The 71422-nt window shown below is 36.1% G+C and overlaps 5 protein-coding genes and 5 non-coding genes across 18 annotated transcripts; 2 read left to right on the top strand and 8 right to left on the bottom strand.

The window, feature by feature from the left end:
- Positions 1 to 695: 695 nt before the first annotated feature.
- On the bottom strand, positions 696 to 1484 carry LOC126696237 (uncharacterized). Its single transcript, XM_050393007.1, has one exon. The coding sequence runs from the start codon at positions 1482 to 1484 to the stop codon at positions 696 to 698; it is 789 nt and encodes a 262-aa protein (XP_050248964.1).
- A 3702-nt stretch (positions 1485 to 5186) lies between these two features.
- On the bottom strand, positions 5187 to 14822 carry LOC126695378 (zinc finger CCCH domain-containing protein 13). 8 transcript variants are annotated; one of them, XM_050392100.1, is made up of 12 exons: positions 14656 to 14822; positions 14333 to 14563; positions 12017 to 12127; positions 11736 to 11769; positions 9911 to 10046; positions 9645 to 9737; positions 8183 to 8280; positions 8024 to 8095; positions 7691 to 7902; positions 6323 to 6519; positions 5640 to 5846; positions 5187 to 5476 (listed from the first exon to the last, which is right to left on the bottom strand). In XM_050392100.1, exons 2-12 carry the CDS (start codon positions 14457 to 14459, stop codon positions 5441 to 5443), a joined length of 1323 nt encoding a protein of 440 aa, XP_050248057.1. In that variant the 5' UTR covers positions 14460 to 14563; positions 14656 to 14822; the 3' UTR covers positions 5187 to 5440. The 8 variants fall into 8 exon arrangements, with proteins under 8 accessions (XP_050248057.1, XP_050248054.1, XP_050248058.1 ...); XM_050392097.1 differs by having other exon boundaries at positions 5187 to 5445; positions 14656 to 14821; XM_050392101.1 differs by having other exon boundaries at positions 5187 to 5445; positions 9645 to 9701; positions 14656 to 14821.
- A 6582-nt stretch (positions 14823 to 21404) lies between these two features.
- Positions 21405 to 25656, top strand: LOC126695377 (uncharacterized). Of its 2 annotated transcripts, none has more exons than XM_050392096.1 (4): positions 21405 to 22829; positions 22909 to 23134; positions 23237 to 24298; positions 24860 to 25656. In XM_050392096.1, the coding sequence occupies exons 3-4, from the start codon at positions 23966 to 23968 to the stop codon at positions 25397 to 25399; spliced, it is 873 nt and encodes a 290-aa protein (XP_050248053.1). In that variant the 5' UTR covers positions 21405 to 22829; positions 22909 to 23134; positions 23237 to 23965; the 3' UTR covers positions 25400 to 25656. The 2 variants fall into 2 exon arrangements, 1 of the variants encoding a protein (XP_050248053.1); XR_007646018.1 differs by having other exon boundaries at positions 21864 to 22829.
- An 832-nt stretch (positions 25657 to 26488) lies between these two features.
- On the bottom strand, positions 26489 to 27105 carry LOC126696235 (uncharacterized). Its single transcript, XM_050393006.1, has 2 exons — positions 27046 to 27105; positions 26489 to 26812 (listed from the first exon to the last, which is right to left on the bottom strand). Exons 1-2 carry the CDS (start codon positions 27103 to 27105, stop codon positions 26489 to 26491), a joined length of 384 nt encoding a protein of 127 aa, XP_050248963.1.
- Positions 27106 to 37362: 10257 nt separating this feature from the next.
- TRNAI-AAU (transfer RNA isoleucine (anticodon AAU)) lies at positions 37363 to 37436 on the bottom strand. The gene has a single exon. It is a non-coding gene; the product is annotated as a tRNA-Ile (tRNA).
- Positions 37437 to 43913: 6477 nt separating this feature from the next.
- LOC126695376 (uncharacterized) lies at positions 43914 to 53826 on the top strand. The gene is made up of 9 exons (XM_050392095.1): positions 43914 to 44512; positions 45874 to 45921; positions 46088 to 46147; positions 46896 to 46979; positions 49132 to 49236; positions 50436 to 50549; positions 50724 to 50824; positions 52861 to 52972; positions 53228 to 53826. The coding sequence occupies exons 1-9, from the start codon at positions 43973 to 43975 to the stop codon at positions 53351 to 53353; spliced, it is 1290 nt and encodes a 429-aa protein (XP_050248052.1). The 5' UTR covers positions 43914 to 43972; the 3' UTR covers positions 53354 to 53826.
- A 4587-nt stretch (positions 53827 to 58413) lies between these two features.
- Positions 58414 to 58536, bottom strand: LOC126697959 (small nucleolar RNA snoR80). Its single transcript, XR_007646331.1, has one exon. It is a non-coding gene; the product is annotated as a small nucleolar RNA snoR80 (small nucleolar RNA).
- Positions 58537 to 58710: 174 nt separating this feature from the next.
- LOC126697946 (small nucleolar RNA Z152/R70/R12) lies at positions 58711 to 58822 on the bottom strand. Its single transcript, XR_007646319.1, has one exon. It is a non-coding gene; the product is annotated as a small nucleolar RNA Z152/R70/R12 (small nucleolar RNA).
- Positions 58823 to 58919: 97 nt separating this feature from the next.
- Positions 58920 to 59005, bottom strand: LOC126697945 (small nucleolar RNA R11/Z151). The gene has a single exon (XR_007646318.1). It is a non-coding gene; the product is annotated as a small nucleolar RNA R11/Z151 (small nucleolar RNA).
- Positions 59006 to 59086: 81 nt separating this feature from the next.
- On the bottom strand, positions 59087 to 59184 carry LOC126697942 (small nucleolar RNA Z157/R69/R10). Its single transcript, XR_007646315.1, has one exon. It is a non-coding gene; the product is annotated as a small nucleolar RNA Z157/R69/R10 (small nucleolar RNA).
- Between the last annotated feature and the right edge of the window lie 12238 nt (positions 59185 to 71422).

Genomic DNA, 71422 nt, shown 5'->3' with positions numbered 1-71422 from the left:
ATCACCTTATAATGATAGTTTCCAATAGGGGTGACAAAAGCCGTCTTCTCATGATCGTCCAATGCTAACGGTATTTGGTGATATCCTTGGAAGGCATCCAAAAAACTCATCCGGGGATGACCAACGGTTGCATCCACCAACTGGTCTATCTTCGGCATGGGGAAAGGATCCTTGGGACAAGCCTTATTGAGGTCCGTGAAGTCCACGCACACTCGCCACTTTCCTGTCTTCTTTTTTACCACCACCGTATTGGCTAACCATTGAGGATAAAAAACTTCTTTGATAGCCCCAGCCTGCTTGAGCTTGGCCACCTCACTTCTGACAACTTCGGCGTGCTCTTTTGATGGTCGCCGAGGTGGCTGTCTTTTGGGAATAACAGAAGGATTCACGTTGAGTCGATGACAAATGAAATTCGGATCTACACCTGGGGCTTCATACGGGCTCCACACGAACACATCTACATTTGCTCTGAGGAATTTTAGCAATCTCTCCTTCTCTTGCAAAGGCAGTTTAGCCCCAACCTGGAAGAATCTTTCCGGATCATCAGCAACATTTACCCTCTCCAAATCTTCACACTTTACCTTGTCGGCTGGTACATCCAAGGGTAATGTTGGGGGTTTTAATTGCTATAATCCATTATCGGTGGTAGCCGAGGTCTCTGTCTCTGGCCGATGTTGTATAGCCGCTACTAGGCATTACCGAGCTGCAACCTGGCTTCCTACTATCTCCAATACTTGGCCTCCAGATGGGTACTTCACTTTCTGATGTAGAGTAGAAGAGACTGCTCCCAGGGTATGAAGCCAAGGTTTGCCCATAATAGCCGTGTATGGAGAGAAAACGTCTACAACAATGAAGTCCACCTCCACCACATCCATACCGGTTTGCACAGGTAGTCTAATCTGTCCTTTTGGAGCGACCATCATTCCCTCAAAACTCACCAGAGGGGAACTGTAGGCTGTTAAGTCCTCTGGCTTCAGACCTAGCCCCTTATACAAATCTAGGTACATTATATCAACAACACTACCTTGATCAATCATAACCCTTTTTACATTGTACCCACCAATTCTTAGTGTGACCACCAGAGCATCATCATGAGGCTGTATAGTTCCAACCTTATCCTCATCCGAAAAGCCCAAAATCAAGGGGACGTCCACCCTGGCTCTCTTTAACGCTGGGCAATTATCCTTGGCCGGAGGTCGAAATACCGACAGTACCCTGGATGGACAAGATCCAGTCCTCCCTGGGGCGGCAAAGATAACGTTTATTGTGCCAAGGGGGAGTCTTGAAGAAGCGTCGCCACGCATCTCTGAGCCTACTTGGCCTCCCCTACCACTGGAATGATGCAAGAGTTGCTTCAATTTCCCCTCTCGGACCAGCTGCTCCAAATGGTCCCATAAATTCCTGTAATCTTCCGTCGTGTGCCCATGATCCTGATGATAGTGGTAATATAGGTTCGAGTTGCGTCTCTTAGGCTTTCCTGCCATCTTGTTTGGCCATTTAAAAAATGGCTCATTCTTTATCTTCTCCAATACCTACTGCACCGGCTCCCGAAACACTGCATTAACCACCTAGGTGTTAGTAGAACCTAATTGCCCGACGAAGTCTTTCCGAGGTCGGTTACTATTGTAACGGTCCGACCTGAAATCCCTCATCTCTTGAGAGATTACCTTAGCCTTTCCTTTTCCCTTAAGTTGGTCTTCTTCTACTCTTCTGTACTTATCAATCCTATCCATCAATTGATGTACACTGGTAACGGGTTTACCAGTTAGAGATTTCCTTAAATCATGCTCGGCTGGAAGGCCAGCCTTGAAAGTACTTATGGCCACATCATCATGCTCTCCTTCTATTTCATTAAGCATTTCCCAGTATCTATCTGAATAAGTTTTGAGAGTCTCGCCTTCTCGCATGGACATAGACAGCAAGGATCCCAAAGGCCGAGGAACCCTACTGCAAGTGATAAAGCGAGCGCCAAAAGCCCGGATAAGCTTTTTGAAGGACTCAATAAAGTTGGTCCTTAAACCGTTGAACCATCTCATTGCCACTGGACCCAAACTTAATGGAAAGACCTTGCACATCAAGGCTTCATCCCTGGAGTAGACAGCCATCTTTTGGCTAAAATGGCTGACATGTTCTACTGGGTCTGACCGGCCATCATATAGGGTGAATGTAGGCTGGTGGAATCGCCGAGGAAGAATCGCATCTTCTATATTCCTTATGAAGGGTGATTTGGAGACTTGGCTTAACGCTTTGTTCATGGTGTTGTTCCCCAAGCCCCTACTAGGCGGGCTTTTGTACCTATGTTGATGGTTGTGCTCCTCTTCATAGGAAAAAGTCTCACTAGGTGGAGTTCTAGATCTCCGCCTATAACTAGCTCCATTCGTCTTCTCGGATGATGGTTCGGAGCAAGGTGGGGAACGTTCCCGCCGGGCATGGCACAACTCTCTTTTCAACTCGTCAATCTCACATTGCAGGTTCCTGTCATTTTTTGCATGGGAAACATGACTCTTCCCACAAGAGCGACTTTTGGTGGTATGAGTTGTGCGCACACTTCTCTCACGGCCTTCTCTCCGTTCGGGACTCCGGTGTGGATTACCGTGCTGGGAGCCTCTTGACTCTGCTTGGTGTGGGTTGGCATCTACCTAATGTGGTCCTGCTACGTAGTGATGTGGACCTGCTTCCTCCATCATGAACGTTTGAACCGGATTTCTTTTAAGTTAGATCAAGCTCTTCCCACAGACGATGCCAATTGTAAGGACTCAATTTGTATTGACTCCAAACTCATATTGGGTTCAAACGCTAATGGCCCAAACAATAAATTTGTAGAGCGTGGATGTCAAAGAACTAGATTAACTCCGAAAGAAAAACGATTAAATTTAACGTTTATAGATAGATTAACACTAATATAACGATCAATTTCTCCTTGAAACCAGTTAAGTTCTTTATTTCATAACGTTTTCTTCTAAGTACTACTTGTTTAGAAGTCCCGATCCCCTTTTCTCAATGCATTCTTCCATGTTATATACTGCCCTCTTGGTGTCATCTTCACCACACACGTGTAGGTTGAGTTCGGGGGATCCCTTCCTGTCCCATCCAACACCTTCTAGAACCTCCAACCAGCAGCTGTAAGGCTGCTTCATCACTATTCAGGCATCACCTCCATATTAATGCAGCCAGAGAGTTGGTTAAGAGGCAATTAATGCGGAGGAAACTGTTGTTAAAGATATTTGTTTACCTTTTCTTTGTTACCCTTTGTCCCATGTCTCACCTTTAGTGATAATATAGCTCTGAAGTGTGTTTGTAAAAATATAGCATTCAGGTCGTCCTCGGACACATATTGCCGAGAAGAATTTTGTCCTTAGACGAATACTGAACTCACCTCACGTGATATCTACTCTTCTTTTCATTTGGTTACCCTTATAACCTGATATGGGCCTCATCGGACAGTTTTTCGTCCTTGGATGGGCCACAGGCCCAATTAACACGGTTTTAATAATTATTGATTAACCGGCCCCCACAATAGTAATATTAATAACTTTGAGTTGTAAATGATGGTATCTATATATAGTTAAGGAGAAAAGACATGGTCTGATCAAATTTGTGCTTTGTAGGCATATAGAAATTTCTTTTAGAAAAAGAAATGACCCCAAAAGGATTAAATTTAACTCAATTGATGAAAAAGGTGTTTTGAAGGCGATTACATGTCTGTCAAGGGCATCAAGGCCAACTTTTTTGTTTAAATATACTTATTATGTAACCCGTTTTAAATAAAGCATCAAAGAAAGTTCATAAAGTGTCCAGTTTTTCTAGTTAGGAAAAGTCTCCATGTTTCACCCTAATAAATCTACCTATGGTTTAACTTGAGCACCATAGGAGAATAAGAATTTTTTTTTTTTTTTTAAGAAAATTTTCAGGACCAGAACTTTGTATAGCTGCTTTTTAGTAAAAAATAAAAAATAAAAATAAAATAAAATAAAAATTGTAACGAAGCAATACACTAGTTATTTTATGGTTCAGATGGATATGTAATAACAAACTACATATGGAAATTTCCAATAGACAATCTTGCCATACGTGGTTGCGGTATTAAGTGAGAACATTTCTACCATTCATATTGATATTGTGATATTATATGATATCCACGATAGTATGATTTGCCCATTTTGGGGCTTGCCCCTCTCAGTTCTAAATTGCATCATATCATTTTGGATACTAATTCCACATAAATGGCTAGTGGCGGAGCCAAGAGTTCATCATTGAAGCAGCCAAATGAAAAATGCGATAATTAAATATTGTTTTCCGTGATGATATGATATTGTCTATTTCCTTCTCAATTCTAAAATGCATCATACCATTTTGGATACTAAGTCCACATATATGGCAAATAGCAGAGCCAAGAGTTTGTTATTGAATGGAACAAATGAAAAAAGAGATGATTAATTTTTTTTTAAAAGATGATATTTATATATGTGGTAATTTAAATAGAATTATAGACACAATTGAATATGTGAATTAAGTACATTATAACTCAATGTGTACTAGTATATTTATATGATATATTTCATTAATTTAATTAGATTTCATAATTAAAAAAGAAAAATATGATATTATTAACATTTTTGGGTTATTTATAGGTGATTCTGATTTGAAAACACCAAAGAAATGGTACAAATAGAACTCTAATTTATTAGGTGTACTAGGTTTTCAAATTAGCGTTATTGTAAATTTCTCAATGTTAAAAGTGTGTGCAATGTCGGTGAGAAGTTCTAAATGCAGACTTCATTAGTAAAAAACCACTGTCCACTAAAAAATATATATATATATATATTGAGAGAGGCAATTTTTTTTATGCGTGAAAAATTAACTTCACAAGAGTGATGCCAGATGCTCTACCATTTTACTACATAGTTACGAGTTTACTACTCAGGCCTAAAAAGAAGAGAGTAAAATTCTATTTTTACTACATACTTCGTATAAACAGATGTATCACCGGTAACAAAAAGTAATTCAGTGTTTATATTTCAGTTGAAGCTTAGCATAGTATACTCCACGAAGAAGTTAATTGCCACAAACGAAGGCACCCACACACGCATTTAGAGGCCAAATTCATCCCCTTCTAATTTTAAAACAGTTGTGTGGACTGCATTTGCTCATGTTTGACCAACCATCTCAAGATTTTGCCATCACTGTTAAGCTCAACCTTCATCATTATCATTAAAACAAAATAAAATTCAAGTGCAAACACATCTAAAAGTGAAACATTTCATCCATTGGGTCCAACCTTATACAGTTATACATGATGCCCACCACTCGGCTTCCACTAACTTGGGACCAAGAATAAGAGCTATACCAAGATATACATCAAAACTCTTACTTCCACTATTAAACAATGTCCACGTGCACCATCTCAAGCCCATCTACATCTACATTCTCATCATCACCCTCATGCTGCAAGCCAAATCACACTCATATCAGGCGCCTAAGTAAAGCAAAAAAGAAAAATTAAGAGAAAAATACTAAAGCTTAAATATGATGCTGACAAGGTATTACAAGAACTAGGGAACCACATACAATACTAAAATAAGCAAGTGGAGATAATCCAATGACCAGAAAAAAGGTAATGCTGAATGGAAAGAACAAACCAGTGAATAATTGTTTTGATGGATTGGTGGTGGTGGAGGAAGTGGTAATGGCACGCCAATGATCTCATATGCAGGTTCCTTCTCAATGCCTGTATCAGCAGTTTTGACCACCTCAATTTTGTCCAATTCAATTTCAACTTCTTCCTCTAATACGTGTCCAGCCATGCTGGTTGATGGTACTACAAGTGCAGACTCCAAGCCCTTCGTCTGCGTAGTTGATTATGCCAAGGATTACAATGCAAGGATAATAATGAGAGTGCATTAACATGCACAAACAAGAAGAGGATTAGCCCCACAAGTTGGGTGTGGAAAATATAAAGCTGTATACACTTTGGCCCATAGCAGAACCATATTGAATTTAGAATCCCCATTTTTTTTTTTTTTTTTGGCTGGTGGAAAAAAGGTTAGGACTCATCCACTGCAGCTTCTATTGAAATCAGCATCTAGCAAAATGAACTAGGATTTTTAAAAAAATGTGCAAACAATTGAAAGTTGAAACAGCCCCTTTCATTTATAAAAGTCAACTCGTCAAAGACTGATAAAACTTGGCATTGGCACCTCTGCCATATACAAAGTTAAAAGTGTTAAATGAAACCCAGCTCAAAAGTACTTATTGGTGGTGGCTTCATGAAAGATAATTTATATACAATAACAGGTTCCCACAATATATGAAAATGACTCACCTTATCTGCAGAGATTATGCTAGTAGGAACAGTCTTTCCTCGCTTATGCTTGCCTTCATTTGCTAGGGGCCTAGGACTGTCAATTCCATCATTCACTGCCTTCTTCATTAGCTCAATTTCATTGCGATTTGATTGGGCAGGTTGCACATTCCACCTAGAAAGTTTCTTGAATCTTATTGTTTTGTCCAGATGTCCCCCTTTTGTTGAATCAGCCAGTTCACAGAAAACACGTCAGCATCAATACAAAAAGAACAGACAAGTTACAAATATCAGTAATAATCAAGGAAAATTTCAGGCCAAGGAAAAAAAAAAGGCATGGCCAAAAGCAAACTTGGAAGATATATGTGAAAATAACTCATACTAGCAGATGAAAAAAATAGAAGAACCACCTATTATAAACTTTTTCTCTAAAACCGAGTAACACCTATACAAACAAATGCGGGTGGGGCAATGTGATAACACAGCATGAGAACTCAGCCTCCATTTCATATGAGAAGCCTCAAGTTTTATAAAGCAGTTTCCTCCTGATATTTTAATAATTCATTTTCCTACTTCTGAGTAAAGTTTGCAATATGCACTAGTATGATAAGTTGAAAAAGAACTGTCAGCGTATTACAAATATTGGACATGAGATGTCAGACATGCTAAGCCTATGACCCAGCAAAGGTTTAACAAAAAGGCAAACATCAACAGGATTAATGAAATTCAGAACAACATGTTCATGATCTTTAAAGAAGCAAATGGTGCCACCGTGCCACAGGTACAGTGGTATACCAAGTTATAACTTGGAAATCATTCCATTCCAATTGGAAACAAAATCTTGGGGGTGTCATTGAACAAGATCACACCTCCATTTGAAGTAATATTGAAAACCTATAATAGCAATGAATACACAACATGTAATGAACATGTATCGCATTTCCAACCTGTTTCCGAAAAAGTGTCATCCCTATAATACTCAAAAGAATAAAGAAAAAAAAAAATTGTCACATTTTGAAGAAGTGTGCATTTTCTATCTTCATCATCGCATACAATTGTTCATAAACATTTTTAAAGCACACAAGTGATGGGAATTTCCTATAACTTATAGGATGCTTGTATCATTTACTGGCTTCTAGACAACACTTGTTGAATCCCCTTTGACCATTTTTGACAAACACCAACATGAAAAATTTAACAATACCCAACATTTTTCACTACAGGAAAGTGCTGAACAATATAGATACAAGGGCAATCTAATAAATTTGCAAAAGTAACTAAACATGGTGAGTTCACATGAAAACATAATCAGGGGATACAAAAAATTATTATCTGTAGATTCCAAATACTCCACAAACTGTATTCATGAAAAAATATTAACTGTATCACCTTGTTTTGGTTCTTCAGAAGGATATAGATTAACACATAGCCTTTTCTTGCCGGGAGAAGCATCATTCTGCAGCTCATTATGTGGACTGGTTACAGGAGAAACAATATTTTCTCCATCACTTAAAATATTAATGGAATCCTCTTCATTGGCACCATTTCTAGATATATCTGAACCAAGCTGATCTCCCAACTTCTGAAGTCGGACTTGTGATCTACACATTTCCAAAATAATGAAATGATAGAATTTCAGATTAGGGCATCAAACAAAATTAGAACTCTTAATTGCAAAATTTGAGGCAGAAAAACCAGAAAATAATGTAAAATTATACTTACCTCTTTAGTTCGTCTTGTATCCGTGAATAACGACTACGTGCCTTCACAAACTTCTTGATTTTTGAGGTGATCCTGAAAATTTTGGGTAGCCCCCAAAAAAACACAGTAAGAAAGGGATCATGAATTCACAAGGAACTCCATCACTACATCTGTGCGTACCTTTTATGTTCCTCTTTCTCTTTGAGCAACTGAGCCTCAAGCTCCTGAATTCTAGAAGTAAGACTATCCGCTTCTTGGGTGCTCTCTTCCAGGTCGACCTTTTAACAACACCGAATCAGATGTCAAAAATTAAAAATAAATAAAAAAAGCAAAGAAAAAAAAAACAGGGAGGGGGGCGGGGGGGGGAGTGGGGGCAATCATAATGTTTGTTTAAAGGCTACTGATATAACAGATCAACTATATCCTTAATCACATATATAATCATGGCCTTTCCTCACAGCCAACTGCAATATGGTCCAGTAAAAATCACCATAAATTGTAATAGGTTATAATAATTATATTTGTGAAAACAGTAGCTTCCAGAATCTAAATTATAATAAATGTAATGACTCCAATAATACGAGGTAATGAAAATCCAAACCAATGACTACAAAACTCCATAAACTCAAATTTGCAAGTTCTCTAAAATAACATTTTTACTAAATATGCATTCGAAGGAAATAGACCAAATCTTTAGACATAAAAGGAAAACACTCCATCTTCAGACCTGTGTATTTAATCTGTAATATAAAAAAAAAGGGTAAGCTCAACAGCCCAGTTATTAAGTCTCCTACAATATGCAAACACTTAAGGAATGAGGACATAATTACCAATACCCACAGATGTTTTAAAGACAATCTTTTAGCTACAAGAATACACTTAGAATTTCCAAAACAAAATTAAGTAAAACTCAGGAGAAATAAGGCTACACATCTATTAAGACAGGTTATCGCTATGAAGTATGGGGAGGAAGACTGACTTTCATGCATGCTTTTCGTCCCTAGCACTCAACTACACAAAAACCCATGCACAAAGAATTAATACTATTATAAATGAAATATATTACAATGCAAACTAATTAAAATAGATCACTAGTAATTAGTATAATAAAAAATCATGTGATCGAAACTGGGACACCACTTCCTTATATCATAAGAATAAAAAATCTTGGGAACATGGGCATAATTTCATCATACTCATAAATAAAAAACACACACACACATATATGACCCGTGCATTCATTTCTCATGATTTTTGCTTCAACCCAACAATACAATTTTTTTTTTTTTTATCAGTAATGCATTGGCATATCTTCAATCAAATGTGTATGGCTGTACACAAATTATTTCAGCCACCAGAAACTACAAAATATAACAATCGAAGTCCAGCAGAAGACATGGATACGAAATATAACCATTGTGTTCTACCATAAGATATATTTATTTCCACAAATGCAAAAAAAAAAATATGTTGCCAAATACTCCTTGCAGTTAACCTTGCAGGTTAAATTTATAAACAGAAATGAAATAACAAATATCCCATACGTGGTGTAAATACAAGCATTCATATGTATGTGTCTGTTCTGCATGTGTGTATGTGTGTTGTTGACTAATAAGCAACTGCAACAAGAGATGAGACTGACCCCTAATTGAAATTTGCGGCGATCAAGAATGTTCACATCTGACTGCACTTTCTTTAACTGCACATGGTTCCCACAAATCAAAACAGAAATTTGCTGCAGAGAGAAAGATTCTGAACAAATTCATATTGAAATTAATAGACCAAAATTTTTTTGAAAAGAAAATAAATTATATTATATGGCGCAAAAATTGGCACAGCCTTATTTCACAAGAAGCATACAAAGGAAGAGCCAAAAGGAATTAAAATACAACAAAATTTACTTCAAACCTGTTCCTCAAGAACATCCCTGGAATCAGTGGACATAATTTTTCCTTCTTTAACTCGATCTTCAGTTCCCTCCAACATTCTCAAGCTTCCAGAGAAATCACCTTGGCCATCAAAGCCTTGCTTTTTCCTACGTTTTCTATCATTCTAAAATCAATATGCAAATATTTTGAACTCAAACATATGTGCATTAATATGAAGATGAAAGATGGGTAGCAAAATGAAAACTCAGTAGTATATTATGAATAATCAGTGTGAATTATTCACTCCAACAGATACCCACATTATCTGTTTTGTTATTAGTTAAATAATAAAGGCCATAACCATATAGAATTGGCAGAATCCCCAATTCTCTCTTCCACATCCATCCAATTTGATGCAAGAAGATTAATACTTGCTATACTTGGGTGTCTCTTTCTTTGATATCAATAAATCTTTATTAGTTATCAAAAAATAAGACTATTACTTTCATTTTCTAGAGAGAGAAAGATTTAGAGAGAGAGAGAGAGAGAGAGGGAATTTAAATTTCAATCTAAACTCAACTCTAAAAGTCTGAAATTCACTATCAATCGATCTATACAATGCATGTACATGGATATTTATAGCCTAAGAATTGTTATTAGTGATTACATCATCCATAACTAACTCACATTTATCACATGCTAGATTTAATAAAGCACATGACTTCTACTTCTAACAACTTCCTAAAATCTAGCATTTGCATGTCCCACTAACTAATTTTCCCTCCAATTTTGAAATACTACAACAAGCTTGGCACACATGGATTTAGCTACAATAATCACATAGAAAATGTGAAAAATCAGTCCCTAGGCTTGGCTGGACTTATGCCATGTCACGTCACCATGCCACATCATCATCATCCACGTAATAAATTAGACTCTGGCATCACTATTATTGTACATAATCTCGTCATGTACATAATAGCACACAAAACCTTTAAATGAGTCTTGAATGTATTTTAAACCAAAGGTGTGAATACGGTATTGGAGGCCATTTCGATTTGGACATGAATACGAAATATTTCGGTACCAATATGCCGTTTCAAGATTACTAAGGGGGAAAATTTATGAGATCACAAATCCCATCCTCATCAAATTGTGCAGATAAACAAGCCACATGTTTTTTCCACAAAATGTTACTGTGTGTTTTCTAAGATCACAAAAGTGATGAAAGAGAGGTGTCCCTCGTAGCATGCATTGTTCTTTCTTTTTCCAAAACAATAAGATTATCAACACGTAAAGCTTCATCCATATGACATATACATGTAAGAGCCATTTACCCCATTGCCAATCAATAATTTTATATTGCATTTATTTTTTTTACAAGTGATCAACTTTATTAAAATAAAATATAGCCTATCACATGGGAGGCATACGAGATGGGGGGAAAAGATTATAACCTAAGATTACAAGGGTCTAAGAACTCCAAGAATGAAATCAAAGACAAGATACTAGCAGACGACAACTACTCAAACAGAAACCTTAAAACACCACCCCAATAATCTCATTTTTTTTGTAATTGCATTTATAATCTAAAAAAGTTACCTATTATTCACAAAAGCAAAAGTAGTTAGAACTAAAATTAACCCAATACGGCATGGAAGCAAAAGTAATTACATTTTATAATATTAAAAATCACATATTATTCAAAAATGCAAAAGTATTTAGGAGTAAAATTAACCTAGTAAGGCAATAATAAAGACTTCATCTAAAATGAATTAATGCTAACCAACCAAATATATATATATATATATATAGAGAGAGAGAGAGAGAGAGATATGTAGTGTAAAGAAAACATGCAAACATACCTCTTCCTCTCAAGGGATCTGGAAGAGCTAAACTCTGCAAATTCAAATTCCACCAGAGTAAATTCAATCAGTTGGAAGTAAAAGATGAAAATGAAACTCTATTGACAACTTAATGGGAAATTCATAGCCAAAGGGGATAGGAAGAAGGGAATAGGGATATATAACAAAGACTGAAGAGCTCAACCATTTATATACCGACATGTGGACTAAACACAAATAAAGAAAAGGAAGAAATATAGAAAATGAGGAAAGTGAGGTGATTGAAGGACATTATATCTGACCACGAAGCATTTGTCGGCCTCTTGCATCTCTCACAGGTGAATACCTCCGTGATGGAGAATGCCTTCTAGCAAGCTTATCCCTCAAGTCACTACCTTGATAGTCCCGCCTGCCTGCAATAAGAAATAGAAGAATTTCAAGTACAGCAGACCAAGTCAATATCAATTAATCTTTCCAGGGGAAAACAAAGAAGTAGAAGACACTTTCATTAATGAGGCTAAGCTTACCATTACATGGAACAATATGAGATATATAATAATGAACATTCTTAGTGCCTTCGTGCCAGTTTCAAAAGGTCACAAAACTACCCCCTCATATAATGAATAGATGTAACAAAACCCATGTTTGAGCTTATAACATTGAGATAACCTTCATATATCATAATAGCATTGGAATAAAGGAGAGTTGAAATGCCCATCTTCTTGTTGAGAAATAAGATATATAATGCAAGCAGATAATGACGCTAAGGTTACCATTACAAGGACTAACATGAGAAACACTAATGAACACCATTAGTGCCTCCTTGCAGTCCCAAAAGGCCCATAGAAACCCATGTGGAGCAATAAGATAAAACCCAACAAGAAGATACATCATTGGGATAACCTTGAACGTCAAGTAGCATTCAATAAAGATGACCTGATATCCCTGTCTTCTTGTTCAGAATTAAGATACATAACATGATCCGCATGGTAGATATTTCTTCAAATTGCCATATGACAATATAGTAATAATCCATCCACAAGCAATAGAGGGTTTAGTTTCTGATACTATCTCCAAAAAAATGGCATTCCTGATCAACTCATGAAATCCCATCGTGATGTGATTCAAGCAGAGGTAACAAATGAACTCAGTAAAATAAGCTTCTCAAATAAGTAACTGCAGAACTTGTTGTAACAATCTTTTGAACATTAACCAAATCCTCTTTTGTAGATAACGTGGAGGAAAATATATCATGATCCTTCAAGAAATACTTTGGTGGTCCATAGATTATCACAACCATGATAAAGCTCGCCATGTAAATACAATAATCAGCATTAGGATAAACCAACCAACCAGCACAATCCATTCTGAAGAAAAAAAAGCAACTAACCTTGTCAGATACTATAAATTTTCTATCTTCAATGAAACACCCCAAACTGCTGACAGTACAACATGTCTCTCAATCAGACATTTTGATGATACTTCCAATCAATAATTTAATAATGCTCTTCTCACATACTGCCATATTAGATGTAAGCAAGCCCTCTTGTCTGGCTTATGCAGATTCCATTGATAAATAGAAATGTCAACATACAAGTATATGGTTTTGGAATAAAAAGCCAAACTTTATACATCTCTATACCTACATCTGTACACATACACAGATTATGAATGTAAGCATATAATACATACATAGATTTAATGCATGTGATTACTTTTTATACACTGGTTTAAAGTACTGTACACATTTTTCACTATGTTTCTATTTTCCTTCCACAACAAGCCAACAGGATACAAATATCCCTTGACACACAGCACCACAAAAATGACATGCATACTTAATCAAATGTTTACATACATACATAAAGAACTGTATAATATCAATAGCAAAGGGATTGCATTACTCAGCTGAGCATTAGTCCAATATTTAATAGTATTCATTACACAGTATGTATTTCCTATGTAATAACACATTATAGCATTAGCCAACCGATACGCCCATTTTCTTTCTTGTTATTTTTTGATATGTGTACTATATATATATATATATATATATATGTTACAACCTAAAAAGCACAGACGCTTCATTTGGGGGTGCCATACCCACGTCATACTGGCTGTGTCATGTTATAATTTTTCAAAAATTGCTCATATCTTACCTGCTAAGCAACTACTATACATAAACAAACACCAATTTGTAAAATTCAAGCTAGTCAAAATCCTCTACATATGTGACTCACATATTAAAAAACATGACCCCAAAAAAAATCTAATTAAAAATATATGAAAAATAATAGTTTATCCACCTTTGGTGGGAGATATGTTTGATTTGCCAACCTGTTTTTTTGGGAAAGTAACATTTAACCCACTTGAGGCTCACTTCAATTAACTCCCCACTTATGCTTTGTGCTTAAACATCACTATGCAATCAACAATTATAATCTCTGCAAGTGGGTAAAGGTACCATTTTTTTTTTCTTTCTTTCTTAGCAGGTGACAACTCAAGCTAAAGCCACAGCTATAAATTTTGAAGCTTTATTGACATTAATACCAAATGAAAACAAATAAAATGAAAAAAATTCATTGAAAAGTTAACGAAGAAGCAAAAGAATATAGTACCACTATAGGAGGCAGAGAAACCTCGGAGCTCCGAGTCACCATGCGCAAAAGAGCAACTTTGGCGCGAACACCTGCCCTTCTGATACAAAACGCACAGCTTCGTCTTGAATAGCTTCCTCTCAACCATGGCGCTATATAAATAATAATTTGTATATATAATTCCGAAATCTCAAAACGTTGAAGCGAGAATGAAAACGCAGATTGTGTGAGAATGTGAAATGATATCAAGTTCTGCAAATGTTAAACCGAAAACGAACCGTCTAGGGTTAGGTATGCGAAAGATGATGAAGATGAAGACGAAGATAAAGATGAAGAGGACGTACCTTCGAGTCTTTGATTATTTGAACTTCGGTGAGTGAGCGAGTGAGGGAACGATCATTTGGCGATGAGAGAAGATAAAAAGTAAACAAGGGTGCGGTTTTCTTTTCTTTTCTTTTTTTGACTTTCTTTTTCAAATTAAATTATTTGTGTGAATGTCGGGGGCCTGGGGCTTTCTTTTCTTCTTTTTTTTGGGATAGTTTAAAAGGTGTTCTTTCAAGGTTTACATTCTCGGCCCAACCCAACATTCATTTCTAATCCTACATTCCTACCCAAGAGATATATGTGTTTTTATTTCTTTAATTTATTTGAATCCTATATGTATTTATTTTCTTCCAATAGTTGTAAATTTTATTTTCCTATTAAAATAGGGTCGCCCAGTGGAACCCTCAACCTAATGAACTCGCTCAACCTAAACTGACATGTTGGGATTTGAGTGGTTTCAACGGCAAATGACAATTGGCAAAGGTTCCCAATGTTTCAAAACTTGCCTTGAGTTGAGTGTCGATTAACCCACTTCGGAATCTGACAAAACCGACTCATCCAAGCTCCCATGTTTTCCAACAATTTCTCCACCCATATATGGCGGAGATATTGAGATTCCCAACCAAACCCAACTGTTTTTGCTCTTCATAGACACCATTAGCAAGTTTTAAACGAATTTGACCGCTACTGAGGTGCAATTTTTTTTACACATGCCATATGCCCTAATCCTATTCTATCTTATTTATCCACTCACCAAAAAATAAAAATCCAAATATCACCCATAAATCATATTGCGCCTTCATAAATATTTCTCATCCTATTACCAAATTGGCCCATAAATATTTCTTATCCCATCACCAAATTAGTCCACAAATATTTCCTATCCTATTACCAAATTGGGTCGCAAATAAACCATTACCATAAAAATCACATATCTTATCCTATTTTAGCATTGCTTGTGGTAAAGCCTAAAACCGGCTTAGCATATTCCATTCCTATTAAAGCCTAAGAAAACTTATGCTTAGCAATATTTCAAAAGACCATGGCAAAACTATTTTATCAATGGAATTCAAATCCCATAGTCAAAACTCTTGGCTCAAACCTATGGCAAAATTATTTTATCAATGAATTTCAAATCTCATAATCAAAACCCATGGTTCAAGTCCATGGCAAATTATTTATCAAAAGTCCATTACTACATGGCACTGTCAAAAGCCCAAGCTAATTACTTGGCACCATCAAAAGCCTAATGCTATATAGCACCATCAAAAGTCTAAACTAACTACATAGCACTATTTTATCAAAAACCTAAGGTTATTAAAACTTGGCAAATAATATATTATAAGTATTTCACTTAAAGCTCAATGATGAAAAATTCTTGACAAATAAAATTTCTTAAGTTCTTAAACCCATAGCTACAATTTATTCTACACCATATCACTTCATTGCTTTGCTTGAATTTAATGTGTGTGCATGTGATAAACTCTAATTTCATTTATTAATCATTACATTTGGATTGAAAAAATAACTTATAATGAATGTGTGTGAATGGTGATATCCTACATTCAAGCATTTGAAAAAAATTGTGAAATTAACATATATTTTCATATTTTGGATATAGATTTAAGATCAAAACTAGTGTCATACATAAACATGTGATAAACAACCAAGAACATGTGAATAATGCATATGAACAACATTCAAGCATATCAAGAACATTCAAACACATTCAAGAAATTTAAATAATCAACTAGCATATTTTAATCTTAAATTAACATTATAGCAAAATGAAAAACAAGTTAAGGAAAGGGATTGTCCTTGCATCAAGGTCCACACTATGAAGGAGGAGGCTTTTGGTGGAGGTCTTAAGGGTGGAATAGATAAGAAGAATTAGGAGAATGAGAGTAAGGCTCACTTAGAGGGTGTTTGGATTAGGTTGTTTCCAGTTATATAACTCAAAACTCAAAATCTGTTGGACCCACTGACTGAAATAACGTTTGGTTGTGCTTTCAGTTTTTGTTTCCATAACTCATATCTCAAATTTTTGAATTATGAGAATGAAAACTGAGAACTCATGAGAAGCTATTTTCAAAATTTGAGAAATGAGTTTTGTGGCAGTTTCCGTAAATAAGTGCAACTGTCCCCCCTTTAGTGTATTGTTACATCATCTCAGCACCGTTGGAAGCTTTCTCTGTTCCAAATGCTCCAACTTCATTTTTGGCCTCTGTTTTCCTCTATTCTCTTTACCACTACAACTTCTCCATTTACTCCTCTCACCCACCTCTTCCAACATACCATTATTTCTTCCTTTTGCCTTTTCTTTTACTGCTCATACCTCTCACTGGTTCCATATGTTCACAAGCAACTCTTAACCTAGCACAAACTGAGAGAAAGAAGAAACCATCCCAGCTAGAAACAAGCACCCCCCAAGACAACCACCCAATACTGGTGTCAACAGCGGTTTGTTCATCTGATCCTTGTACTGCCCAAGTAAACACATTTTCTCTCTCTCTCCCTCTTTCAACCCACTATGCTCTGTTTTATTTGATATAAATTTTGTGGAAAAATTTCATCAACTTGAACGATTGTCTCTCTCCTATGTACTTTGTCAAACATCTATGGGTTTTGTGAAATATTTCTACTTCGGCAATTGTTGATGTGGAAAACCTGAAATTATATATTTCATACATGTTATGGTATATTGTAAAAACTCAAATATGCTTGATGTGGGTCTTGTGCGGATAGTTTGAACTAGCATCCAGTGTTATGGGTTGTTTATTGTAAATAATTTTGGAAGCAAAAAATTTTTTTGGTCTTTCAAAAGGCTAAAAGGACCCACATTTCCACATTATTACAACCTATGTTCTATAAATTAACTTGTTTATGTACTGGGATATTTGTATTAGATGGCTCATGAATCACAGGATGTGGATGACAAAATGTGGCCTCCCTACATTGAGCAAATTTTTATTGAGATTATGTTGGATGAACAACTCAAAGGGAATATGGAAAATGGTGTGTTTAAGATGCATGTTTGGGAACCTGTTACCAAGCAGCTTAATACCCAAACTAGGAAGAATTTCCTCACTAAGAAGGTGATTCAAAAGCATAATAGGCTAAGGGTGGGGACAAGATAACACAAACCATGACTAGTTCTAAAGAGATGTGGGCAAATGTGGTTGCAGTACATTGTTTATCCCATTTGCGTTTGCATATCTATATGTACATCTCAATTCTGTTTCATATGGTTTGTTGTTTGATGGCAATTTTACTTCTTTTCAAGGAGATCCAAAAGCATTGTTACTATAGAAGAAGGGCTGCCCCCACTTTGAAAAACTGAAGTAACTATTTGCCTCTAATACTGCAACTGGGGCCCTTCAAATCTCTTCTAACACCCCCAACCCCAAATAGTGATGAAGAGCTTGCCAACGATGTTCATCATACCCAAGTTGGTCATGATGACTGCTACAGCCCAACCCTTGAGGGAATACCTAGGGATGAGATCCCTTTTCCTGACCAAACCCAACATGATGATGAACGTCCACTTCAAGATTCCGGTGGCAAGGGAAAGAAGGTTGCCAAGAAAGCGGATAGGGTGAGTGAGATGACTGTGGCTTTACAAGAGTATACTGCAAAAGAGAGGTATTCCCAAAGAAGGGGGCGGGCAGTTGGTAGCTTTGAACATTTTGGCCAATCAGCTGCAGTAGGTGATCCATGCTCACTAGAAAAGGCTATTGAAGTTCTAAATCAACATGAAGACCTTGATGATGATGCCTAGTTCATTGTTTTCATGGCTTTACACCTCAAAGAGAACAAGGTGGTGTTCATAGGGATGCTAAAGTATAGGAGGAAGAATTGGATGGACATAGTTGCAAAGTAGAATCGCAACTGATCTTTTGTGTTATTATTTCATTTATGTAATGTGGGTTTTGTTATATGGTGGTTTCATGGAGGTGGTTGTACTTATTAAAACAAGTTTAAGACGTGTTGTTAGTTGGGCCATTTTTTGGTTTTTTTCTGGATGTTATCCTAGATGGTTAAAAACTTATTATGTTTATGTTACTTTGTAACATTTGTTGTAGACTTGGCTTGGTTTGTGGTCATGTTTATTAAAGTTTATTTATATCGTGTTATGTTATATCAAATATTTGAACATTCATAATTGTTGTTTTATACGCTTTGTACATTTTCTAAAAATTTTTCTATCATGCCTAGCAAATCTGCTTTGTCTATTTCATACGACTATATATATCTTTTTCCTCATTTGTACTAATCCTCTTTCATTGCAGCATATAGGTCATAATGTTCGGTCCCAATGATGCTAACTCATTTTGGATTTATGACTTTGACAATGCCTACTTCAACAATGATGATGAGATGCATTATGGAGACAATGACTTTGATGAGAAGTACTCAGACCTAGATGAGGAGCAGTTCAATGGGAGCTATGATTTTGATGACCAATTCTTCAACTGCGAAGCTAAGATGCATGGGTTTTGCAACGATCTTGGGCACGGCTGCCTCAACCCTGACCATGACACCCTCTACTATGGGTATGATACAAATTACGATTAGTCAAATACATATTCAGATTGTGATAGTGAGGAGGAGTTTGACTATGTAAATGGTTTGGTAGGGGAGATGCTATCTTATGTACAACGACACTACGACAAACATCCCATGTGTACAAGCACTTTGACTGGTAGTGGTTACATGGATGAGGTCAGAGATGGAAACTCACAACAGTGCTTTGAGTTGTTCTGCATGTCTTTGCAGTTATTCTATCATTGGGTTAATGAGTTGAGACAGCACGAGTATCTAAAGGAAGGAAAGGGTCGCGTTGATGTGCAAGAATCAGTCGCCATATTCCTGTACATTATCAGACATAACACCCATATACGGGGCGTTGCAGATAGGTTCCAGCATTCGACAGAGACGATGAGTCGTAAGTTTCAAAAGGTTTTACGGACTGTCCACTCTTATGATCAGCACTTAATTAAGCCTGATCTGAATGTCGTAGGACAGTGGCGACTCCAGGGAATTTTTTCAGGGTGTTCCTCAATAAGCATAAATTACACAATCTAATAAAAAGAAAATTTTATATATTGACAACAACAACAATAAAAAAATACACAAGTACATAGAATTTACAATTGCCTTCTACGAGTTTTCATATTTTGAAATCGTTGCATAATAATCTCATTATCAATGCTACAAGCTACATCTTTTTCAATATACACAACCAAGCAATCATTCATCCATTGATCTCCCATTCGATTGCTCAGTTCATTCTTTACATATTTCATTGTTGAAAAACTTCTTTCTACTGTTGCAGTAGCAACTAGAAGGGTCAAAGCTAGCTTCACTAGCAAATAGACTAATGGATAAGTCTCATGTTTTCCTGTGTTCACTAACTTTTCAGCAAGTTCACTAACTCCTTGAAGCTCTAAAAAGAAGTCATTGCTGCGCATATCAACAATATAATTCTACAGTTGAGAGTCAAGTGCCAAAATATCCGTCCCAAGAAAATCAGAGGGATAGAACTTAGCTAGACATATCAACTTTTCCTTATCGAAAGCCACAAATGAATTACTTGGATTCAAGCAAGCCATACAAAGTAGCAAATCGATATTCACCTCAGAAAAGCGGTTGTTAAGCTCTTGAAGTTGCATATCTATGACTGTATAGAATAGCTCAACACGATAATGATGTAAATTTGTATTTTGTTGGGTGTTGCGTCGCGGCCTCCCACTAACTACAAATATCACTTCCATGTCCAAGATAAGAATATCATGTGAGGTACAAAATAAAGATACTTTAGCCAATAAAGATGCCCATCCATCATCTCTCATCACTTGCAACCGTTGCTTAGACACTTTAACAAGATCCATAGCATTTACTATATCTTGATTTTTTTTTTTTTTTTTTTTTGTAATGCTATTGACAACTCATTTGTGATCCCTAAAATATTTTTCATCAAGTGTAGAGCAAAGACAAATTCAAAAGAAAGAATTGACCTCATAATAGATCGAGCTTCAACTTTTTGATCGGAGAGGCCATCTTCTTCAATAATCTCTAGTACATCAATAACAGCAGAGAACATCAAAATCAAGCTGAGAATAGTCCCATAATATGATCTCCAACGTGTATCACCAGGACGTTTAAGATTTGTCTCTTGATTCAAACCTTGCCCACTTCTACATACACCATTCTCTAAGGGTGCGTTTGAATCGGCTTCAAACGAATTCAGGAAATCAATTTCTGGAAAATAGGGCGTTTGGCTGTCACGGAAAATATTATTTTCCGGAAAATGTTTTCCTGTTGACCGAAGTTTTCAGCTTTAACCACGGAAATGAATTTCTGCCTTCATTTTCACTTCAATTCATTTCCGTGGCTTGCAAAACGCAGAGAGAGAGAGAGAAAAAACAGAGAACATAAAACGAGAGCGAGAGAGAAAGAACAAAAAAAAAACAATCGAACGAGAGAGAGAGATCAAGCTTATAGATCGACGCCCTCTAACGAGATCGAAGCGCGGAATAGATCGACGCCAACGAACGAGATCGACGCCAACGAAGTCGATCGAAGCCAACGAAGTGCGAGAGCGAGATCGAAGCCAACGAAGTCCGATCCGGCCAATGAGCGAAGCTTATAGCTTGAACGAGAGCCAACGATCCTGAGAACCCCGATCGATCCAGCCACCCAGAGCTCCGATCCGGCCAACCAAACACAGAAAGAACGAGAGCCAACGGTCACGCTGAGCTCCGATCTACCTCACACCGGTCACGCCGAGCTCTGCCAGACGACCACCGCGCCAAATGCCGCAGACCCACGGTGAGAAAATGAACTGCTCAAACTCACACCGATCCGCCTAGGGCGCACACCTCACCTCCGACCCACACGTCCGATCCACACACTCACTCACCTCACCGATCCACTCACCTCCGATCCACACTATAAAATTTCATAGTTGTTTATTTATATAAATATTTATATAATTATGTACATGTTTTTATTTATTAATTTTTGTATTATACATTGTTTATAACTGTGTATTTGTTGGTAATGTATATCAAAATTTTGGGACTTTTCTGATTGCAGGTTTATTAATTTTTTCAATTATCCATTGTTGATTAAACTGTGTATTTGTGGATTATGCATATGAAATTTTGGGGCTTTTCTGATTGCAGGTTATTTATCAATTTTTTTAATTATCTATTGTTTATGAAACTGTGTATTTATGGGTGATGCATATATCAATTTTGGGGCTTTTCTGATTGCAGGTTATTCCCAATTGCTTTGTGGTCTGAATTTTTTTTTAAGCTCTTTTGGGGCTTGACTGGTTATGCATGATTGGTTTTTGCTGTGATTTTTATTAGAATTTGGTTAGTTGGGTTCTGTGTAGAAATTTTGGGGCTTCACCCATGCTTGGTGTTATTATGTTCTTGCAGACCAATATGTGTGTGTTTAAACCTTCATTGAAGGTGCTTTGGGTATATAGGTGATTATAAATAGAATGTAATGTGATGGTATTGTGCTATATCAATGTGCAGTTATCAATGTGATGGTATTGTTATAGTGTAAATAGAATGCAATGTGATGGTTTGGATGTTATATGTTTGTGGCTGATTTTATTTATGGTGTAATCAATAGCATACTTGTTTACATATCTCTTAGACTACAATGTTTGTGATTTTGTTAGATGAAGAAAAAAACCAAAGCCGCAATTCTTGCCTCAGTTGCATCTGTCCTCCTTGTGGGGGTTGCATTGTTAAAGAAATTACGACGTAGACGTAGAGATCTGCCTAGGGCGCCTTATGTTAACCATGCCGCCGAGAGAGAGGAATACATAAATAGTGTTTTGCATGGAAGTGAGAGACATTGTGTGAATCAACTTAGGATGAAGCCTATAGCTTTCCACCACTTATGTCACACCCTCACTGAGGGGGAGCACGTACGTCCGACTGTTCACATGTCTGTTACGGAGCAAGTGTTCATTTTCTTGCACATTATTGGTCATAATGTGAGGTTTCGTGTAATGGGTGGTCGGATCTATAGATCAACTGAGACTGTTCATAGATACTTCAAAGTTGTCCTTAGGGGGGTCCTGAAATTATATAGAGCTCTAATAAGACTGCGTAGCGAAGATACACCTCCAGAGATAAGGAATAGCAGAAGGTTTTACCCATATTTTAAGGTAAATATTGCGACTTGTGTGTTTTTGTAAATTGTGAAGATTTATGTAATTTTAAACCATTATGTTTGTCAAAAATTAGGATTGTGTTGGAGCAATAGATGGTACACATGTTCGTGCATCTGTGCCACCTGAAATACAAGGAAGATTTCGTGGTCGCAAAGATGGAACCACGCAAAATGTGTTAGCTGCCATTAGTTTCGACTTAAAGTTCACTTATGTGTTGGCTGGATGGGAAGGCAGTGCACATGATTCACGTGTATTAAATGATGCATTTGCTAGGCCAGGGGGATTTTCAATTCCCAATGGTATTACACGATTACTTCACCCTTTTAGTTTGTTAGTTTAATAAATATTATGTGTTTTCCTAAACATAGTAGTGATTTGGTTTTTTTTTTTAATATATGTAGGTAAATTTTATCTTGGTGATGCTGGGTATGGTAATAAAAATGGAATATTGTCACCGTATCGGAGTGTACGATATCACTTGAAAGAGTTTAGTGATCGTCCTCTTGAGAATGCGCAAGAATTGTTCAATCTCCGACACTCTTCATTGAGAACTACCATTGAGCGAGGGTTTGGAGTGGTGAAAAAACGTTTTCGAGTGTTGGATGCAGAACCATATTGGTCTTTCCCAACCCAAGTGAAAGTAGTGTTAGCGTGTTGTGTGGTTCATAATCACATTATGGGGGTTGAACCAAATGACCATATTATGGAAGATGCAATGAACCAAGTAGAGCTTAGTGACCACCAACAAGAAACACAATCCCGTCGGGAGTCCGTCGAAGATAGTAGATCATGGAATGCTAAGAGAGATGAGATATGCCAAGCCATGTGGTCTGATTATATCAGGAGTGGAGAGTAGTACTTTATTTAGATTTTTATGATTGTAATGTGTTTTTTCTTTTTGTTTTTTTTAAAGACAATGTATGTAATATAGACTTTTGGTGATGTAATGAAAAAGTATTTTTAGCATTACATTGTTATTTGATGGTATTACATTGTCATTTCCATAGTTAGCATGTTCCATTCTGTTGTGCACATTCATAAGCGTGGTTGTATGTGTGTTTGATTTGTTATTCATGTTCCGAGTGTAATTACTAAATGCTACTCTCACTATACTATTTTCATATGTAGTAATGTCAAAGGGTAAGGAAAAAGTTAGCGGCAGCAAGCAATTTAGGTGGCTGCCACCTATGTATGAGATGATGCTAAAGATACTAACAGAGGAGGCTGGAAAGGGCAATAAGCCCTCTAATACTTTTAGGGCCGGCTCCTTTGCTCTTGTAGCGAAGGAGATAACGGCCCATTTCGGGGTTGAGTGCCACCCTGTATTTGTGGAGAACCGGATGCGGACTCTAAGGTCGATGTGGGCAACTATTCAAGAGCTTAGAAAGAAGAGTGGATTCGGTTGGGACGAAAATCTGAAAATGATAACTTGTGACGCTAAAACATACCAAGAAGAAGTTATGGTATGGCTTCCAACTATATTTTCTTAATACAGATAATAATATATGTTTTTGCATTTTATATGAAATTTATAGTGTCATTCTTTTTAGGATTCCATTGCTTTTATAAGGTTTTCCAAACATAACTTTCATGTCACCTTACCTATGTATTATATCTATACATATCTATGCGTTTTCATCTATCTATATGTGTATATGTGTCTGAGCTACAATTTTATTTGGTTCTCGGTTTGGTTGCTAATAAAATGTTGGGAAAGTGAAGAAAAGATTGATACTTTCTTTTTAAGGTGATTCTTTTAATGTTGTGCTTGCTGTTCTATTTTTTTTTTCTTTTTTTTTGTTAATTGGGCTCTCTTAGCAGTGAAGTGTGCATAATAGTAGCATAATGTATTGACTTGTTTCATCCTTATTTGAGAGTTTTTTTGCATTACTTGTTTGATTACTGAGAAAATGTAGGAAAAAGTATGGAGTATTTGCTTTAATTGTTATTGCATAGTCTTTTATATTGAATTTATGAGTGAAGTTATTATTGCATTATTATATACGTTCTTTTCTCCCTTATAGGCACATCGGAAGCATGCCGAGTATCTGAACAAAAAAATTGAGTTTTACGATGAATTAGCGATTGTGGTGGGGAAGGACACAGCCACAGGTGCCTTTGCTAAGTCCGGAGTGGATATCGAAAATGAGCCAGATAATGGGGATAATGGGGATAGTGCAGAGTTTGTGGCAGATAATGTGGATGAATGTGTGGTTGAAAAGGGGAAGAACGGAAATGAATCATCCACCACTGGGTCGGGAATTTCCAAGTCCCGCAAAAGAGGGCGTGCAGCTTCTAATGCTGATGATAGTGTGCTGACTTATCTGTCTGGTCAGCTGAAGGAAATAGCTGTCGCTCTAAAAGAAATTAATCGGGGCCCGGTAGATTACACAACTTTGTATAACGAGGTAATGGCTATGATGGCGGATGGATATAGCGAAGATATGCTCGCTACTGCCTTTGACCATCTTTGTGAGAATGAGAAGACGGCACGTGGATTTTTAGCCAAGAATGCTAGGTTGAGGAAGTTGTGGTTAGATGGTTATTTTTTCTCACAAATTTGATTTGCTTATTTCATGTTGACTGTGATGGTAGATTTAGGAATTAACTAGACATTGTAGTATTAATATTGACCTATCAATGTATTATATATGTACTCTTTTGTATTATTGGGACGATACAATTGCCCAAATTATGTATTTGTACTGTTCAGATACCACAAATAGGTATCATTTTTGTATGCCATTGAGGTGTAATGCCAATGGTGAACGATTGATGTGGCTGTTTTTATATAAATATTATGGGTATATTCGAATGATTATGTTTGATGTTGAACCAAATGTGCTGCAATTTTTGTATTGTTACAGATATGTATAGGGAATGCAGGTTCTTGAATTTTATCTATAAGAGCAAAATATAGCATTGATCTTCTCCAATTCCTCCAAAACTTCATTCAAGGATGGACGATTTTTTAGGGCCAGATTCTAGATCATTTTCTGTAAAATGATCCAAATTATTTTCCGTAAAGTATTTTCCGAACCAAACATGGGAAAACGTTTTCCGTAAAGTATTTTCCGTAAAATATTTGGACGAACCAAACACCGGAATTAATTTTCCGTAAAACGATTTCCGTAAAATATTTGGACGAATCAAACACCGGAATTGATTTTCCATAAAACGATTTTCGAGACAGCCAAACACCCGAATACATTTTCCTTTTCCGGAAATTAGCATTTCCGGAAAATATGTATTTTCCGGAAAACGTTTTCCAGCAACCAAACACACCCTAAATCTTCTTTAAGTTTGGCAAATTGTGTATCTCGAAGAGCATCTCGTCTCTTACAAGAGTCTCTAATAACAGTTACTAAATTACTAACCACAGAAAAAAATTTAGCAATGTTAATGTGATTTTTAGCAACAGCAACAAGTGTCAATTGAAGTTGATGAGCAAAATAATGGACATAAAATGCTGACTTGTTTTCTTTCAAAATTAAAGTTTTGAGACCATTGATATCACCTTGCATATTACTAGCCCCGTCATAACCTTGCCCACGTACGTTCGATAAACTCAAATTATATTCACAAAGTAAACATTCAATAGCATGTTTGAGTGACAAAGTGGTAGTACTTGCTACATGTACAATACCAAGGAATCACTCTATAATAATTCCTTCTTTGTTCACATAACGAAGAATGAGGGCCATTTGTTCTTTCACTGAGATATCACGTGACTCATCAACTAAAATTGAAAAGAACCCATTGTCAAGATCCTTGATGATGGCTTTGGATGTTTCACGTGCAATTGCATTCACAATGTCTTTTTGAATATCAGGGTGGGTAAGCTTGCAATTTTTCAGAACTTTTTGCAACACTTCATTGATAGATTCATTGTGATCCCCCAAAAATTGTACAAGCTCAAGGAAATTTCCTTTATCACTTGAACCTTGAGATTCATCGTGACCACGGAAAGCTAATCCCTAGCATAAAAGGAATCTTATGCAATCAACTATTGCATTTAATTGAATCCGATATTCAATTTTATCTTGATTTAATTGCTTAACAAAAACACTTTGAATGTGTTGCTTTTCCTTCAATAGATCTTCACTCTTCTGGACAGCTTGGTAATGAGTACTATTAACTCCTCCAACATGGGAATTTAACTTATCTTTCTAATTCCAAAGTTTGAATCCCTTCGTTACAAAAGTGTCACCTCCTCCTTGCTTATCAACATCTTACCCAAATAGGTAGCAATAAAAACAGAATACTGCATCTTTATCTATACTATATTCCAACCAGTATCTATCTTTATACCATTTGGATATAAATTGACGGGGCTTTCCAGAAAAATAAGATATAGGGTAATCATCACTGTGTGAAACAGGTTGACAAGGGCCTTTTGTTAAATAATATATTCTTATTTCATCATGATGATTAGGATGATAAGATGATATTTTTTCTCGTAGCCCAGGATCTGAAGGAAGATTCTCTAAGTTAAAGTCAACACAAATTCGCTTAGAAGATGAATATGAATCTTGAGTAGGAGCTGAATCTTGGATACGTGGTTTTCTTGTCAAATATTTGTCCATAATTCTAGTAAAAGAATAAACAATAAACTATAAGTTTATTTGAAATATTAATAAAATTATTAATTATTGTTGTTTAGTTGTTTCATTAATTTGTTTGTCTTTTATAAACTATAATTTGTTACATTGTTGTTTCATTAATTATAAATTTATTAATTATTATTTAGCCTAACATAATTTAATTTATTTGTCTTTTATAATGCATTAGTTAATTATATTGCTTTAATTATTGTTGTTTAACGTAACAATAAACTATATTACTTTAATTTATTTGTTATTAATTATATTGCTTTAATTGGTTATATTGTTTAGTTCTTTGTGTACATTACACTAAAAGAGCTAAACATTATACATCCCATGTGCAGCATAATAAAAGCAGTGTAATGTGCAACACATTACACTGCTTTAATTATTATTTACTACCCGGCCCCATGTGCCCACTGCCCATCAGCCCATTTATCCCTACCCCACTCAACAGACAAGCACAAACCATCCTCCAATCACAACCTGCCAATCAGAAAATTTCACAATCACAATACACATTATTAATCAATATTTCACCAACACCAACACCAACACACACTGAGTCACTGACCAACAGGCAAAAGCAACGAATAAGATAAAGCTAAGATAAAGCCAAAAAACAGACAAAAAGCAAAATAAAGTAAAGAGTAAAGATTGGTTCCCAAAAAAAAAAAAAAAAAAAAGAGTAAAGATTCGGCAGCCCAACCAATCAGAATCTTACAGTTCAAAAGAGAGAGAAAGAGAGTTACTGAGTTAGAGAATAGAATAAAGAGAGAGAGAAACATCAGACATTTTCATTTCATACTTTTCATTTCAGTGTGAGAGAGAGCAGAGAGAGGGAGACTGAGAGACTGAGAGAGAGTCAGAGAGAAAAAGAGAGAGAAATACCTTGAGGCCGACTAGCCGAGCACCGGAGCAGCTGAGACGGTGAGATTGATCTGCGATCTGCGACGATGGGCAAGCGATGACGACAGGCGAGCGAGCGACGACGAGTAGATGAGGACGACGAGTGACGGAGGTCACGGAGCAAGCTGCGCCTACAAGCAGAGGCGGCGCCACCGTGGGTTTGGTTTGCTCTGGGTTTGGGGTTTGGTTAGCTCTGTATTTGGTTTTTTTTTTTTTTTTTTTATAAACACCTCTGTTTTGCAGTGTTGGGTAATGGGGTTTGGTTTGCTTTTGCTTTGTATAGAGTATAGACTGTATTGATCTCTGCCAACAACGTGACCGTGGTTTGATTTCTGATTTCCTCTGTATTTTTTTTTTTTTTTTGGGTGAGAATCCATGGGTTTGCTACCTTCGTATTATGTTGGGCTTTCCAGGCTTGCCGTGGGCTTGGCTTGCCATGGGCAGTGGGCTTAGCTCTGTTACCATTTTTTTTTTTTTTTTTTTTCAGATTTTAGTTCAAAAATTTTTTTTTGGGTTTTTTTTTTTTTTTTTTTTTTTTTTTTTTTTGGCTTGAAAGTAGAACAGATAATTATTATTATTATTATTTAATTTGAGGGTATTCCTAATTTTGTGATTGAGGGTGTTCCTAATTTTGGATTGAGGGTGTTCCTAACATGGATTAAATATAAATTTTTTTTTTAAAATTTTTTTCAAGTCAGGGTGTTCCTGGGAACACCCTGACCTGTACGTGGCGCCGCCACTGTCGTAGGACTCCCACGACATCTCCAAGTGAACAAGTATCATGCATGGTTTAAGATATCACCCAATGCTACTTATTTTGTAAGGTTCTATAATTTTTCTTTGTTGTCATAATGGTTCAGTTCATAATTTTTTGTCTTACATGCACTAGATGTAGTAGTAATATAGTAAAAGTACTCACTAGGCCAATTAGCACTATGACTTATCTCCAAGAGAAAACAAGAATGGGAAAATAGATTGTATAAATGTTTGAGTTTTGTGCTTTGGAGTAATGTGATACTGTTTATAATTAATTTCTATTATGTTGTAGAGATGCATTGGAGCAATTGATGGAACTCATGTCAGTGGTCGGCCTCCAATTGGCAAAACCAATGCTTATAAGAGTAAAAAAAAGCATTATCACCACTAATGTGATGTGTGTATGTGATCATGACATGCGGTTTACGTATGTCCATTTGGGTTGGGAAGGTAGTGTGAATGACTCAAGGGTATTGGAGGAAGCCATTAACGACCCGAAGCATGGATTTCCATGGTCACCAAAAGGTATACATGTTTTAAATTTAAATACTAAGTAAAACACATTTAGATGTTTGTGGATGTAATAAATGATAGTCTAATATTTCATTTAACATGTAGGTTCATACTACTTGGTTGATTCGGGTTACCCCATTGGTATGTCATTCCTTCCACCGCACAAATCCACCCGTTACCATGCTTAAGAGTTCAGATTGAGCAATAGGCAACCGACAACGAAGGAGGAGTTATATAACTATAAGCACTCCTTACTACGCATAGTCATTGAGCAAAGCTTTGGCATCTTGAAGGCCTGTTTTCCCATATTGAACTCGATGCTGAACTTGAAGCCTTTGCGCTAGTGGTATATCATTTTTGCGTGTTGTATTATGCACAATTTCATCTACATCAACAACTGGTCTGACAAGCTGTTTCATACATGGGAAACTGCCGATCTTGGTGGAGGTGCTAGCCGAAACAGTGATGGTGGATCTGCAAGAGCATCAAGCAATACAACGACCTGAAGGCATGTTAAGGAGATGTCTGACCAGACCAAGCGAGCTATGAATCAGTTTAGAGATGACATCACTGACTGCATGTGAGATGATTATGTGCGTTCGACATTGAATTAGGAAATATGTTATGGGCAGCTATTTTGCATGGTGGAGTATTTGGTTGGGCTGTTAGGACTATGTAGTCACCTAGCAGTATATGTTCTTGCCACCTTATATATATATATATATATATATAGATTGTATTACGATAGATGAGAACTCATTAGGCAGGTCGTATTATTATATATTCATTGTCAAATCCTTGTTGACAATGTCTTTTGGAACTTATGAACTAATCTTGTAGTTTGACAATGGAACTTATGAATCTGCTGGTATTTTTGTATATTTGGCTGCAAATCTTAATACTCTAATTATAATGTCCCATTATCCAATTTTATTTTTGTTGTTGTGAGGTTGTAGGCAGTTTTAGGCTTCTATTTTAGGGCTTGAACTCTGCTATATAAGAGTATCTTGGTGCCGGCATGTATAGGAGATTTTGGAAGTTGGTATATTCTCTATTTGATTAGGACAAACTGCCTGCATGTATAACTTGGGTTTTGTGGTTCCATAATGTCCATTTAATGACCATTTGATAGCTAGTATATCTTTATTAAACTAGCTCAAATTAACAGGGAGAAAGATATTCATGAAAGAGTCATTATATTAAATTAAAATGTCAAGTGTTACAATAGACTATTGAAGTCATGTGTCCAAACTCAAAGGGTTACATATTGCCTATTATATACACCAACTGTCATGGCAAACACAATTGAATCCTTCCAACATCCCCAAACCTAATACTAAATAAGTAGAATACAAGAAACAACACCTATGAGAGAACTAGAACTTGTTTATATGTGTTTATCTTCTCTTTAGCAATCCTTTGTGCAACCTTAGATTTTTTAGTCTTTCGCTTCGCAACTCCTTTCCTTTCTCGTGCTTCTTCAAGCGATGCACGTGCTTCCTTCTCACTCTCGGTAGCAAGCATTACCTCATTCTCCAGCCTCCTGAACTTTGCTATCATGAAAGGTGCTGTTTTCGTGCCACACTTGCAAGTGTTGCTTTTTAACTATCTAAAAAATTTACAATGTCCGTCATTGTCTTGCAACGTACATGACAATATCAATACAGGCTAAATAAAGGAATTTATGACATAGAATGAACAGTGTAACTAAACGCAAATGTAAACTCACCGGCGTCCATTCTCTACAACCATAAAACCTCCTACCAAAGTTATGGAGCCATAATGATGTCTTAACCACACAGCAATCCATGTCGCATAGATGATCATTACAGCTAGAGTAATAGTTACTTTCTTCCGACATTTGTTCAAACACCCCCCCGCCTTTGCACATAGCACAAAATGAATGGTATTTGAATTTCCCATTGCCGTATGCTTGCAAGGAATATTGTAAAAGTAAACCAATTTGCCCCTTATTATAGCTCAAAATTTTCATATAGTGAAAGTGAAATGTTATGAAAATTATTCATCAGAGTACTTCATGTCAATAGAAAGCACTACTTTACCAGATAACAATTATAGTAAAAACAAACAAAACCACAGAGGCAAAATCACCCAAGAACAATCTAAAGCGTAAGTTAGAAGAAACCAAATACCCACATTCCTGACCTCAAAGCATACTCATCGAAAGCTAAACAAACTCAACCCTGCACAAACGAAATTAAAACACAGCTTTCAGTAGTCATGAAGTCATAAATTTGGAAAAAAAGAGATGTGGGGAAAATAATAAAGCAAGTAGACCAGAATGTTTCGGAACCCATTCATGAATTTCGGTGTTCCTTTCGGGGCAGAGAAAGAAGATAAAATCAAGACCAACAGAGCAAAAGCAACAAAGCACTACAACTAAGAATGAAATAAAAACATATCGATAATCTTGGATTTTTGCTGGAGATGGTCTTCGACTTTTGCTAGAGAAGAAAAGAAGTTTCAAATTTTGCTGAAGATAGGTCTTCAATGTGTTGCCAGAGATGGGTCTTCTCTGTTTGTTGGAGGTGGGTATTTGGGGAGATGGGTATTTGATGGAATGTACTGGAGATGGAATTTGGAGTGTGCGGGAGATAAGGAAACAAATAAAATAATTTTTATATTGGGTGAGAGTTTTGATCATTAGGTAGGCTGTGGGCTCCACTAAAAAAGGGATAAAGTGAACTTATGAGAAAAGGGACACAGTTTTGAGTTATGAACCAAACAAGAAGTAAAGAGTTTTGGGTTCTTGGCGAGATAGAGTTTTGAGATATGAGTGATGAGTTTGAGTAATGAGTTTTGATTTATAAATTTTGAGTTTTAAGTTAGCCCCTTTCCAAACATGCATTTAATATCTTAAGTCTCAAGAAGACCAAGATATGACAAGACTAACTCTACTTCACTAAGACTCAAGAAAGATAGAAGAGAGGATGTTTTTGTGTTTCTAGAATGGAGGAGAGGGGGGGGGGGGGGGGTTATATAGTAATTGTGGAGAAAATATAAATGGAAGGAAATTCAATGAGGGTTGACAAAGGATGAGAGAAAATCAAGAACCTAAACCCAATTTCAGAGTTTAGGGAAGGCTAGTGCATTAATTTTGAAGGTTGGTGGGAATAGTGAGAAGGCAAAATGACTAAAATTTCGATTTTTCCCATAGCTCTTGTAATAGCTCTTAGAGCCAACTTCAAAAAATCATATCTTACTCTCTTTTTTTATCAAAATTTTCTTGTGCTCAATTGAAGCCCTAGATATCTAGTTTCTAGCAAATTAACCTCACTCGCAAAATAGTGATCAGAGATCATTTGTTGGAAAATAATTTCAGCACTATTAACATTAATAGGCCCCAAATTAACTTCTAATTAACATTAATAAGCCCTAATTACTTCCATTTCAGAATTAATCAGCCCCAATTCATGACCTAATTGTTTCAATTAAAAAGATAATTACACAAATTATTCATTAAATAATTACTGTTTGACCATCTAATTAATCAAGTATACTCAACCTTACCATAAGTTGTAATCCTAACCAATCAAATTATGATATGTTAATAATTTAAATTTATTATAATTATAAGTTTATAACCAATTAGAATTAATTGTTCATAATCACATATAGTCAGACATAATTTGTGAGAGTGCATTTTGGCCATTAAAACTTAATTTGACGATAACTTTGAATTTGATGGTCTGATTAAGGCTTGTGACCAATCATTTTGATTGTTATGACATCAAGATCACTTTGCAAGAGGTATTTTTGGGGCCTTATTATCATATTTGTTGGATGTAATTTGAACCTTGAGCAAAAATGAGCTTTTCACATTTCACCGATAGCCTTTGGATCTTATTCTGATTTCTAAGTGAAGTCTCAATCTTGGTTTCACAAATATTATATTGGCAACGAAAAAATGCCCCTCAACAACTGTCACCTTTGGGGAATTGCATGGTCTAGCCACCATTCCTAATCAATCGACGACAAGTTTCGTTTTCCTCTTCCAATGTGACTGAGTCAAGTATAGTTTGAGAATAAACTTGACTCGATCCAAGTTGTGGACACCCCTAAGATAAAATATAAGTAAACATTTATTGAATAGATAAGTTCGGGATCTACTTGAGAATTACATAAGACACAAATTGTAGATTTGGATTAAAGCCACAAGCAAATGGGGTCCAAGTTTAAACCCTTGATCCTAAAACTTTACAAATAAAAGCACTATTATGGAGACAAGCCATATAAAGTGCCTAATAGTAAGAGTAGAATGTGATAACTTTATCTTAATTAGTTATATGGCTTACTATTACGGGCAAGTAACAGTGTTTTTCAATGGATTTCTCTTAGGGGCAAGAAGCTCCCTTGCTCTTAATTATGAGTTGCTTATATGGCTTACAAATAAAAACACTATTATGGAGACAAGCCATATATATAAAGTTATCACATTTCACTCTTATTAGTAACCAAAAATCTCTCCAAAGATGAACTAATTGACCATTCTTTATTGTCCATTTAAGGACTCTATTAAAAATAACACTTTCCACTTTACAAGCAACTCATAATTGAGAGCAAGGAAGCTTCTTGCCCCTAGGAGAAACCCAAGAGTTAGTAAGATATTTCTAAATTAACAATTGGCTCCAGGGGGCATTAGAATTAGTGGATAGTCTCTAATATAACTTGGCAAGTACAACAGTGTTTTTTTTTTTTTTTTGTTTTCATATTGAATGCATCAAGATCCCTTATATCCTTAGGCATTGTGACTTTCTTCTAGTTAACCAAACATAGTTTTTTTTTTTTTTTTCTTCTCTTGAGTAGAATTGCAAAGAAAAAACCATGTTGAGTTTATCTAAAGTTAGGCAAATGTTTGAAAGGAGAGAAATAAACTATAGAAATACTCAAGAATGGGTGTAAAGGGGACTTGATAAGGACCAATTTACTAGGGCATAAGAGCAGGGACGAAGCCAAAACTTAGATTTAAGGGGGCGGCTTTGTTGCTAGTTGTGTGAGGTGACTTCGGCCTCTGACTCTGCTACTGCTTAGCTATTGAGGTTTTTTTTTTTTGTCTTTGATATGTGCTTTGTTGGGTAAGAAGAAAAAATATTTTGTTTGCGAATGTGATAAGTAGTTATTGGTAAGTTAAAGAAACAGTGTAAGTGGTGGACCCAAATGCGATCCGATAATAATTTGCTACCTTAACAGTTTATAAAAATATTGTAGAAAAATTTGTGATTATAACAATACTCTTAAAAGAATCAATAATATTGTTATGGGGGCAAAAGTGTAAATTTATAAAACAAAATTGTTAAAATTAGTACCCATATATATAATAATATTTTTTTAAAAACTATTTTTTTTGGGGGGGGGGGGGGGGGAGGGGGGGATGGCCCCTAAGTCCAACAATGGCTCCGTCCATGCATAGGAGCTTTGATTTATATTATGAAAATTTCGTCTGAACTCTCTCAACAACAAAATTTAAAACATTTATTATTTCTTTCCTTACAAACAATAAGAAAGAAGACCAAATAATAACCCATTTATCAAGTGATTGGAAAATCATTTATTTATATATTTAATACATTGAATAGAGTTTGGGAATAGAATAGTGATCAATATCCTTGCTTATCAAAATTGGTGTTAACAATTTATATCCACCTATTTGATTATACCATGGCTTAAACAGGAAGCTCTTTAAATAGTAGTGTAGATATAGACTAATTCTTTTCAAATATATATATAGACCAGTGAGCACCACTAGCTTTATTTTACATCGTTTAACCTTTTTTTTTTGCTTGTATTTGGTGGGAAAGCTCTACATTTTAATTTTTTGGTTTGCAATAAGAATTGTCTTAAATTTCTTCAAAGCTACGCATTTCTTATGGCATAATTAAGATGCACTTTTGTATATTTATTGTTAATTTGTCACAAATATTTTATTTTAGTTTTGAAACTTGTGGGGGCCGGTTAATCAATAATTATTAAAACCGTGTTAACTGGGCCTGTGGCCCATCCGAGGACGTAAAACTGTCCAAGGAGGCCCATATCAGGTTATAAGGGTAACCAAATGAAAAGAAGAGTAAATATCACGTGAGCTGAGTTCAATATTTGTCTGAGGACAAAATCCTTCTCGGCAATATGTGTCCGAGGACGACTTGAACGCCATATTGTTACAAACACACTTCAAAGCTACATTACCACTAAAGGTGGGACATGGGACCAAGGGTAAGAAAGAAAAGGTAAACAAATATCTTTAACAACAGCTGCCTCCGCATTAATTGCCTCTCAACCAACTCTCTGGTCGCATTAATGTGGAGGTAATGCCTGAACAGTTATGAAGCAGCCTTACAGCTGCTGGTTGGAGGTTCCAGAAGGTGTTGGATGGGACAAGAAGGGATCCCCCGAACCCAACCTACACGTGTGTGGTGAAGATGACACCAAGAGGGCAGTATATAACATAGAAGAATGCATTGAGAAGGGAGGATCGGAACTGAAAAACGAGTAGTGTCTAGAAGAAAACCTTGTGAAATAAAAAACTTGGCTTGTTTCAATGAGAAATTGATCGTAACATTCGTGTTAATCCATCTAGAAACGTTCGGTTTAATCGTTTTTCTTTTGAATTTAATCTAGTTTTTTTATATCCACGCTCTACAAATTTATTGTTTGGGCCTTTAGCGATTGAACCCAATACGAGTTTGGGATCGTTACAAATTGAGTCCTTACAAAACTTTTTTCCCTTTTAGTTATCAGATTATGTTTCTTGTAACAAAATAAAATAATAAAATTAGCACAAGTTTTCTTCTCATTTAATTAATTTTTTTACATTCTATTCCCCATTGTGGAAGTAATCTTCCCAATGATATCAAGGATTTTCCTAAAAAATATAAGAGCCTCTAAGCACACATGTGAGTGCTTGCTTAGAGGCTAGTAGTGGTGATTATTGTATAAGTTTTTTGCCTAAGAAAAAGAGATAATTGTATATGTTTCTCTCTTAAAAAAAATTGAATTTGGTTTTTGTAATCTGTTATAAAAGAAAATAATTTTGAATTTGGTAATTGAAAAAGTGGAGAACGTGGTTGGCACATTAAATTTCAAGTGAAAGTTAATTATCTTATTCAATTGTGTTGAATATTGAAGCTGAGTTTGAAAACCAACAAGATAGTAATCCTATTTTGTAGGCAATGTTTAATGTGAAAGTTAGAGATATATTTTCTCTTTTAGTTAATTGTTTTTACATTCTATTTTCCCTTTGTGAAAGTAATCTTCCTAGTGGTATCAAGGATTCTCCTAAGTCCTAAAAAATAGAAAAGCCTCTAAGACCATGCGTGAGCGCATGCTTAAAAGTTAGTAGTAGTGATTATTGCATAAATTTTCTGCCTAAAACAAGAAGAAATAATTGTATAAGTTTCTCTCTTAAAAAATTTGAATTTGGTTTTGTAATATGTTGTAAAAGAAAAAAATTTTGAATTTGGTAATTGCAAAAGTGGAGAACGTGATTGGCCAATTAAATTTCGGGAGGAAGTTAATTATCTTATTCAATTGTGTTGAATACAATTGAAGTTGACTTTGAAAACCAACAAGTTAATGGTCTTATTTTGTAGGCAATGTTTTATGTGAAAGTTAGAGATGCATTTTTATTAGGTTACCACGAAAATGAGGATCTCAAATAGGAAAAATCTTTTACATAGTAGTATAAAAAATATATATTTATCTTTTAACAAAAAATAAAATGCTATAATTGGCCTATACAGGTATCGAACCTGCGACCTTCGCGTTATTAGCACGACGCTCTAACCAACTGAGCTAATAGGCCAGCTGCATGTTTATATTGAATAGTGTTATTAGTTCTATTATTCTTTGGGTTCGGTTAATGTGTGCCCTTAGGACACATATTAAGTTTTCTATTTTTGGAAACATTTTATTGAAAATTGAAAAAGTTGTCATTACCTTTTCAATTCTCGAGAAATTTTTTTTCCAAAAATGGAAATTAATGTGTGCCCTTAAGGCATACATTAGTAAAATCCTTATTCTTTTTAAATTTTCTCTAAGAATTGATTTCAACATTTTTCTAAATCTTGGAAAATATCCACTAAATTCACATTCTCGCAATTTACAATTTTCTTATCTCTTATCTTTTCGAAATTTAAACAAAACACCATATTTTCCTCATCATTTCTAATTCTTTTTTAAATAGACACTCTATTGCACTCGTAGGCTCGGGCCCAATGAGTAGAGTATCACTATGGTCATGTCTAGGTGGAAGACATCAACTCACGTTGCCTCTCTTTACCCCTTTTTTTTGTTATATATATATATAAAAAAAAAAAAAAAAAAAAAAAAAAACCTAGACGCACTCTAATTTTTATTTTTATTTTTTGCTTTTTTTACTTTCTCTTTCATTTTGAACAAAAAAAAATCTCTAGGCATTCAACAAACTCAAATTCACAACAAATTTTCAGTTCACAAAAAGAGATAAATGAATAGAAAATTATGATACTTAAAAAGAAAAAAAAAAACCTTTTAAGCACTTTTATATATATATATATATATATATATATGTAGGGACACGATTCTCAAACGGCCCAACAATGACGTTGGGCTCGCACGTGGAGGATCCCTCACAATAAGATTTGTAGAGAGTGGGCTTAAAAGGCTATCGTTCTGGTCACAGGGCGTTGGTCCAGGCCGGATCTTAGGGAAACTCAGGTAAGAAAGGGCTTCAGTCTAGGTATCCAAGCCCTACAACTTCATAACCTGAAGGATTGGACTCCTCGGATCCTGTCCGAGGAGCACTAATGTCTTTCTCCGGTTACCCGGCGGTGGGTTTTTCGTGGTGGTGTACTTATGTTGTCCGGGCATTCTCATCCCTGGAGTTTTTCCCCAAGAAGTGAGATGAGATCCCCCTCCTTTCTGATTAGTTTACCTTTTCTTTTATACTAGCTTACGTTCGATGTCTCTCGTCCACGTGTAGGGTCAACTTTTCCAGGACTGATATTTGTCCCGTCAGTCTAATCCCAGAATTGTTGGGAATGGTTAATAAAGCCTAAAAATCCGGTTCTGTTAGGTGCAGAGTCTCATCAGTGAAGGGTATTAAGGACAACTTCCCTGAGATATTTTCTGATCTTTAAAGTTTGCCCGTATACCTCTTTCATCAATGAGACTTTGGGTCTGCCGAGGACCAAGCTGTCCTCGGCTGTATCCCTGGGCCATTTTGAGCTTCTTATCTTTGAGTTTGGGCCATGGCCTTCTTCGGCTTAGGCCTGTGGACTCCCCATAAGCAAGCGGGCCGGGCCCATAAATTATTGGGCCCCACAATAGCCCCTCAAAACCCTGCTGTCCAACATCTTGGTTGGAAAGGTGAGTTTTGATAATGCCGAGCCTTTATTGTGGCTCATTTAATTCAGCCTTTGATCGACGTTAGCGACTCTTCACCTCCCCAGGGAAAGTGCTGGTCTACAGGACGTTTCCCTCAATTTACGCGCGATGCGTTTATGCCGTTTGGCTATCCGAAGCATGCCTTTAATATTTTTCTTTTACGAGGCCTCTCAGATCTAACGGTTATTGATGACGTGGGAGAATGAAACGGCGTATTCTTATTTGTAGGTTTCCCTGGGGATCTGAACGTGTTATGTACCCTCTTCTTCGTCCCTTATATAAAGAGAGAGAACAAAAGGTGATTCTCTCATATCTGAATCCCCCAGGCTCTTCCCAGAGTTCACTTCTTCCCTCTGGTTATACCCTATCCAATAATACGTTCACCATAGTAGTCAGCCATGAATAAACCGTTCCTTTCCCAGAAACGCCATTTCCTAATAAAGCTTGAGATGGCTCGGTCAGGGTAAGGATGGTGGAGACTCAAGATTTGTCTCCCCTTCCTTTTAGCCAAAATCCGAAGCAAGGACTCGTCACATCTCACTTTCGGTGTGACTGAGTCAAAAACATCCATTATCACCACCATCCGCTCTCTCATGAGCATATCTAACATGGCACCAGTGTGTTAGGAGTCAGGACTGGGGCAGGGACTAAATGCCCCTGCTTCTTCCTTTCTTCGTTCACTGGCGCCACCCTTTGCCTCTCTTTTTTCCTTCTCACCTTTTCCCTCTTCTTCTCCTCCTTCTTACTCATGTCCTCCATCTTCTTCTTCCTTCGCGCTTCTTGATGACAAGAGCTTTCTGAAGTGCTTCCATGTGTTCCAATTCTTCTTCCTTCTCCTTCATCTTTTTCTAAAGAAGGTTCTTCTCTTGATATGAACAGTATTGAGGCAGAGATTGTAGAGACTTTGAAGGCGAGTTTAAAAGACATCTGACTGTTTACTTATCTGTATTGCGGATGCTATTGTTGCTTTGGCAATTCATTTTTGTATAGGCTTGTTTAAGCCCTTCTTTGTACGTTGTAATAATTTTTCATATTAATAAAAGTTATTGTTATTCTACTTCGCATGTTCTGTTTATATGTTTTAATAAATTTGCGAGCACTGCTCGGCACAATAGTATAGCATTTGAATCAATGACAACTAAGGCCAAAATACTTGCTAATAAAAAGATGCCACCATAACTTTAATAAAATTATTCGACATGGCAATGCCGACCAGTGAGGAACGACACTTACCTCAAAATTAGCCGAGATGAGGACTGAGTGTTCGATATGGTGTAAGAAGTAACTATCCAAGGACGTGTCGTCCGCAAAACGAACAGTTTCCTTAGGCTATTGAATAGGGGGTCAGTTGGCCATCTTAACACGCTAGCCTTCACATTTTACAGTATTTGAGCCGAGGACTTTCCCATCCGAGAAGCTGTCGTTCCAATGGGCTTGAGTCCGAGGACCATGCAAGGTTTAGGTTCTGTCTAAAACTTATTTTTTGTGTAGTTGGTTTCCCCATAGGCTTGAGTCCGAGGACCATGCAATGCCTAGGTTCTGTCCAAAACTTTTTGAGTTCAATTTCTCCCTTTCATCAGGCATTTCACGAGGCGCCGAGCAGGAGGTTGCCCTCGACAGCGGCTATTCCTCGGCGTGGGCCATAGTCCCTGGGCCCTTATGCAGAACGGGCCTGGGCCGCGAATTCACTAGGCCCACGAATTAAGAGGTATTTATGCAGTCTTTGGCCACGCGGTACTTTCTGATGTCCCAGTGTTCGAGGTGTGTCTTTACGAGACTCCTTTAATCTTGTGGTTGCAGTTGACGTTGGAAGTTAGGCCAGAGCCATTTTGTCTGTAGCGTTCCTTGGGACGCTGCGTGAGTTGACTGCCACCACCTTGTCTTTTCAAATAAATAGGAGGGAGAGAGAGTTGCTTTATATACACACAGCTCCTTCAGTTTCCTCCCAAATCACAACTCCTATATTCAGTGCTGTCCTCCCTTAACATAACATGTTTGAGGCGAAGGTTGGGAAGAAAGAACTCTCTCTGCCACAGAAGTGCCGTGTCCTCATGAGACTCAAAATAGTAAGGTATGGGCACAGGAAGTATAAGTTCAGGGGAATACTCCATTTCGACCGAGGGGAAAGGGTGTCTCTCCCTCTTTTAGTCAAAATCCGAAGCAGGTTCTGTTCATGCCAGAATTTTGGTGTGTCAGAAGAAAGATTCTCCGCCGTCAGCGCCTCTGCCTTGTGGCGGGCAAATATTTAGAGAAAGCCCCTCAATTTCCAACTCCCTGCACCTTTCCTTCAGCGGTGTCAGGCTCAAGTTGGGTTTCTTTTGCTGCCTGAGTCATGGGCATGTAAAAGCATTGAGGAAGAGCAAGGTCTTGGAGCAGTAGCCAACCTCTCCTCTGACCCACCTCATCGGTTTTCTCTTATTCTCTTGTATCTTTCTTTTTGGTTATGTGGTTAGCTTTAGTAGCCAACCTCTCGTCTGTACTGCTCCTCGGTTTTGTTTTATTCTCTGCATCTTTCTACTCAATTATGTAGTGAGCTCTGACATAAGCTGATTCCAGCTTTGTATTGTACGCTGTATTACTTCTTTGTTTTAGTAAAAATAGAAATTTATTTACATGTTTTGAGTACTGATCTTTTGGGCATCATTACTTTGTGAATGGGTGTGCTCCATGTGTGTGTTGCTTCAAGAATATTTAGAGCATGATATCTTGAAACATAATCTAACTAATTCTAATTTACCAGTACTACCAGGCATTATATCGATAATTCATAGTAAATCAAATTTAGGAAACTAACTGGGGTAACAGTTGAATATTCTGTGATAAACGCGCGAATACCGTCCAAGACTGATAATCCCTAAATAATCCATCTGAGCGGTTGACTGGGAAGTAGGGAGCTCTGACTGTGCTTTTGTGTACTTGGTTTCCCCCATAGGCTTGAGTTCGAGGACCATGCAAGGCCTTGGTTCTGTCCAAAATTTATGTTTTTTCTTTTGTGTACTTGGTTTCCCTATAGGCTTGAGTCCGAGGACCATGCAAGGCCTTGGTTCTATCCAAAACTTATGGTTTTTCTTTTGTGTACTCGGTTTCCCCATAGGCTTGAGTCCGAGGACCATGCAAGGCCTTGGTTCTGTCCAAAACTTAGGATTTTTCTTGTGTACTTGGTTTCCCCATAGGCTTGAGTCCGAGGACCATGCAAGGCCTTGGTTCTGTCCAAAACTTATGGTTTTTCTTTTGTGTACTTGGTTTCCCCATAGGCTTGAGTCCGAAGACCATGCAAGGCCTTGGTTCTGTCCAAAACTTGTAAGATTTCTTTTTTGTACTTGGTTTCCCCATAGGCTTGGGTCCGAGGACCATACAAGGCCTTGGTTCTGTCCAAAACTTGTAAGATTTCTTTTTTGTACTTGGTTTCCCCATAGGCTTGGGTCCGAGGACCATACAAAGCCTTGGTTCTGTCCAAAACTTGTAAGATTTCTTTTTTGTACTTGGTTTCCCCATAGGCTTGGGTCCGAGGACCATACAAGGCCTTGGTTCTGTCCAAAACTTGTAAGATTTCTTTTTTGTACTTGGTTTCCCCATAGGCTTGGGTCCGAGGACCATACAAGGCCTTGGTTCTGTCCAAAACTTGTAAGATTTCTTTTTTAAGTAATTTTTTCTCTATACTTATTTATTTTTCGAAGGTTAACTCCTAGGCTAGGGAGGGGAAAGTTGGCTTGAGGCCGGAAGCCCCTAGAGCTGCCCGCGCCGTTAGCAGTGCAAGGCGTAGCCCCTAGCAGAAGCTTATGTCAGAGTAACAACTGCACGTTGCCGGAGATGAGAAAAACTCGCGAATCTCTGCTTGCTAGAGAGTTGACTCATGCGCCACCCGTGCCAACGCGCAAGCCTTCCCACAGACGGCGCCAATTGTAGGGACACGATTCTCAAACGGCCCAACAATGACGTTGGACTCGCACGTGGAGGATCCCTCACAATAAGATTTGTAGAGAGTGGGCTTAAAAGGCTATCGTTCTGGTCACGGGGCGTTGGTCCAGGTCGGATCTTAGGGAAACTCAGGTAAGAAAGGGCTTCAGTCTAGGTATCCAAGCCCTACAACTTCATAACCTGAAGGATTGGACTCCTCGGATCCTGTCCGAGGAGCATTAATGTCTTTCTCCGGTTACCCGGCGGTGGGTTTTTCGTGGTGGTGTACTTATGTTGTCCGGGCGTTCTCATCCCTGGAGTTTTTCCCCAAGAAGTGAGATGAGATCCCCCTCCTTTCTGATTAGTTTACATTTTCTTTTATACTAGCTTACGTTCGATATCCCTCGTCCACGTGTAGGGTCAACTTTTCCAGGACTGATATTTGTCCCGTCAGTCTAATCCCAGAATTGTTGGGAATGGTTAATAAAGCCTAAAAATCCGGTTCTGTTAGGTGCAGAGTCTCATCAGTGAAGGGTATTAAGGACAACTTCCCTGAGATATTTTCTGATCTTTAAAGTTTGCCCGTATACCTCTTTCATCAATGAGACTTTGGGTCTGCCGAGGACCAAGCTGTCCTCGGCTGTATCCCTGGGCCATTTTGAGCTTCTTATCTTTGAGCTTGGGCCATGGCCTTCTTCGGCTTAGGCCTGTGGACTCCCCATAAGCAAGCGGGCCGGACCCATAAATTATTGGGCCCCACAATATATATATATATATATTGGGTGTGTAGTCTTTCATTTCACACACAAAATATTTCGAGGGGTACGGTAGATATTGGCAAAGATTTTGAACCCAACATTTTGTGCAATGTCAATTAATAATATATTTTTTTTGAGGGACAATTAAATAATATTTTGATTGAGATATAAATAAATTAAATATTTGTATACGGATAATAATTACACGTGTACACAGAGTTAAATGCAGCTTTTACACGCAATGCAACAACAAATATAGCCAAGTAGCCCAGTCACCGCATCAATCTAGAGCAGTATAGCTAATTATATTTTTTTTTATATGACTCGCTTGACTCACCTGGCCAACTCACTCAACTCGGCCGAGTCACTCTTTTTCACCACCAAGACAAGCACACGTTCCCTCCGATTCCGTACTGTCCAAAACCACACCTTCTTCACCCTCGCACGCTTTTCACCCCCACAAATCCCCAAAATTACCATCTCTGCCACCGCCTCCTACCGCCGCAAACCCCACTCACCTCCTCCGGCGATGGACCCCCACGCGCCCACCGGTGAAGCAGCCGCCGCCGCTGCCGCAGCCGAAGGCGAGGACTTCGTCCACATCGAAAACCCTACCGTCGACGACTCCCTCAGCGAGAGCATCGTCAATGTTGAAGAGCCACTGAGAGAGAACGACGACGAAGACGACGACGTCGACGAAGACGACGACGTTTCGACGAGCCACGACGTTGATAACTCTGAGCAGAGGAAAGTTCTTCCGGAGGAACTATCGAGAAGCGTGATGGCTCTCACGTGCGAATCTACTGCCGAGGGTGGCGTCTGCGATGTCTATTTGGTTGGCACAGCTCACGTGTCTCAGGTAATTCGCTGGATTGGTTCTTGTTTGGCCTCCGAGAAAATTCTCATTTGGTTTCTGTTTGGTTAGTGAGAAAAATCCTAATTCCATGGTAGAATTAACAAGTTTTCATTGGCTTAATATAATTAGATTGTTGGCAGTTATATCTATTACATTCATGTTACATATACATTTTGTTAAAAACAAAGAGGAAGTTCTTGATACGTTTTTTTTGTTTGATTAGTAATAATATTTATTGAAAATGAAGATTACTTCATGGTAGAATAAACAAGAGATTTCATTGTTTGGACGGCTGCACGGGGAAAGATTCTTACAGGTGATAACTTGAGAAGGCAAGGGCTTATACTAGTAGATTGGTGTTGTATTTGTAGGCTTAGTGGGGAGAATGTTGACCGCCTTTTGGTTCATTGTGAGGGGTTTTCCAAGTTGTGGAGTTTTGCTCTTATAGCTTTTGGAGTCTCCTAGATTTTCCCAAAGAAGGTGTGAGATTTATTGATGGGGTGGAGGAACTGGTTGGGGAAGAATGCTTCGAATATTTGGAATTTGGTACCCTTGTGTGTTATGTGGATTATTTGGAGGGAGCATAACTGTCGCATTTTTGAGGATCGGGAACATTTGATGGATCTTGGGGATTCATATCTAGTGATTCCATTCTGCTGTTTCTAGATTCTCTTCTTATTTGTACATAGTTTGCCTTTTTCTTTTGTTTTTTGCACATATTTTTTTGCTACTTAATTCTCCTTGCATGAAGTAGCCTTTTTTTTTTTTTTGATGACAAGGATCCCCCTCAAGGTGTGGGCTAGTGGGACCACCCCTGAGGGTCAAACTCTGGATGCCTACACACCCCCACTGAGCAAGCATCGGGTAAATCGTGAAATGCCTCAACTAGGAGTCAAATCAGAGACTTCTGGGTTTATAGTTAGTCTAGAAACTCTCCTTATTGTTGAGGCACCCCGGGTGGGGGTCCTTGCATGAAGTAGCCTTGATTAATAAAATTTTCTTGCTTATCAAAATAAAATCTAATTGTATTTATGTTTATGTATACATTTTGTTAAAAATAAAGAGGAAGTTCTTGATTTTTTTTTTACTCATAATAAAAAGTTTTTCATTGTTTTTTGATAAGTTATAATATTGATTGAAAAAGAAGATTACTTCATTTTCATGATTATGGACACAAAGAATCATAAAAAAGGAACAGGAGACCAACTAAACAATGAGTTCTTGCTAAGGGATCTCTTGCTTTATCATTACTGAGTAGATTGTGTAATGATGAAACTACTGAAGAATAAGATTAATGGTGTTGTTCTTTAGTGATATGGAGAGTGATTGATAGCTATGCTGATTTTTGTTGGTGTGGGTTACAGGAATCATGCAGAGAAGTGGAAGCTATAATCAGTTATTTGAAACCTCAGGTGCTTTCTCTATTGAAACTCATATAAAACACTTGATTGATGGATGGGTCGTTTAGCAGGTCAGATTAGGTGCCTGCATTGGACTTGTTTTGTAGTCTTGTTATAATGTTAAAAAATTCTCGGTTGAAATTATGTATGTTTGTAAATGTTTGTTTGTTGATTACAGGTTGTTTTCTTAGAACTATGCTCGAGCCGAGTGGCAGTGCTTACCCCCCAGAATATAAAGGTCTGTGTCTTGGATCTTTTGTACTCACTTATTTTTCTAAGATGTTTTTCCTACCTTAGAATTTTGACTTGTAGTTTTACCTGTATTTATGCCAAGAGCTTGTAGCTCATTTGGCACTTTCTAGTGTTTCCAACGAAGATGTCCAAGGTTCAAATCCCCCCCTCCCCCAACTATCAAATTATTATAAAAAAAGAGTAAAAAAGTTATGCTTGTATTTAAGTTGCTCTTGTAATACCTTTTCCAGAATTATAGTGTGCATTATCTGTTAGTAAGGATTTTTATATTGCTTTAGTGATAAATTTTTTTTCTCAGTGTGTTAGTGTGGCATATTTGTAGTTTTTATATAGGGTGCTACTGCTTTTGTGACTAAGAAAAAGAAAGAAGTCATTTTAAGTTTTTTTTTTTTTTTTTCCTCGTTTTTTCAGTTGTTATTCCATCAGACAGTGAGTGTATATGTGCACTCACAATCAGGCATGTGTGCTTGCCTGCTTGCTAGACAGTGATCACATTTGGGCTTCTTTGCCTTGATTACGTCTCTATTAGGCATGTGTACATAGTTAAACTATTTAAGTCTTGAGTTCTTTTAGTTCAGGTAGAGTAACTGAAGAGACAACTTAATATTTCTCTATTGGCTGTTAATTTCTTTGTTTAGTATACCTTTGTGTGTGTGTACAGCCGGCTTTATTCTTAGGCTTTGGTACAACCTGCAAGTTTCTGCATGAGCATGTACTCATTGTTTTTTCTACAGGTACCAACTATGGGAGAGATGGTAGACATGTGGAAGAAAAAGCATAACATCTTCGGAATACTTTACAGCTGGTTTCTTTCCAAGGCATGTTTCTATGTCTTGCATCTCTGTCATTCATTAACGGGGTGATTCTTGGGATGGCTTATTTTTCTTAAAACATAAGGTGGGTAAAAGTAAAGCAGTACCTAGAAAAATTGATGCTTTATGAAAATGTACATAAGCTGGTGATGTAGGACAAATTAGGGATTTGTCTATGTTTAGTTGTGGTCGGTTTAGGGTTAGGAAAGAAGAAGAATTAGAGAGAAGTTAGGGCTGTTTAGGGGCTGTGTGAACAGTAACCTTAGAAAGAAAGAAGGAAAGAGAGAAGGAGAAAGAAATAACAAAGGCCAACATGCCTATTGCTCAAAACACTCAATTTTATTAATTAACTCATTGTACTCCTTGAATACATTGAGCACCACATATATATAAAAGACTCTTACTTGTACTAGTAGTTTATGATTCCCAATAGTACAAGGACTACTATTTAACCCTAATAAATTAAACCAAAGCCCTTACATAAAGACTCATAATTAAATAAGATTCATTAATAAAACCCATGGCCTATAACTATGGGCCATACCCAAAAATTGTAAAATTACTAAAATACCCTTGACTCAAGAATAACCAAATAAAATATAAAAACTTAATTAACTACCATGGACACTTATTCTTGGGCTTTGCCTTAGCTGTAGGCTTCCAAAGAGAATATCCTTTCTTTAAGCATTCAGCCGTCAGTTGGTGGTGAAAATAAGTTGGATTTTAAGCCTATCCAAACACACACTCAGAAGGGGGAAAACTGGTGTCTCTATGCCTAGGTGTTTTGCACTCTTCCTCTTCATAATATTTTATATGGGAAATTTTTAATTATTCATGCTCCTAACTTATCTATGGTTAGATAAATTGCCAAGGGATTTCCTATGGGGGAATTTGGATGGCTCGTCTAAATTCCATTTAGTTGATTGTAAGAAAGTTTGCCAACCAATCAAACAAGGGGGATTGGGTATTCAGAATCTGATATATTTTAACTGTGCTTTGCTTGGTAAATGGTTGTGGCGGTTTGCTACTAAAAGGGGGGAATTTTGGCCTAATTTTATTGCTTCAAAATATGGCAGCAGTGGGGGAGGCTGGAACTAGGGGTAAACGTCAGAAGCGCATGGGGTGAGTTTTTGGAAGCATATTCGAAGAGGTTGGGACAGCTTTTCTGAGATATCTATGGTTGGAAGTAGGCAGTGGTACTGCTATTAGTTTTTAGTGTGACTGTTGGTGTGGTGATATAAGTTTTAAGGATGAATTTCCGGAAATTTTTCACCTAGCCCGAGATAAGAATGCTGTAGTAGCGGAGTACTTGAATACCAGTTCTGGGAATATTTTTTGGGATGTTCATCTCACCAGGCCTTGCCAAGATTATGAAGTGGAGACCTTGGTGCTTTTCCTAGAAAAGCTGTATTCTGTCAAGCTTGGAAATGTGGGTGAGGATTGCTCAAGATGGAGACTTACTAAAAGTGGGATCTTTGAGGTTAAGTTGTATTATAAGGCATTGTCCTCTCAGCATCTCACAAGTTTCCCATGGAAGAGTATTTGGAAGGCCTTGGTTCCGAGTAAAGTGTCTTTCTTTGTGTGGACAATTGCTAAGGGAAGATTTTAACCTTAGATAACCTCCCTAAGAGGCAGGTATGCGTGGTGGATTGGTGTTGTATGTGCAAACAAAGTGGTGAGTGTGTAGATCATTTACTAATTCACTGATCTTTTGCCTATGATATCTGGTCCATGGTGTTTGGTATATTTGGGCTTGCATGGGTAATTCCTCAAAATGTCTTGGCTTTAATGGAGTGTTGGAAGGGGATTTTGGTAGGCATCGTTGTGCGGTTGTTTGGGGGTGCTATTCCTCCATGTTTGATGTGGATTATTTGGAGAGAACAAAAACCATCTAATTTTGATGGGTTCGAGTCTTCACCTTCAGAACTAAAGCTGTTATTGCTCCAGACTTTGTATGACCGGATGACTGCTAGGAGTAGTCATTCTTGTTCTAATTTGTTGGAATTTTTAGACTTATGTAATCTATCTTGATCATCTACCCTCTATTCATTCTGTGTATTGTGGATGTAGATTTTATTTTCTCTTATCAATAAAACTTTCCATTTACTTATAAATAAATAAAAAAACAAAAGAACTTATATTCATGATTTTCTATTAGGTTGCTAGTAAGCTTGAGGTTTTTCCTGGTACTGAGTTTCGTGTTGCATATGAAGAAGCAATGAAATATGGTGCCAGGGTGATTCTTGGAGACCGTCCAGTGCAGGTAAGATATGATTTTTTTTTCTTGTTGATTGGAATTCTAATCATTGTGGTGGTCCATGGATCATGTGTGTATTTCAACCCACCCTAAAATTCCTGTCTCCATTCTTTACTTTCTTTTTTCTTTTTCTTCCATAATCTTACTTTGGTGCATTTAATTCGTTATCAACCAAGTTCCCAACCCCACCCCCACTCTACCCCTTTGTATCGAAATCCTGTTTTATCTCTGCCATATTCCACTCTTTGGATGAATAAAATATACATTACTCACAAGTGTTTCAACTGGCGTTATTGTTAATATCTAATTTTGTTTGAGTACATTGCTATTCTGAGGGCCAAGAATGTTTCAATAATCTCTATGAGAGAGAAATAAGTGGTAATATCCATGAAAACCTCAAAACCAGTCATGAGATTTAATCCTGTGATAAGTATGTCAGTACACTTTCTGCTTATTACGTGCTGTGCTCCTTGTATGAATAGCTTGTTCCACAACCAACCTAGGGCTGTATATAAGTGTGTCCTGTTGTCATAAACATGTAGTCAACAAAGTTGTTAACAGGTTGAATATTTATTGGTGGATTGCTTCTACTATTGCTTTTTGCAAAATTTATGGCATTTCTAAAAATTTAGTTTCAAGTGATTATTATGTTATTTATTATTGGTGCTCTCCCAGTTTCTATAGTTTATTCAACGTTGTGTTCTCATCTCTGTAAAAAAAAATATAAAAAAAATGTTCTGTTCTCATCCACCTAAACTTGCTATTCATTTGGCTTTTGGAGTCAGGCCTTATTTTGTCGATAACTTTGCTTACATGTTGAATGTTTATTGGAGGATGACTTCTATTTTCGCTTTTGCAATTATGCTGGTGCCTCCCTTTGTAAAAAGCAAGGTAGAGGATGAGGTTGTGGATTCAAGGACCATCGTGCATGTGTAACTTACCAGTAGCAATAAAAAATAAAGGGGGTTATTTTGTAGCATCCCTAGTGCACTGCCTATGTACATTGCAGTGTGCTCTTTTTCAATCTTCAATAAAAGTTTTTAAGTACCTATAAAAAAAGGTTATTTGAATCTTCTGCAGTATAAGAATTGTCTATCTTTAATCTAATGCACTTTCATGTTGAAGCTTGGTTAACACCTCCCTGCCCTCTTTCTTTTTACAATTTAAGGACTACCTTAGTATAACGTTGATTTTGATTGAAGCAGATTACAATACGGAGGACTTGGGCAAAAATGCCATTGTGGCACAAGATAAAACTACTATACTCCTTACTTTTTCAAGCAGTATTTTTACCAAGCCCAGAGGATCTTAATAAAATGGTAAGCTTTCTTATATTCATAATTTATCATCATTACTAGGATTCCTATTTTCATATTTTATGGCCATTTGTAGGAAATTTGTAGGAATACCAAATGGTATGTATCTATATGAATTTAGAAATTCATTTTTTTTGTTGCTGAATTTAGTTAATTGTAATTTTCTCTAATCTTCAGCTGAAGGAAATGGATGATGTTGACGTGCTAACCCTAGTGATTCAAGAGATGAGCAAGGAGTTCCCCACCCTAATGGAAACCCTTGTACATGAGCGAGATCGGTGAGTATCTTTTGGCTTCATATATGTTTTGAAGCTTAGTGTTCTTATGTCAAAAGATGATCCCATATCATTTTTTTTAGTGCTAGTGACTTTATGAGAGATAGAAAGAAAAACTGAAGCTATCGTGAACAGCATTGTTGTTTCCCCCTCCATGATAGATATACTTTTGGAAAAGTACCCAAGTAAATAGGTAGCTTGAAATATTGCAAATTTGTCACTCATGACTGAAGAAATTCTGCAATTTGCACCTAATATGAATATTGAGGTATATTATCTGTTAGTTTTTTTCCTCTCTTCTTTATGGCTCCGGCTTTTATGTTTGATTCTGCATCTGTTATTGCATTTACTGGACAAAAATAGTATAAAAGGAATGTTCAGAAAGATTCTTATCATGGAAAGGATAACAGACACTGATGTGTATCTGATGCCCATACTTCTTGTCTGCAGATCTTTTGAGAGAGAGAGAGAGAGAGGGTCAACTCAAGTGGCTCAATCTCTATCTGCAGAACTAGACAAAATTCAATTTTATTTTATTTTATTTTTTACTTATTGCAAAAATAGATACTGATTTGCAGTTTTTGACAGTGGCTCCTAAGCCTTGTATCTAGAGGTAAGAGTTGGGACTTGGGATGGGGTAAATTACCTCTCTGATTTGGACCTTACTAAGAAATCAAATTTTCCCTCATCTCTTAAATAATATTTATTACTTTTTATATTGTGATGGTCCCACTTAATAGGGATCCTGGGAGGAGTAGGTTTGGTGTGGTCCTTTACTCCCATATATTATGGGTAACGCAGGAGATATCTCTAAAGTGTAGTCTAAACACAAGTTTCTTCTTGATCGTCAATCTGTTTATATTCATATAATGGGACATTCTCTTTTTAAAGTCTTTAATTATGGAGGGCTTCACCTAATTCTACAGTTTAATTTTTTTTTTTCCTAATTTTTTTCTGCTTGATTAGTCTATATGTTCTCATTCTACATCTGTTCCAAAATTTTAAGTCAACTACTGGTTTTCATGCTGGTCCCAGTCCCACTAGTTTGAGAAAGCTCATTGTTAGAAGCTTGTATGATTTGGATCAGATGCCTGGATTTTAATTTGTTCTCTTTCTTTTCTCATATTTTTGTTGTTCCCCCCACCTTCATCTATTGTTTATTCCTGCTCATTGGCTTTGACTTCATTTTTTACACTGTTTCTGAAATCGTTGAAAATCATAGAGTGCATAGCCTAGAAATTGAAATTGTAAGTCAGTTACAAGCTGTTGATTGTTCCCCATATATGATAATATTCTGTTGCTTTACTTCAAATTTGGTTGCAGAATATATAAATATGGATGGGGGACAACTTTCTATTTAAAACATATATATATATATATATATATATATATGACAGGATGTATGCTTAACACCATTTTATTGTTATGAATTTGGCGGAATTAAACTGATAAATTTTCCCATGCCTTAAATGATAAGTAAGCTCCTCTGGCCAGATTGAAATGTATTAAATGGTCAATTTTTATATATGGATTATGAACAATGGATGCTGTTGGCTCAAAATAAACATCTTTGGAAAGATCACCTTAGGCACATCTAATAATCAATATCTAAAATAGAATATGAACAATGAAAACTATTTTTTTTCCAAAAATACTTTCATTGAGAAAACTATTTACTCAATGAAAGTATTTTTGGAAAGAAAACCCTGGACATATACTGTTTCAATCTCATTTTAAGCATGTATTTGTATTTGTGTGTGTGTGTCTGTATTTATTTATATATAAGGCTTTTTGTCTTGTAGATGCATGAAACTGAGATTAGTGTTATCAAGCCAACTCATCCTATTAAGATTCTGGGGGTGTGAGCGCTCATAAAGGCAGTAGATATAGTTCCACAATGAAATAATTACAAAACATGTTTGCATGTTTTTCTTTTAGAAATTCAGGGTTCTGCATTTATTTTTCATTGTATTGATTTTCAATATATTCTCTAGGATTGTCTTTTCTTTTTGGGGTGGTTAATCTTCCTGTGTTTCTAGGTACATGTCATCTACATTACTGAAAATTGCTAGCGAGCATAATTCAGTGGTAGCAGTTGTTGGAAAGGGACATTTGCAAGGAATCAAGAAACATTGGATGCAGCCTGTTGTGGTTAGTGAACTTTTTCTAACATATAAAATTAATACACCCTATAAACCAGTCCATAAGCACTGAAGAATGTTAAAAATACTTGCAGAGACACCATTCAGTTGGTTCCCCTTTATAGATCTTCATCCTTAAAGGCACCAGATTGCTCTCTGAATTATCTTTTGCTTTTCGGAAAATGGTTTTGATCCTTTTGGATAAGATTTTCTATTATACAACTTCAGACTTCCAAGCTTGAGAGTTTATTCCCCGTTTCTGCAGGTGAAAGATCTTATGGGAATTCCTTCGCCGAAACCTGCTGCTGCTGTGAAGATTCTCAAATCTCTTGGTGTTGCAGTTGCAGGGGTGGCCATAGTATCGGGCATCTATCTTGCTATTAAGAAATAAGCTACATCAGATTTGCTTCTATGCAGACTTGGTTGTAAGTGGGCAATTGCCTTGGAGTGTAACGTGGAAGGCTAGTTTGCAGGAAGTGATTCATAATTGTTGGAAAATCATGGTCGAGAGCACAAAAAAATTATAATCAAAGTTCCCTTTAGATATTGGGCTGATCAGGATTTCTTCAGCTGAAATTTACCCAGGAAAATTGTGTTAATGAAAAGGTGAGGAATTTTCCCCCGAGCCCAGAGTCCCAAAAGTATCTGGAATTCATTTTATTGCCAAATGATGAATAAGGAACATAATAATGATATGCCACCAAGGTACTGTATACATGTAACTAATTCAAACCTCGGCTTTACTCTTGACCTGGGTGCTTCATGAAGTTGCCTCTTAACATGGAAGGCCCTCGGCGCGTATAGATACTCACCTTATACGCTATTATATTATTTTTATTATTAATTATGGTGAACTTATCATGATTAACCGTAGACAAACTAAGTCATAACTTTCGCCACAATTATTTTAGGTGATAGATTGTGATTAGATGTCTGACACTTTCACATGGACCAATCACTTTATTTTCACCACTCAGTTAGACACGTGGATAGTTATGACAAAAGTTGTAGCTTTAGTTTGTGATACTAGAATTTTTTATAAGAACATTGATATATGTTGTCCCGTCCATAGAAGAAAATTAATTATGTGCTAGTTTATTCCAATTGGAACTAGCTAAAAAGAGTTGGTTCACAACAACGGCAGATGAAAATAAATATTTGAAGTTGAGTCTAATTGTGATAAAAGTTGAGTTTTTAAAGTTATGTTTTTCTCATTTCCACTTTATTGGCTTTAATTCCGTGCTAATTTAATTGTAATTCTTTCAATCATTAACTTCTATATTTTAGGATTATTGTATATGGATTTGGTATCAAGTTGGTGAAGAAAGCTCAAAACAAAAGCTCTAGTGCTGTGTGGCGATTGGGTCTCAAGTTGCTAGACAACATGTGAGCAGCACATGAGGCACATGGGTTTGAAAGTTTGTTGTGCCAAGTGGCTAGCGACAGGCTCGCGGGTATGCCAGCGAGTCGGTAGGCACATTGACAATTGTTTTTCTGTGTCTCTTAGTTTCTTTCATTCACACTATACATACCTTTATTACCCACGAAATTGTAAAAAGAATTTCAGAGAGAACCCTAGAAATTCATTTGAGAGTTAGTGATTGTCATCCTTCAATCATCTACACATTTTTCTTAGTTTTCTTCACTCTATTCCCTCTCAACTTCCATATCCTATGATTAGTCCAAATGCAATCCACACATATAATGAGTGTAGAGAGATGTTTTGGAGCAATTGAGAAGTGTTGGGTTCATACCAATATTTGGAAAATGCAATTGGGTTCAATTGCGGGATTTAGAAAGTTAGTAAAGATTAGACTCTATGAAGTCCGTAAGTAGCTTGAGTTTGGAGGGCTCGAGTACTTTGGATAACTTAGGCTTGGAGGGTCTTTGTGTATTCATGTATTCCGACTGATTTGCTGGTGGATTAGTTCGGCTTGTCGGGCTGTAGAGAGGTTTTTCTGCTAGGTTTTTGATAGGAGTTCTACTATTGTACCAAATAGCTTGAAGGGTTAGTTAGTAATGAGTTGTAATAGCAGTGTGGTCGGTTAGTTAGTTAGTCAAGAAACTATAACTGATTGTATAATAGAATCCACAACTGTACCAATGTACATAAAATAGCTCAACTATAAGAGGGTGATATGGATTGTAAAAAAGGACATTGAAGAATGATATACAATTTTCTTCTCTTTGCTCTCTCTATTCTCTTCTCTATTTTATGTACTCTAAGAGGCTTAGTTCCCCCCCAAAGAACTACCATAACTAATTCATGTTGCTTGATTAAGAATTATTGAGTTCTTATCATCTGGTATCAAAGCCACTTTCCTGCCATCATAATAAGAATCCAAATCAATGACAAGATTGCTTCCATTGAAGTGAGTGTATACCTACACCAAAATTCTAGAATCTCTCCAAACATTTCGTAGGAAATCCAAGCCCAGAACCTGTCCAAGTTCTAGAATCTACAACAAAATCAATTCATTGTTGAGCAGAAACTTCCTTCAAGAACCTAATATTGGAACTAAGAGAACCAAGCCGTGAAGCTTCCTATTTTCAATGGAAAATTTCATTACAGTTAGATTCACCATGCAAATAATTTTTCACCTACCATAGAACTCCTTGGTACCACAAGATCTTTACAGCTTCTTGGTATGTGGAGGGAGAAGCCCTAATATGGTTCCAAAAAGTTGAAGAAGCTGGTCACTTCATCAATTGGGGGACTTTTGTGGAAGCTCTTCTCACAAGATATCCATATCATACATTGGTTCTATGGAGGGTATTATCAAGCATAAACCAATTTCATGTATGGGTGCACTTTGAAGGGCTCATGACTATGAAGTGCAACAATCAATGGATACACGGAACTCTTGAAAAGTTTGCAGCAACAATTGAAGCAATTTTCAAAAAAAAAAAAAAGGTTTAGAAACACCATTAAGGATTCAAGAGACAACGACCCAAGTTTCAGCAACTTTCAAGACCATGATTGAAGAACCATCAAAGAAGCAAGAGTCACATAATCAATTCATAGAAATAACCAAAGATGAAAGAATGGAGAAGTTAGAAGGTGTGACTGAAGAAGATTTAAGGACTTTAGAGTCCATTGACCAGGTCTCTAAGGATTAATCCAAGGTCAAGGAATTGAAAGAAATAGAATTGCTAACATGAAACAAAAGCATGATCAAAATCCTACAACTGGTGGGTGATTTAGAGACTTAAAAGTCCTTGCCTAGAGCTAAGGTAGAATTTTATTAGGTAGGCACAGGATCATGGCATATACAAGTGGTTGAAGAAGTGTACATCACCAAAGTAATCAAGTTATCCTTAAGGTGTATTGGGCAATTAGAAGATCACCCTTGATGTAAAGGGAGGCTGTTGTACCAGTTGCATAGCAACTGCATTATTTGCAATTATGGTTGCTATAGACTTCACCAACTGTTGTAACAAAATTATTCTTCACCTAGCTCCCTCAAAGAACTACCATAGCTAATTCTATTATTTGATTAAGAACTACTGAGTTCTTATCAGTTCTCCGATTTTCCTCTTCAATAAGACATTGCGTGTTATTTTGTGTTTATATTCTCTTTCCCTTACTCTTTATGCTTTTAATTGATTGTCAAATATGTTTATCTATGCACATGTTGATACTTTCAGTTGATTAATTTGCTAATCACTTATATTCCACATTAACCAAGTGTTGCTTAAAATTAATCAAGTCGTAATTAAAATTTGGATAGCCTTTGACCCAATGGCTCTAGCATAGGCTTAGACCTATTCTCCATTGTTGTTTAGGATCAACCATCCTCCCCCTGCCAGCCAGGGTTTACCAAGTAAAGATCCGTCCAAATTCAATTTATACCAGTTCACAAGAAGTCGAAGCCATTTGACTTTGATCATGGTACTAGAGGAACGAAGCTTCCCACTAATGGTGATATAGGCAAATTTAATAGGTTTCTATAATGTCTCTATCTTCAAATTTCTCTGTAGCCTCTCATTTCAGAAGACGACACTATTTTTGTGGAGCCATAAAAACCAAATTCCAAAAGAGAAGATGATGGCCCCAGTTGATGTTCGAGATAAGGGATGTCTTAGAGTTGCAACAATTTAACCGCAACCAGTCCATAGAACTGGCTCCATAAAACAATGAGCAAAATTGCAATCTCTCAAGACTCCAGAGCTTCATTACAAAGCGGGCAAATGGAGGGGATATCCAATCCTCTAGAAGCAAGGATAGCACGAGCAATTAGTTCTTAGCCAGTACATCAAGGGTGATCTTCCAATTGCCCAATACCTTAAGGACAACTTGATTATCTTGGCGATCTACTCCTCTTCAACCACTTGTATATGCCATGATCTTGTGCCTTCCCAACAAAATTCTACCTTAGCTCTAGACAAAGGACTTTTGAGTCTCTAAATCACCAAACCAGTGGTAGGATTTTGATCATGCTTTTGTTATATATGCCATAAATTAAGTTCAAACCAAAAAGGTAAACAATCGAGCTTAATCATTAAGAAAAATATGTCTAAAGGAGTACAATAATGCAAAATTCCAAGTTCAGATTTTTCCAAATGTTTTTGAGAGGTCATATCCTCCTGACACTTAAAATGGATCACTAGGTCCAAATCCATTAGAAATTGGGTGATGCACAAAATAAAGCAAAACCTCATTCTTTCTAATAACCATTTGAAAGGCTTGGGGATTATTAACGATGGAATTAGTGAATTCTACTAGGTTAAGAAAAATTCTGAAATTGGGGTGACAATCTTGGTTTTTAGAATTGTAGAACAAAGTTTCCCTCGGTTGTTTATAACCGTTTTAAGAATGTTTAATGTTTTACTAATAGAAAATAATGAAATAGATGACCTGTAATTATCCGGTTTTCAAATATCTTTCTTGCATAACTTTGCATTCTCTGCCTCAGAAAATTGATTCCATTCCTGTCATATGTAATTTTTTTACAGATTTTACCAATACTTAACATTCTCTACCTCAAAAAATTGATTTCGTTTCTGTCATATGTAATTGATTTCATTAACTCTTATAATAATTCTTCTATAAAAAAAAAAGACCCTAGCCGTTAAACATATCTCAATTATTTGTTTTGAGATAAACATAACAAAAAATTTTACTCCAAATTATTTTATTTTATTTCATTTGTTTGATTTTGATTATTAATTGATTTTCGTACAAGTTTCGTGACTTTGGTCTTGAATTTTGAGAAAGAACACTTGCGGTTCCACTCTTGAAAATCAAGGTATCCGCATTGTTAACATGTAATCAAAGATTACGTATAAATCGAATGACCTTTAAATCCCATTAAAAAATAGAGCTATGCTTTTTCCTCGCGCACTCAATCAACTTCCGACACAAATGTACAAAATAAAGTTCTTTTATAAAAAATAAAAGCTTAATCATAACTTATCTTAATCTTGGAAAGTAAAGATTCTCTATGTAATAAATGTATGAGGTGTTTCCAGGATCATATGGGATTGAAGAACCATTGATCAGGATAGCCACAATTTGATATAGCGCCCGAGCCATTACATCAAGAGGAACTATATTTATCCTCCAGAATTGGTAATGGGCGCAAATTGATATCCATTCACATATCATTTTTCCAAATAACTCAAAATTGCATAAATCATCTATTCTCATTCAAACCTTTAAAGATTCAATTAAAAAAAAACACACACACACACATATATAAACATAGTACACAATTGCATACTTTGAGCAATGAATAGGTTGGGACTAGAGCTCAGTGGAAGGAGAAGTCGTTTTTATAAAATGAGCTCACGGCGAGGCCTTTTGGGTCTCGTCCACTGCCCAAAACACTATCCAAGTGTTTAATCTCATCATAGCAACCAAGTCCCACCAACCAAATTTAACATTTAAAAGGAAAAACCAAAAAAAAAAAAGTGAGACCATATAATATTTAAAAGCTAACATACATATAATTAGGGGGCTTCAGTGTGTGTAACATTCAGATCATCGAAATAAATCTCTCACCGAAATCCGCTAAGATAATAAAGTTATCATCATTAGCCCAATTCAAAAAAATCATGCATCTTTGACACACAAATATAAAAACAAAAATTAAAAAAAAAAAGTAATGAGAAATAGAGGAGGTAATGTGCTCAGACAGCCAAGGGTTTGTAATCAGAATATGGGAAGAAGAACCCAGATCAGAAACTCTAGTCCACAAATAGCCTCATCACCGCACGCTTCAAATAAACACAGACAGAGACATATTCATATAAAAAAGACTAACAAAAACAGAGAGAGCAAAGCTAAAAGCTAAAACCTAAAAACCTGAAGAAGATGGAGTCTCAGAAAAATCCTCGGAACCCTAATAGGGTGAGATGAGAGAGAGAGAGAGAGAGAGAGAGAGAAGGCAGAAGATGATGTTATGAAAAAAATTTCTCGTGTCTAATTTATAGGAAGCGCTGAAGCGGCTGTGTTAGAAATTAGGGTTTGTTGAGTTATGATATGTTTTGGGTTTTGGGTCTTGGGCCTGGCTGTGCTGTGGTTTCTACTTCCTACTTCCTGGGCGGCTGATAACTGATATGAAATGGTTGGACTTTTAGATAGGGCTCCCATATTGTAGGACTGGGCTTGTTTGGGTACTTGGGCATGCATCACAAACGTACCAAACCCAGCCCATTGTCAGCTCTAAGGTTTTTTTTTTTTTTAATAAATAATGAAGAGTTGTCCAAGACCTTTATGTGGCGTTTGTTACTGGGTAATGTTTTAGGATTCTTAAGAATGTTTAAAGATTTCCATGTTTGGTTGTAAATCACACTAGAGAATTAGATGGTAGGAGAATTTGGATTCCTCTTTTAACCCCCTTTCAGTAGGAATGTGGATTTCCTTTAAAACATGTGGGTATCCAAATTCCCAAAGTTAAAGGAAATTGTTTTTTTTTTATAAATTGATAATTTTTGCATTTTTTTCCCTTATCATTTAAGCAATTGAGATAAAATATAAAACAAATCTTCAATATCTTTTCCTCTATCTTTATCTCTTCCCGCTAAAACAACATAAATACGATAGACAACTCTGTTGATATATTCATCTTTTCTTCTTTTAAACTATAGTTTTAATGAATTTATCATAATTTATAGTTTATATATTTTTTTTCATTATTTATTTAGAGGAAGATTATTATTATTTTTTTAAAAAGACTTATATTGGATTTACAAATCTAATGATAGAATGGGAAAAATAAATAATTCAGTTAAGATTTCTAGGAATAAACTAGATATTATAATCTCACATTCCTAGGAATCTTATTAGATTCCCAATTAAACCAAACATAGGAATAGTTCCATTCCTAGGTATTTAGATTGCAAGACATCATATTCCCAAGAATCTGGATGTGAGGAGTAATGTGGATTCCCCGTTACTAAATGCCACCTTAGGCTTTAGCCAGTCTATTCAACTGTATTCATTTGACACCTTGAAAACCCTCTAAATCGATAATGTGGTGTATGGAACTTGAAGCCCCTGAGTTTATAACATATTCTTCAAATCCATTGAACCTACTACTTGGGTGTCTCTAAAGTGACTTTAACTCTACAGTTTCAATTTTATTTATTTATTTATTTATAAAGGTGAAGTCCTTACAATTTCAAGTTACAACTTTACAACCATTGTTCATTGTTGTAGCTCAAACAATCAAAGTATAGCCCTTATTTTTTGGATAATCAATCAAAAGTAGGGTTATAAATGAGCTGAGCATTTTCAAGTTATGCATGCTCGAGTTCAACTCATTAATAAATGTCACGTGTTCAAGTTTAAACTCGTTAGAAAGCCCAAAAGCCTGAGCTCAAATTGACTTGGCTTGATTCATTATTTGAGCTCAATATCAAAGCTCAAACTCGAGTTTAATATCAAGTTTTAAGCTCAATATCCATTATTTAACCCAATACATTATCAAATGCTTAAATCTCCAAAAATAAAGTAAACAAAAACAACATACTTTTCAAATTACAAAGCTAAGCCACTATAATAATAATAATAAAAAAAATGTAACCAACAAGATGTTGTCGAGGGGGAAATTGATGCCTCTGAATAAAATATGGGGAAGTCAAGCCGAAACTCAATGATGGGCTCTTGAGATGATGCCCAAAGGCTTTCGATGTGGTGATAAGCCTATCCAAGCAAGATATAAAGGCTGCACCTTGACAAAATAGCAACAAAAGCCCAATAAAAATACTTCACAGTAGTTAATTAGTATATTAGTGGTCCCGTTTTGATAATACAAGAAAAATAAACTCTCCAGCGGTAGGGTGAAATTATACTTAAAGTTCAGCAGTCAATTAATAAATAGATTTAAGAAAGTTTTCACTTCTGGAATTCCTTGTGTGTCTCGGTCAGGGAGATCTATTGTACTTTCAGCCATCATTACATCAATATGAGGGAAGAATTCCATTATTACAAATACATTATATAGTAAAACAAAAGGTAAAAATTAAAGGTTCCATGGTGAGAAGAAAGGGGTTAATTGGCATGGTGTGAAGGGAGAGAGAGATTCCAGCTCAGTGCAGCAAATGTTGAACTAAGATTCTTGGAATATATCTATGTGTGTGTGTGTGTGTGTGTGTGTGTGTGTGACGTGAGTGGGGTAGTGTAGGCTATTTTGAGTGAGTGGTATGTAAGCTTGTGGTGGTATGACTGATTAGCAAGCATTTATGGGCTTAGAATATGCAAAAAAAGAAAAGGGAATGTTGAGGCTAAGTGAGTGTGGGCTAAGGGGGAATGATTTATGAGCTTAGGGAGAGTTAAACCACAAGCACAGTGACAAGAATAACAGAAATTTCAGAGGAGTTGGTGTGTGTTTGGTGTGCTGGTGTGCTTACCCTTTTATAGTGGAGTTTAGGGAGGTATTAATTAACAAAAGTCCAAAACGTAGGACTAATCAGGAGGCAGAATAGCAGGCTTAATTATCCTAGGATTTGGCCATAAATGGGAGATTTGCTTTTGGGGCTACTTTGCTACTTTGGGTAATATGACATACGGTGAGTATTTGGGGTAATCTTGCATTAAATGTCAAGATTTCTGAAGTTGAGTTTAACCAATAGGATTAAGGCAGGTATCAAGGATGAATCCTAGTGTTACAACTGAGATTTGGCCCTAGGAAGTAGGATTCAACACCCCAAGCTAGGTGTCAAAGTTTAAGCCTACTTCAAAGGGTTTTCCTAGAGATCCCTTTATGCCCTCCAAATCACATGTTCCCAAATTTTCCCCTTTAGGATTCATGTGTTTGGCACACGAACCATTTCTTGAACATTTTTGACATTTATAGCATTGATTTGTTGAGATTTGGATAACTTGATTTCAGCTCCCTTTCCGCTAGAGATATATTCTTAAGGGAAATGATAAAATTTCATCACCTATTAGACTTCACTATTACAACTTTTGGGCACTGTTCATGTTAGGTAGAGGGTGACAGAAAGTTGATGGGCCAACCCTTAGTTCATTCTCAAAGACTTGGTTCTCTTGTAGAGGCCTTCAGTTGGACCTTGGTTAGGGATGAACAAGATGGAGACTGTTTGTCTAGTCCTTTGCCTTTGCTGGAGTTCTTTGGATTGGGCTTGCTCATGTGGGCTGGACCCTTTGGGCTAGGCTATGTTCATCCCCTTTTTTACTTGGGCTTGTCCTCCTTTTATAGCATATTTGGACCTACAAAAATGACACATTGCCATGGGTTTTCATCCCTTATGGACTCTTATTATTAGTAAATATTTTGGGGTTTTGATGAATATTTGTAATGGGACTTTGGGCAATGAGTTGTAATATTTAAAATCACATCATAAGCTTAATTACTTCAAAATACTTTTGTAAATAACATTTACTATTTTTGAAATGATGAATTCCATATCATAAGTAATGTTTATGGTTTCTGATAATCACGTTATGATTTAAATGGTGAATAGTTACCATGAGCATTGAAAATAAATATTTATGAATGTTGTGACATAAATAGTGACCACGGGTTCTATATAAATTCCATTGGTTTATAGTATGAGATAAATATCATAGTTTTAAGATAAATGGCTTTCCATAGGATTATAATAAAGTTTAAGAAATTGAAGCATTGTTCATCATTTTTAAGTGAAATAATTATGATATGATATTTTTTGCCATGTGCTAATAATCTTGGGCTTTTGATAAAATAGTGCAAACATAAATTGAGCTTTTGATATTGCCAGTGAGAACTAAGCTTTTTGATATTGCCAGTAAGAACTGGGCTTTTTAATGTTGTTAGTGAGAACAGAGTTTTTTTTTTTTTTTAATATTTATTTATTTATTTATTTTTATGTTGCTAGTGGGAATTGGGTTTTTTATTTTTATTTTTTTTATGTTGCTAGTGAGAACTGGGCTTTTTGATAAATAATTTACCATGAGATTAAATTATGGGCTTTTCAAATATTGCTAGGTGTAAAAGTTCTTGGGTTTTAGAAAAGGAATGAGATTTTAACTTGCTCGGTAAAATAAATAATTTGGGATTAGACTTTACAAAAATATTGGGTCTTATGGTGTTTTATATTTGTAACCCAATTTTGTAATGGAAAGAAGAATGGTTGTGGGCTAGCATAATAATAGTAAAAAAATATTTAGGGAAGCCTAATAATTTGTGGGTGATGTTTGAAAATAAATAAGTGTTATTTAAATAATATTAGGCGTAAAAAAATGTACCTTAACAGATGTCTATGAGTTTTGCATAAATTTCAAGAAATTTAAACCAAAAGTAAGGTTAGTAGAGCATCCACAGCAGTGGAGCTAAAAATTTAGTTTTTTAGCTCCATCAAAAGTTATTTTATCTATTTTACCTACATACATGCTACAGCAATGAATCTATTTTAACTTTCAACACAATAAAATAATATAAACATTACAATAAAATAATATATCCACTACAATAAAACAATATATTCACTACAATAAACAACCATCACAACCACACACACAACCACAGCCGCCGCCGCCGCCACCACCACAACAAAGAAAAAAAAAATCAACTAGCCCACACCCACCCGACCCACCAGGCAACACCCACACCCACCACCACAAAACCCACCCGAGCCACCATAGCACACCAACCACACCACAACCCACCGACGCCGATGAACCCAACCAATGCCGATCTATCCACCACAGCCCAGCGATGCCGATCTACCCACCATAGCCCAGCGACTATTCAACCACACCACAGCCCACCAATGCCGACGAACCCAGCTACCCACCGACGTCGATCTACCCACACAACCACCACCACCATCGGTGAGACAGAAAGGTGATTGGTGTGGGTTTGAGGAGATTGGCGGCTTGGGATGGCTAGGTCGGGCCAGCGGCGATGAATGAGGGAGCTTGAGAGAATGACGGTGAGAGAGGAGAGTGATGGTGAGTTTTGAGAGTGGCTTGGGACGGCTGGGTCGGGCCGACGACGATGAATGAAGGAGCTTGAGAGAGTGACAGTGAGAGAGGAGAGTGATTGAGAGAGGATGAGAGCTTGAGAGAGTTTGCTTGAGAGAGTTTTGGGAGAGGATGAGAGCTTCAGATGAAGTGACTGAGAGAGAGAGAGAGAGAGGCACCGAGTGAGAGAGAGAATGAAATAATATTTTAATCAACCGATAGAATAAAATAATATATATTTTTTAGCTCTCATGAATAGTGCACATCTATCTATAGATATGCACTGTAGCAATGGAGCTAAAAAAAATAGATTTAGCTCTACTGTTGTAACTTAATTTTGGTGTTTGAAGAGTTAAAATATAGCAATATAGCACCACTGCTGTGAGTACTCTTACAAAGAGATTTGCTCAAGCAAACCAAAAATGAGGCCACCGTGAGTTCCGCCCATATCTCCACTAAACGCTACGCCATCTCGTACTAACTAGGTCAAAGCTCGACCAACTTCACAAACTAGATTGGAGCTCCACCACCTCCACAAACTAGATCAAAGCACCTTGCATCACAACTATACCACCACGCTGCTGATTTGATCAATGAGAGAGAGAGAGAGAGAGTTTTGGACTTAGTAGAAACTAGTCGCAAACCCGTGCGATGCACGGGTAACTTTTAACTCAAAATGTTAACATGTTCAAGTTTAAATATTTATCTAATTTCAACTATTTTAAAGTTAAATCATCTCCAATATGAAATTGAGAGAAAGTAATTAAACATCTCGTATGACAAATTGTCAAAATTTTAAACATCTTTAAAAATGAGAAACATTCAAATTTTATATAGTAATATATTACATAGTCGCTAACCTGTGCGATGCATGGGATTGTTTTAAATCAAATGTTAACATGTTCAGGTTTAAACATTTCTCTAATTTTAATTATTGAAAGCTAAATTAACTCTAATATAAGATGAAACATGTAATTATGATGAAACTATCAAAATATTACACATAAGATAAATACAAATATTATGAAGTAATATATTACAATAATCATAATGTGCTCTTACATTTGGTTGAATAAGCATTACAAAAGAACCAGTAAATAGAATAAATATACAATTGTGCTTACATCTTCTAGCTTTATCCAATGCTTTTCAAGAATCTATTTCCTCCCTTTCTTAGGCTCTTCTCTTTTCTCAACTTCTTCAAACTACTTTATTTTTCGCCAAATTAGTATCAAGTATAACACCAAATTATACCAATTCATCAAAGATTTACAATGTATAACCAAACACTCTTAATGTCAATAAATTTCATAATAACCCCACCCCAACTATTGAATTATTAAAAAAGTTCAATACGTCTATAATCTTCATGAAAATAAGTATTCCATTGGTTTTCATCATGAAATTCAAAAATAAATAACAAAATAGATTGTTCACACACAAAAAGGTATTATCTTTTTGTGAAACATTTTTAAATTGTACCTATATGGTTTTATTCAAAAATTAAGAATACAAAAGCCACAAATCTAGATATTTATGGCATTTAGTTCAAGTGCCAAACCAAAACTAAGGCATGCCTAAGTACCGTTCACAAAGGCTTTGTGGCATTGCACAATGTAGGGATGTGTGATTAAATAATGCATATATATTTGTATGCTTCAATAAGTTGCAAGGGTACCAAACAACAGTGATTTATGAACAACACACTTGGTTACATTCTAGCAGCAGTAGTAGCAGGAGTAGTATTAGCAGTTGTAGCTCTAACAAACTATAAGTACAATACACATTCACACACCAGATATTTAAAACATTAAATACAAGGCCTTACAGATGGCACAACAGCCCACATATTTGGTATGAAAAATGCTTCTATATGGAGAAAATGTCATCTGATAATTCACCTATTTTTAACTTCCAAACTGTGCATTGGAAGATGGAAATTAGGTATTATAGCTGCTTGTGGAGACCTCCACTTTGCGTTCCTACCTCATAGCAACAGAGAAAATGAAATTAGCAAAATTAGCAAAACAGAGTTTTTGGCAAGAACACTTGGCCCCTTTCTCAAGTTTCATCATTTGCTTAATTACTTGGAAAAAATAGAAAGAAAACTAAACTAATGTTCCTTCTTTAATTTTCACTTCCTTCGTTTTCTCAACAACCAAACAAATCAAGAAAGAATCACATAACAGATCTACATTCTACAACCACATATCCATTCCATGAATTCAATTCTGCTGAAAGAAACAAACAAAAAAACACATTCTTTATCCTCAAAGAGAAAATTAAACAAAAGCATAAGAACATCGAATCACAAATTGAACAAAGAAGAGAGAGAGAGAGAGAGAGAGAGAGATAATACCTTAGCGAGATTGACATAGAAGAAGAGTGGTTTCTTGGTGTTGGAAACCTGAATTCGGTTCTTCTTCTGAGGCTCAGTGGGTGCAGTTGATTGAATTTACTAAAATATGAAAGAGAGAGCAATGCAGCCAATAATTGAAAATAGCACTACCGGCTCCAAACCCATCAATCTATGCTAATCACTCCCAAATGTAACCCTAAATCATACTTAACAGCCAAAACCAATAGAACAAAACCCAAAATCAAAACCACAAATTTACTCCAGATAAAGAGAATAGGTAAGGGGGAAAACCTAAAATTAAAATAAAAACCCAATTGCATTCTAATCTATAATCTTGGGATCCAATTCAACAATCTTACAATTATTCAATCTTCCTCTAAATATTTACTCAAAATAAAACAACCCCCAAGTTGCTAACACAAGCTTGACAATTGAATTCACCAACATAACCATCATATCATAAATGCAAATATCTTAATAACGTGATCCAACATCAAATTCCACACGGCATTGCTTCAAAGTACAAAAAAAAAAAAAAAAACCTAATTACCCACAAACTGACCTGATGGTATCCAGGCAATAAGCCATAAACAGTTTGAAACACGTTATCACAATTCTCAACGAGCAACATCGGCACAAGCTGAGCCCACCTTCACAAAAACAAAAGCACTTCCAATTAAGCACTTTTTCAATAAGTAAAAACTAAATTAAACTAACAGAATTCTATAACAATCAAATAAAAAGTGAAAAAATAAAACCAAAATAAAATTAGAGACTCACTAAGTGAAAGAGCCACAAAGAAAAACACTGTTTCCACCATGTCTCCAAACGAATCGCATTGGGATTAACACTGTGCCCGGAACTGCGGCTTCTTCCGGCACAGAATTCATGTTCGGCGAAAACATTTACCCCAGAATTTTTCAACAAATCAACTTTCTTCTTCTTCTTCTTGCTTCTTTTTTTTTTTTTTTTTTTTTTTTTTTTTTTTTTTAACACACAGCTCGCTTTATCTATTTACCATAACAAAACCCCAAAAAAAAAATCAAAGCAAATTCGCTGCAATTCAGTACAATCCCTAAAAAATACAATAACCAAACCCTAAAAAAGTTCAAAATTTTTCAAAAGAATGAAAAACCCCAATCACTGCCTGAGGCTCAGTGGGTGCAGTTGATTGAATTTGCTAAAATATGAAAGAGAGAGCAATGCAACCAATAATTGAAAATAGCACTACCGGCTCCAAACCCATCAATCTATGCTAATCACTCCCAAACATAGCCCTAAATCATACTTAACAGCCAAAACCAATAGAACTAAACCTAAAATCAAAACCACAAATTTAAAATCAAAACCACAAATTTACTCCAGATAAAGAGAATAGGTAAGGGGGAAAACCTAAAATTAAAATAAAAACCCAAATGTTGCCCTAAATCATACTTAATAGCCAAAACCAATAGAACAAAACCCAAAATCAAAACCACAAATTTACTCCAGATAAAGAGAATAGGTAAGGGGGAAAACCTAAAATTAAAATAAAAACATCACTAACCATTCTTTAAAATGCCAAGAGATGAAGCCCATGTAGAATTTGATCTTCCATAGGGTTTCCCTAGGTTCAACAAAGCCAACATCGTTCAAATCCTCAGTAGACTGCCTTTCTGTGGTGGCGGCAAACCGTGGTGGTGGCAATTTGTGGCGGCAGCGGCGACGGTGGGAGAATCTGAGTTTTGGGTTTTGATTTTGGAGGAAGGAAAGGGTGAGTTTTGGGTTTAGGGGAAGGAGAAGTTTGCGTCTGAGAAGAGAAGAGAGAGGCATCGGTTTTTGTAAGGTTTTGTAACGTGTATTTGGTTAGGAAAAATTAGATTTATTTTAAATCAAATTTAATAAATTTAAAAAATAGAAAAAAAAATGCTGATGTGGAAAATTGTGAAAGTTTCAAAAGTTTCGGTTTTATATATATATATATATATATAGATTAGATTTTGATGGAAGGGGAGTCTTTTTTTTTTTTTTTTCTTCTTCTTCTTTTTACCGAAAGGAAAATAACTAAAGAAACAGATGAAAATGTTTCTTTTGATGTGTCTTGGAGCCTATTAATGATTGAACTAGATGAGTGGATAGCCGGGAGGCCCAGTTATTGTGCAGCCTAAGCTGAAAATGACCATGGACCGAAGAAACAGATGAAAAGAAAAGTACAGTTCATATGAAGTTTAAGGCTTTTAAATCAGCTCAAGCCCAGACATGTCTTCGGCTTGGGCCTAGTATAAAGATAAAACCAAAATTTTTCTTTAAGGATCCAAAACTTGTTAAAAAATATTACCCATTCAGGAATTTAAAAATATCTTAAAATTTAAAAATAAATAAATAAATGAAAAATAAAATTAGCATATATTCAGTATTAACAAAATATCAATAAAAAAAACATAAAAAATGGTTTTCTTAATACATTTCAACACATTATATATAATTATTCAAAATGAAACTCAATGTTCTTTTAAATCCCTCTATTATTAACTTTATACTAAACTTCATAGCATTTTTTTTTTCATTATACAAGATTAAAGATCCCAATCGAAAATCATTTTTCATTTTGTTGTGAAACATAATTTTGATGATATTTATGATTGAATGCATATTCAATAGTCATGGTATGAATTGAAATAGTAAGTTCAAATATAACCACTCCATAAACAAGTTGGTAGTCTATTAATTTTCTAGCTTGTACCAACTAATGGCACAATTAAAAAAAAAATTGAATGTTGAATTATATTATACTCATAACGGTGAAGTTCTATTTTCAATAGTAATTTTCATGATATGTGAAGTCTTATAGATAAAACTTACTTAGTTACTAATAGAAAAATATCATTGACTTTAAAAGATTTATATGACTTTGCGAAGAGTTTTGTAGTTTAACTGACACGTCTTTATGCACAAAGTGTTTGAAGGGTTTTAGAGAAAAACGGTCTCAAAAAAGATTCATGTGACTATTGAGGATTCAAAGTTAAGCTAAAAGTAATCTAATAATTAATGATGCTTAATTGGTTGAGCTAAAAATAATATAACCATTTATGATTCTCAATTGAAAAGTCATGTTGCTGATGAAAACAAATAAAGAAATACCGGTCTATAGCGGATCTCTTACAAGATCAATTCGGAGTGGCTCTGTTTCGTTTAGAAAATATGATTAGAGGAACTATAGGCGGAGCAGTTAGGCATAACTTAATACAAACTCCTTAGAATTTAGTAACTTCAACTCCATTAACTAAACAATCTTTTAAGCACAACTAGACAATATGGTAGCATCTAAATCCTAAAGAGTCAAACTTCTCTTCTAATTTTAAATAATATTTTTTTTAAAAAATTGTCATGTGAAACAAACAATCATAACTCATAAGTCATTTGCATTTTTGTGGGTTGATGAGATTTTTATTTTTATTTTGTGATAAAATTTTGTTTTGTTTTGCTAGTATTTTTTGGGGGTTGTGGGGGGGGGGGGGGGGGGGAGGGGGGGAGGATGATGGTGAAGAGGGTCACTAGACAAAAATTTGGGTTAGTTGGCAAATTTAATTTTTTGGATTCTTTGGGGACTAGGTATTTATTGTTGTCCCAACATTTTTTAAATCGTATATATTAATATATGATTATTTAAAAAAAAAAAAAAAATTCCCAAAGGGGCCATAGCCATATTTGGTGTTGTAAGTTGTAACAGTCCGTCCCTAGTTAGACCTTGATTTTTACTTTCTTTTCTCAATTATATAAATGTTACTCACATTCAAGAAAAACAAATTCCACTATTATTTTAAGCAACATCCACCACATCATTCATATTATTAATTTTTAAAAATGTTTTAATGAATTATTTCCCAACACAAACCCACATCCTCACACACTTTCAAGTTTCACTCTACTATAATGAGATTAAAAAAAAGGACATATTTGTTTTTACTGGCTATGAGGGTTTTCAGTTGTGTGTGGTTGTGTTGAGATGAGCTTTGTTTTTGTTTTTATTTCTTCTTTCTTTTTTAATACTAATAACTAAGCAATAAGGCTGGCAGCAATATTGAGGAGAAAGAAAGTGAAAAACACATAGCTTGAGAATGAGAAAAAAGAGGAAAATGTAAAGTTTTGTTTTGAAATGGACTGACATCTATTTTATTTGGAGAGAGTAGGTCATTGTTCATTGGATTAATTACAAGTCTTTGGATAATTGGAGAGCTTAACTATTATTTTATGGGTTTGACACTTTTACTGTAAAAATGTTAATAACTTTTTTTTTTTTTTTTTTTACCATAAAAACTTTTTAAAAATAGTTTATTAATATATGCTCTAAAATGCCCTAAGGGTATATATTAACCTTAACCTGACACTATTCAAAAAAAAAAAAAAAAAAAAAAATATATATATATATATATATATATAAACCGTGCCCTTATTTTATTTGATGAGAAATTTTACCTGTTAGACAAAGTTTAAATCTTTTAAACAAATGGGTTTCACAAAAAAAAAAAAAAAAACTTCTAAACAAATGGAAGGGCTGGCTATAGTTTTTTGAGGGCCTATATCTTTTCGCTATGTATGCTGTGTAGAAAATTTTAATTGGGGGGGGGGGGGGGGGGGGTGCGGCGCCAAGGAGCAACATGGCTCCACCTTGAGTGCGGCTCAAACCTACAAATGGGTCCAACCCCTTA

This window comes from Quercus robur, chromosome 8, assembly GCF_932294415.1.
Source record: "Quercus robur chromosome 8, dhQueRobu3.1, whole genome shotgun sequence".
NCBI classification, from domain to species: domain Eukaryota; kingdom Viridiplantae; phylum Streptophyta; class Magnoliopsida; order Fagales; family Fagaceae; genus Quercus; species Quercus robur.
This window is presented reverse-complemented; position numbering and strand designations above follow the sequence as displayed.

Coding starts and splice junctions, on each gene's coding strand:
- LOC126696237 (XM_050393007.1), bottom strand. CDS start 1,484: ATGGCAGGAAAGCCTAAGAGACGCAACTCGAACCTATATTACCACTAT.
- LOC126695378 (XM_050392097.1), bottom strand. CDS start 14,459: ATGGTTGAGAGGAAGCTATTCAAGACGAAGCTGTGCGTTTTGTATCAG. Junction 11,770..12,016: donor AGGCCGACAAATGCTTCGTG/GTCAGATATAAT, acceptor TTGAATTTGCAG/AGTTTAGCTCTTCCAGATCC. Junction 9,738..9,910: donor GGGATGTTCTTGAGGAACAG/GTTTGAAGTAAA, acceptor TTCTCTCTGCAG/CAAATTTCTGTTTTGATTTG.
- LOC126695377 (XM_050392096.1), top strand. CDS start 23,966: ATGTCAAAGGGTAAGGAAAAAGTTAGCGGCAGCAAGCAATTTAGGTGG. Junction 24,299..24,859: donor CATACCAAGAAGAAGTTATG/GTATGGCTTCCA, acceptor TCTCCCTTATAG/GCACATCGGAAGCATGCCGA.
- LOC126696235 (XM_050393006.1), bottom strand. CDS start 27,105: ATGCAGTATTCTGTTTTTATTGCTACCTATTTGGGTAAGATGTTGATA. Junction 26,813..27,045: donor TGTTGATAAGCAAGGAGGAG/GTGACACTTTTG, acceptor CTTTTATGCTAG/GGATTAGCTTTCCGTGGTCA.
- LOC126695376 (XM_050392095.1), top strand. CDS start 43,973: ATGACTCGCTTGACTCACCTGGCCAACTCACTCAACTCGGCCGAGTCA. Junction 46,148..46,895: donor TTACCCCCCAGAATATAAAG/GTCTGTGTCTTG, acceptor TTTTTTCTACAG/GTACCAACTATGGGAGAGAT. Junction 50,550..50,723: donor CAGAGGATCTTAATAAAATG/GTAAGCTTTCTT, acceptor TCTAATCTTCAG/CTGAAGGAAATGGATGATGT.